The sequence below is a fragment of the Eucalyptus grandis genome, chromosome 10 (genome assembly GCF_016545825.1).
Source record: "Eucalyptus grandis isolate ANBG69807.140 chromosome 10, ASM1654582v1, whole genome shotgun sequence".
NCBI classification, from domain to species: Eukaryota; Viridiplantae; Streptophyta; class Magnoliopsida; order Myrtales; family Myrtaceae; genus Eucalyptus; species Eucalyptus grandis.
The window spans coordinates 1,969,742-2,037,331 of record NC_052621.1 but is presented as its reverse complement, the minus strand read 5'-3'; the positions used below and the strand labels follow the sequence as shown (position 1 = coordinate 2,037,331).

The following is a 67,590-nucleotide window of genomic DNA, read 5'->3' as shown; positions in this document are numbered from 1 at the left end:
TGCATTTCAGGTCAAAAACATGATCTTCATTGCCTTAATCAATGCTAGATGCTCACAAGACAAAAATCTGGACTCATCACCCAAGTGCAAGGAAAATCAACACCACGCGAACCCACCTCATTCATTAGGATCAGCAACTCAATTCAATTCTCCATCAATGTCAGAAACTCAAATCCGAATGCCACCGTTACGACCAAACTCCCACCAGATCTCGCCTTTAACACAACACCACGCAAACCCACCTCATTTTTCTCGAATACAACTTCAGAAAATCCAAAATTGATGCGATCCCAATGAAACCCAGATCGTGGACCGTAGATCTCACTAGCGGGAAATCAAATTCAAGTGTTCGCCCAACGAGACAGTTGTAACTGAATTGCGAACGGGAGCGAAAACGTCGCCCCTGGATCAATGGGAGCGAGCTGCGAAACAAAGACTCACCAAAACGCGCATGCCTCGGGATTGTCCCCCGCCGGCAGCGAATTCACACATTGGCAGTGAAGAGGAAGCAGGGCACGTCGTGGAGATCGAGCACCCTGGACAAGGGGAACGCTCCGCTGCGGCTAATCGTCGGCGTCGAAGGAGGAGGAGGAGGACGAGATCAGAAACCCAGGGCTTCACGAGGGCGGAGATCCAGCACCACCGGCCCCACCGCTGCTAATCGTCGGCGGCGAAGGAGGAGCAGGACGAGATCAGAAACCCAGAGCAGAAAATATTTTCCTTGACCAGTTATTTTCCGCCATCCGAACACCGAAAATTCCGAAAAATGTTTTTCCAGAAGTTATTTTCGTGAAACAAACGGACAGTTAGACTTGTGATTTTTATTGGTGATCGAGAAGATTTAGGGTAACACGAAGAGAAGATCCAAATGTAGCATGAATTGTTATTATTATTATTTTTTTGTTTTCTTTCATATTAAGTCGTATTCATTTTCTTTTTCTCATGTTAGGGTGCTTGGTAGTGAATCAACTTATGACCGACTCAATTTTTTTTCCAATTAATTCATGCATAATTTCTGTTTAATATATAAATTTGGATAATCAAATGATTTTTATTGCTCAATACTTGAAAATATTCGGTACATGCCCCCTCAGTATTACAAATTCAGGAGCACTGTCGTCACTCTCTTGTAAACACATTAGAGAAAGATATCCCTGAAGCCAATAAGCAAACCAATAGATTGAACCTCCGGTACAAAACAGCAGAAACATTCCACCGCTCAGAAAGAAGTCTATCTGAATCACACAGAGGCCCCCCTTCCATGTATCAGCATCCGCATCCTAACTCGAACCGCAAGCATGATACTTCTGATTACTCAAGCAATACATGGAATTATTCCATTGTGAAGGACATCATTCCTCTCTTTCTAAATGAAGTAAATTGATTCAATTTAGCCAATTTCAAAAGGGTCTTGGAAATTCTCTACTTTTCAACTGTTGCAAAACCGAATCAAACTCTCTGAATTCAACTTAAGTTCAGTAACTCCCCTCATACTTGTTTAGTAATAGAGCATTCACAGGTCTCTTGAGCTGATCCGCATAACAGGCAGTGATCATTGATTTGCTGTCATTTCGTTACTCTATCCCGTGTCTGCAATCTGTTACGAATATTCAGCCATGTGATAAAAGAAAATTTTGGACATTTGGGTGAAACCACACCATTCTATGCCATGAAACCCTTTGTTTTCTTCCACTGGCTCTAGGCATCAGCAGAGGCAAACTTCCAGATTTAGAACCAGTGAAGCTCACCTTATCTTTTACCCGCACAAGCAGCAAATGAACCGCACAATGCACCCCAAATGCCCACTAATTGGCTGATCTTGCAGGGGGCCAGCATAAGCTCTGCCAACTTATTGTTCGTTCTTGTTGCAGCATCATACATTAGTCTACTCGAACAAACCTCAGCTAGGACACCTCGATGGTGCCAATTGTCAAAACACAAGAAGATTTCTCGATGAGTGAGACTAAAGAATGACTGGCTAAACTTTGGCAAAGCGCGATGAAATTGTACAGTTTGATCTCTATAGCTGCTAAATTGATATAACAATCATGTGAGACCACGTTTATAGAAACTATAAGTGCATAAGTTTGGAAAAACTTTTGGCAACCGAGTTTATGTGCACTTAGTTCATCTTTTTTCATCTTGAAACACATTTAAAGCAGCATTTATTCAAACAAAGCAACATATTTATGTAACTACTGGCTAAAGACTTGAACACATCAAAATGGACTATATCGGAAGCAAGAGACTTTATTCTTGCACATCCACAGCTCGGTTGTGTGCTTGGAGTAACACTCATCATCCACACCTATGGTTTGATCAAGCAATCCAAATTTTGGGATTGACAGGCAATCATGATTTGACCTCTTTGGACTCATAGCAATGATAAGTACAATACTGACACCTACTTGAGCAGGCTTATCGAGGGTGTGGAATCCTTTTCGCAAGGTTTCCAAGCAGCACATATCTTTCAACCCACCTGCAGAAGTTGTTCTGCCTTCAGTTGTCTTGACAATCATCGCAGTAGAGGAGCTTTTTGAAGACTGTCTACAGACTCATCAACCATTTCCTCTTTTGCCTTCCCCAATATAGAACCCAATGGACGGTATGGTTGCTCCTATGAGACTGCAAATTCATAGCAGATAAAAGCAAATGTCATTCAAGGCATACATAGTATAAGAACATAATTAAATTATCTTTGCATACGATAGAAAGCTTATTGCGTCAATGAAACCCAATAATACACTTTGTACATGTGGAGTACAGAACAACTGGGGGGGGGGGGCATCTTACATATTTGAAATTTTCTACCTAATCAACAAGGACGAATCTTTGTCTGTCAAGAGTTTTGTGGAAAGCGCATGTTATGTTATGGTGATTGGTGATCCAAATTATATATATCCAGCATGTCTTAAGTCACATTATTGATCATCATGTGGATAAAATCAGGAATAGATCCTAATTTCAGCAGGATAGATGTTTAATCACTTTTTTGGCATTCAAGATAATGTGGCACTCGATGTTTTTGTGCTTTATTCTGACCTTCTGAGATGAAGTGTGTCTCCAAGAAAGAAGACACCCATGGCAACAGCCACCGGAATCGACAATGGCTTGAACATGGCTACACAGAAAGGCCCTTTCAACTGGATCGCCCATGTGTGAATGATGTTGGTTAAGCATCGCTCAAAGAGGCCCTAAAAGCAAAGCATAGAGGAGAAAAAGTCAGCTTTGCACCCGATTCTCATAAATCAAATGTGATAATGTTTGTTCGATTGTTTCCTCACCCAGCATATTACTGAGGCCAGCCCTATACCTCGCACTCTCCAAGCACTCATATCATGTTCCGTTATCAAACAGACAATTGTGTTCATGAAGGTCACGATCACATTGTAAAAGAAGATTACGGTCAGTTCTGCTGGATACTCCTTCATTATCTGTTTTCTGCGGGATCAAGTGTTGAATCTCCAATCATTTTCAAGTTAAGTTCTAACTATAGCACTAGCAAAACAAAATGAAAACATGCATAGTATACCAGAAGAATGTACCACGAAGTGATCAAAATATAATCAGCAGTGAGGAGAATCCCCCCAGTGACCCAGTTCAAGTTCGATGTGTGCACAAGTGGATAAAGCGATAGAGGAGGTTTTGGAGTGAAGATAACTGGTGGACCTCTATAGAGAGTGATGACAGATGTGCGGGAAATTGACAGTATGGTCCCGATGATCTTGGCCTGACTGTTTCTTTTGCTCAATGACACCTCCTCCATCCTTTTTGGACAAGAAAAACAAGCAAATATTGAATGGAAAGACATGAATTCTGTTACACACACTCTAGCTTTAGCCTTTAGGCAACTAAGCCGTCTTACAGAACCAGTAGCACTTTGTCCGACGAGTGAGCATTACAACGTAAATTACATAAGAACAGCATTAACAAACAACCAATGACTCTTGCAACATGCCCTAATTGTCCAACATCGATCGCTAACAAGGTTCATTCAGGATCTACAAGATATAGAGCCAATTAACTACATAAGTTTATGGAAAGATGAAATAAACAAAGTCAAGAGTTCACAAATAAATCAGGAGAATCATTACGAAGAACCAGAACAACAATCTACTAGAATTGGAAGAATGCCACTCAAGGAACCACAGGCAACTCGTATTGAAAGAACTAATATTTTTGGGACCTGAAAAGTGAAAAGGATGGCAAGTATGAAAGTGAGAGCTGGAGTGAGGTTGCCGATGGCTGAAGCCAGAGTTGGAGAACTCATGCTATTCCCAGCATAGCCCAAAATCTGTGAAAACCCCTGCTCTCCCATTAAAAAGAGAACAAGAAAAAACCAGAACATAAGAATAATAAGAGAAAACAGTGAAGCAGAACAAGCAATCCAAACACCTTTTATTATTTCTCTCTACTATTTCAAGAACCAATTCGCACTAATCTAGTGGAAGTAATGGCATAGACACGGGCGATGTGCAATTGGAGACATATTTGATATCCAATATTCCGGGGAACAACACGTTAAGTGACCACCTGGGCCTACTGCCAAAAAGATATTGTCTGCTCTAATTGTGGCTCGTCTGCAGCCCCAGAATGTCGAAACAGTAACCTTTTCAAAAGTAAAAAGAGAGAAACTTTGCACTAAGGTTTGGCATGAGTGAAGACATTGAAGTGTGCATACCCAACGAGCCCAAGAACGCCAACTTTGGCAAGTATGACCACGCTGAGAGGAGGAAGCGCTCTTGATCTGCAAAGGCACACAACTAAAATCAACCAAATATCACCATAATTCATGATCTTCTTCTTCTTGTTTTTGCAGTCTGTACATATATACAGCAGATTGAGAGAAAGAGAGAGGGGTACATACTTGAGAGAGAAGAAAGCAGCCGGGAGGAGAAGAAGAGAAGCAATGGTATAAGCATAGACGAGGACAACATGAGATCTCATCCCTCTCGAGTTGGCCGCCTTGAACAGCGTGGTCACGCCCACCGCAATGCTGTCCACGGTGATCATAGCTGAGAATGGAAGCACCTCCTGGCGACACCACTCTCTCCCTCCTCCCATCTCTCTCTCTCTCTCTCACACACACACAGTGACCACACTCACAGGCACACAAACACACAGCGCAACAGAGGTTTCAGTCCTAACTATTTCTGAGATTCCGAGGTTTCATCAGAGCAGGAGAACCGGTGCTTGAGTGGTGACGGATTGTCGGACAAATGAAGAGTGTTGCTTAATCATCCATAGATTCTATACAACTATAACACCTCCACCCACTGTGACACTAAAACACGTTGACTTACAACGTGTTTCAACAGAATGAAGGGCTGATCTTGATCAATGGTTTGTTACAGGGTATGACGTCTCCACAGAAGAGGAGGCGAAGCTCCCATATATATAGGGTTGATGGCTGTACAGATACGTTCTTTATTTTAGGATTCAGCTAGCCTAATGGCACCGTTGTAGCCAACTAGTAATGGTGTCAGCAAGACCACATATCCTATTTTGCCTAGAATGGGCAACCAAAATATTTTATAATATTTCGCTTGTATATTCTGCTAGAATTCCCAGGACTTGAAGAAGATATTCTTCATTAATTTATCGAATGATTCCAAATTGTGTTTGGGCAAAAAAGAAATTATTTTATTCTACTGTAGAAAAGTTTATTGACCGGCTATTTATGTGGTTTTTTTTTTTTTTTGACTGGTCATTTTTGTAAGTAGGGCGTCCTTGGGATTTTCATTCTTTATTTCATCTTAAATACCAAATAAAAATACGAATTATTTTTTTTAGCTTTATTTAAGCATTTCTTAATAAAAAATATTGTTTGTTACACCAAACGAAATATAGTTATTTAAGATAATCTTCGATAAACAACATTTGTCAAGTGTAAATATTAGTTATATCTTTTATTTTATTTTTTACCTTATTGCCCAGTGGTACTTTTCACTTGTAAATTATATTGTAAGATGTAGTTTGAATTTCTTTCTTTCTGGTTTTGTCTATAAGCAACAAAAATGATCTATCTATTATTTATTTACATAGATTTTTCTTTAAAAAGTAATGTTTGATTGCATCAGATTATAATTTTTTTTTTTATATATCACTATTACAAACAGTGAGATTAACTTGTAAATACTGAGTATATTTTCTTTTCCAATGCATTAGGCATACCTTTCAATGTAGCTAAAACTAAAATCAACTAAATAGAAGTTAAAACTAACAAAGACAAGTACAACAAATGTTTCACCGAGCAAAAAAATAAAAAATAAATAAATATATATATGTATATATGTATGTATGTATGTATAAGCAACACATTATTCCTTGCTTATTGTTTAGTATAGCACAATAACGTACTATAAAGGAGATATAAGAACTATGGATTCCCATTCAGTGTGATTTGCAGCAAATCCCATCGAGTGGATTTTTAATTTCTCATCCGATTTCCTTATGTAAATGAGTCATGGAAACTGCACCGTTACTTTTGGATCAATAACATTGCCGTCAGCTTATCATTTTCTCTTATCTTAAGGTGTAGGACACCCTAATTGGTATGATATGTTTTTCTTGTCATGTACGCAGCAATGCCGTCTTTAGTTTTACATTTAAATGATCTCGAGATCCTGACAAATATCTTGATAAAGCCTTTGAAGAACTTGCTTAGATCCACTTAGTTCCCAAGCATGTTTGAACAAAAAGAAAGGCTAACCACACTAAAAACTTCAAACTAATTTAATCCTAACTAATTTTTGTATTTTGAAATATCTCAAACTGATATATTTATTATTGCATCTTTTAAGATAAATGTGGCACGGGCATATTAGTTCGTGAATTTTTGCAATATAAAAATTAATTATGAGATAAAAATGGCATAGGTGTACTAGTTGAGGATTTTTGGAGATATAAACTCTAGAAAAAAAAAACAATAAGGTTAATTGTCCTCTAATTTGTGTTGTTTCCTAAATTCAATGCATATACTTTTCTTGATTTAATCAATTAATTTAACTTACTTGATTCGTCAAAGGTCTTTTATGTGAATAGCACACTTCGTTAAGATATGCGATAATAAACGCGGTGTGCTCCTTTTGTACTACATGCTCAATATACTATATGTGCAAATAAATCACTTTGCAAAATCAAAGAAGAGATTGAAATTCGATTCCATCCAACTATATTTGGATTCAACAATGATCTCCAGTTCTCTTCCCATCCCTCGCGTCAATCACAGACGCCATCGTTCCCTGCACACTCAAAATGCGGGTTCTCGGAGCAGAAGGCTTCGTACCTAGCCGAGAAAGCTATGCCATCGGTGTCCTCGACGACGACGACGACCTCGGCATGATGCCCTTCAACATCCGGTCGGAGCAAGCATCCGAGATCTCCAGGAAGTCGAGCGCGCCGGAAACGTTTAGATTCTCGAGCATGCGCCGTTAGCAAGACTCGAGCAAATATGGGATGTCGTACTCGTGGCTCGCCAGCGTCTCGAAGAAGACGTTTTTATCCATTTTTTAAGGCTCCATTTGTAGAGGAACTCCAAGATCGATTTAAGCTCTTTGCTCTCTATAGGAGCTGAGACGAAATACAGATGATGACAACATAGCTCCGATCGGGACCCGTTGCTCAGGACAAGAGAACATAAATGTAACATCCCGGGCCCCACTGTGTAATATTGTCCGCTTTGGGTCACCCGCCCTGGCGCGGACGCACCGCCATCCCAGCCACGGTCTTTTCCCTCACGGCTTTAAAACGCGTTATGCAGGGGCAGAGGGCCATCCCTCGAGCCTTCCTTCTCCCAAGCCATAATATTGTCCGCTTTGGAGGCACGGCACACCGGCCCGTCCTCCCTCACGGCTTTGTTTTCAGTGCAGCGAAAGCGTACATAGTGTGACGACCCGAGCGGCGGTGCGCGGGGAGGAGGGATGGCGGTGCGTCCGCGCCAGGGCGGGTGACCCAAAGCGGACAATATTACACGGTGGGGCCCGTGATGTTACAAGTGGTATCGAGCGAGACTCCCGACCGCATGTGGGACCACAGCTCGAATGCTGTTCTGATGCCCGTTGGGCCATAGCGAGGACGCTATTCTGTTAAGAGGTGGAGAGTGTAATAACCTCCTCTCTTCTTGTAACATCCCGGGCCCCACTGTGTAATATTGTCCGCTTTGGGTCACCCGCCCTGGCGCGGACGCACCGCCGCTCGGGTCGTCACACTGATCGGAAAGTTAAATTTGCCACCCAATACCTGGAAGGTGAAGTAGAGTTTTGGTGGGATGGAATGAAGCCAAGTCTTGGAGGTAGGGATGTTATTATATCCTGGGAGGACTTAAAAAAGGCGTTCAATGCTCAATTCTTCCCAAAGTCATTCCAGGCAAAGATGAAGGGTGACTTTGTACATGTATCTCAGGGTGACTCAAAGCGGACAATATTACACAGTGGGGCCTGGATGTTACAAATGGTATCAGAGCCGACTCCCGACAAAGATGTGGGACCACGAATCGTTACGATGCTGCCGTTGGGCTATAGCGAGGACGCTATTCTGTTAAGAGGTGGAGAGTGTAATAACCTCCTATCTTGTCCCACATCGCCTAGGGAGGAAGGTCTTGGTTAGCTTATAAGGCTTGGGTCCCTCTAATCTGTGTAACGCGTTTTAAAGCCGTGAGGGAAAAGACCGTGGCTGGGATGGCGGTGCGTCCGCGCCAGGGCGGGTGACCCAAAGTGGACAATATTACACAATGGGGCCCGGGATGTTACAATAAAAGCTCGCGCTCGTCTTTTCCCTGCACACTTCTGCCGCAAAACTGATCGTGGAAGGCCTTACCGATAACCAAAATTTTGACCAACAGAAAGCCGGAAGCCAATCAATGCCAACATCCCGATTTGACTTTTACGATGAAGCTCGATTGGATATGTTGACCCATATCTAGCACGCTAAGCCTAAATTCTTAGCCTGGCTAAGCGTTTAAGCATAAAGTAGGAATAAAAAGGGACTAAAGCAAACTCGGGACCAGTGAGTTCGGGCTCGGAAGGGAAAATTTCCTTACTTCTATACGGTGAGAAGGGAAAATTTCCTTAAAAATCCTAAACCTACCATACTTTTGCATACACCTATAATAGTATTCAATTATCAAAAACCGAATTTCCAAAAAATTGGTTGACAAACAATATTAAGATAAGGATCATATCTCTTTTTTGCCTTAAACCTTGGCACATATTGTAGGTGTCACTCTCCCCAAAAAGATCAATTGAAAAACAATTCTTTAAATATTTCAATTTTGTTAATTAAGTCTTAAATTTTTTTTTTCACTTTTTATCAGTTAAGTCCATTTCACCAATTTTAACCAGAAATCATTAACTTGGATACCGTCCGTATCATGTAGGATGATCGATGCTAATTTTTCTTTTTGAATTATTTAATTTTCTCTTTTCTTAATTTTCTTTTTCATTTTCTCTTCTCTTCTTTTTTTCTTGGGTTAATACTCCGAAAAACCCCAAACCGGTATACTTGTGACAAATTTATCCCAAACTATTTTTTGACCATGAAAAACCCCAACCGGTAAACCCGTGACAAATTTACCCCGACCGACTATATAAAACCCTAAACTAGTACATTTATGACAAATTTACCCCAAACTAATTTATTCGACTGCAAAAAAATCCTAAACCGGTAAATTTGTGACAAATATACCCCTCGCTAAATTGGATTAATACCACAAAAAAATCACAAAAATTGTAAACTGTGACAAACGAAATGTAAAATCCTAAATTGGTATAGTCACGTGCCATTTAACTTAATAATTTGAGAATAAGGGTAAATTTGTCACAAGTGTACCAGTTTGGGGTAAATTTGTCAAAGGTATACCAGTTTGGGGTTTTTGGTGGTCAAAAAAATTGTTTGGGGTAAATTTGTCACAAGTGTATCAGTTTGGGGTTTTTCAAGGTATTAACCCTTTTTTCTTTTCAATTTCTCCTTTCTTTTCTTTTCCTTTTCTTAGTCCTTGGTAGTGTCTTGGCTATTGGGTAAAAGTGTGAGTAATTCTCACTTAGTCAAAAATCTTTTTAAGTTGCTTATTATTACAAAACTTTGTATAAGAGTTACGAAATAATAGAATACCAAACACCTAAAGTGCCAAAACTTGGCACGGAGAGACACTTAAATGCCAAAAGTTATGAAAGTAATATTTAAGTGTCAAAATCAAAGCAAAAGGAATAAGTTAAGTGCTAACGGTAAGAAAATCCGACCAAAATGCCGATGTGACGATTTTCCGGTAAGATAAGTGCAAAACAATGTTATTTTGCATGCTGATGTGACTAGACAAGTTTAAAAACAATATCATTTTCCTGACGTAGATGGATAATTAATATAAATATTAATTAAACTAAATTAAAACTAAATTTATTCATTTAGAAAAAAAAAAAAAAAAGATAATAGAAAATGAAGATGAAGATCGCAGGTGGTTGACGGTGTTGCCGAGCCCAGCTAGCAACAACCCTTGGCTTGACCGAGCGAGGGTCGATGATTAAATATGGGGAGGGCCGCGACCTCGCCCAAATAGGCCCTCAACACCGGCTAGGCGGAGTGCTAGGCCCTTAGTCGACCCTTCCCCACCATTGCCAGCCCCCGGCAACGGTGGGAGGTGGCGGCAAGGGCTGAGCCCTTGCCTTTCTGCCTCATTCTCCTCATTTTTAAAAAATATTAAAAAATATAAATATTTAATTTAATTAATATTTATATTAAAATTCATAAAAAAAAAAAAAAAAAAAGAAGAAGATAAAACAACATTATTTTGATTCTTCGTTATTAACTCAGCTCTCCAACATACTACGAAGGCAAGTTATATTATTAAAAAATTGCCACATAAAATTTCCAGCCACATTCGTCGTATTTCACACTTAGGTTTCCCATTTTTTTAAAAAAAATGACATTGAAGTGTCACATTCGTAACTTTTGGCACTTGCGTATCTCCCCGTACCAAATTTTGGCACTTCAGGTATTCTTTTCTTCGAAATAATATAAGTAACTATAACAAAGTTATGATAGGAATCCATTACTCGATAGACCGTAAAAACTCAAGCTGTCTTTCTCTACATATTGACGCCGTAGAATTGACCGTGAAAAACACCACCTCTCCCATGTGAGAGGTCAGTGAATCAACTTATGATCCGATTCAATTTTTTTCTTATAGTTAAATCGTGCATGATTAGATATATTGTTCCAGTAATGTATATCTCTGGATGATAAAACGATTTTTATTGTGCAACCCTCAATATTAGAAATTGAGGAGCACTATCATCGCTCTTCCAGTAAGAGCATTACTCAAACTTGAGAATCAACTGACAGCATATTTCATCAAACGAAGCTTAGAAAGAGATATCACTGAAGCTAATGAGCAAAACCAAAAGCTTGATTCCGGAACTATATAGCAGATATTGAGGCCCCTTCCATGTAACAGCATCTACATCCTGGTTTGAACCGCAAACATGGTACTTCTAATCACTGAAGCAACACATGGAATTACTCCATCATGAAGGACATCATTCCTCTCTTGCCAAATGAAGCAACCGTGCCACAATCTAAAGTTTATTTCACAAATGCTTTACCTTATAACTGTTGCAAAACCCAATCAAACTCTGATCTCCAACCGCCAATGATTCTGAACTCCACTGAGTTCAACAATCAGCAACTCCCCCCCAAACTTGTTTAGAAAAACAACGTCCGACAAAATAGATGCAGTCCAGTCTCTCGAGCTGATCCACATAACAAGCATTCGTCATTGATTCGCTGTCATTTTGTTACTCTATCCAGCGTTTGCAGTCTGTCATGAACAGCCAGCTATGTGAATAGAGCAACTTTTGGCACATTAGGGTGAAACTACGCAATTTTATGCAATGAAATCCTCTGTTTTCCTTCCCTAAGCAGGTTCCAGGCATCAAAAGAGGCAAAACTTCCCAAGACCTAGAACCAGTTAAGATCACCATATCTTCTTTATCAGTACAAGCAGCAAATGAACCACACAATGCACCCTCCATGCCCACTAATTGGTCTGATCTTCCAGGGGGCCAACACCACTCATTTGCTCCAACAACCTCAGCCAGCTTAGGAATTTTGCTTACAGCAGCATCATATGTTAGTCTATTCGAATCAACCTCAGCTAGGATACCCCGAGGGTGCCCATTGTAAAACCACACTAGCTTAACTTTAGCAAAGATTGATGAAATCGTACAGTTTGGTCACTGTAGCTGCGAACTTCTTATAACAACTGAGAGCACCTTCAAGGTGATTATATGTGCATAGAACGGAAAAACTACTGTCCTAAAGCACTTAGATCATGCCAGTGTCGGGAAAAAAAAAAAACATTTATCACCTTGAAATACATCTATAGCTGCATTCATTCAAATCAAAAGCAACAAATATCTGTAGCTACAGACTAGAGACTTGTACACATCTAAATGGACTATATTGGAAGCAATAGACCCATTATTCTTGCACGTCACAGCTTGCTTTTGTAAATAGAGTGACACCGTCATCCACATCTTCCATGCTTTGAACAAGCAATCCAGGCTTTGGGATCGATGGGCCATCATAATTTGAACCCTTTGGACTCAGATCAATGATAAATATGATATTGACACCTATTTGTAAGGCTTACTGGGGGGGAGGAAACTTTCACGAAGTTTCCAAGTAGCACCTATCTTCAATCCATCTGCACAAATTTGTTCTACACTTAATTTGTGTTAACGGTCATCGCAGTAGAGGGACTTTTTGAAAGGATGGTGATTCCATCCGACTCTCTACAGACTCCTCACCCATTCCCTCTTTCGCCTTCCCCCACATCACAATATAGAACCCAACGGACAGTATGGTCGCTCCAATAAGACTGCAGATTTGCAGCAGACAAAAAGCAAATGCCATTCAAGAGGTACACAGTAGAAGAAGTTAATTAGCTTATCTTTTCATACAATTAGAGCTTACTGAGTTCATGAAAACCACTGATACACTTTATACACATGGAAGACCGATTCACTTGGGATGGGGGGCATCGACGCATTTTTTGGATTTTCTACCTAACGAACAAGGACAAATTTTTGTCTGTCAAGAGTTTTGCGGAAAGTACATGTTATCTAATGGTGATTGGGATTATATATGTGTAGCACATTGTAAGCCACATTGATTCATCATCACATAAATAAAATCAGGAATAGATCCTAATTTCAGTGCAATGGACCTTTAATCATTTTTTAGCATACAACATGATGTAGCATTCAATGTTTTTGTGATTTTTATTACCTTCCCAGATGAAGTGTGTCGCCAAGAAAGAAGACACCCATGGCAACAGCCACTGGAATTGACAATGGCCTGAACATCGCGACATAGAAAGGGCCTTTCAACTGGATTGCCCATGTGTGAACAATATTGTTCAAGCATCGTCCAAAAAGGCCCTGAAAAGCAAAGGAAAGAGGAGGGAAATTAAGCATTGCACACAATCTTTATCAATCGAATGTGATAATGTTTGTTTGATTGTTTCCTCACCGAGCACAATACTGAGGCCAGTGCTATACCCTGCACTCTCCAAGCACTCATATCATGTTCCGTTACTAAACATAAAATGGCAGTTATTAGGCTTGCAACCACATTGCAAAAGAAGGTGACAGTCAGTTCTGCTGGATACTCCTTCATTATCTGTGCCTGCAGGATCATGTGTTGAATCTCTGATCATTTTCAAGTACTACAGCACTTGAAAAACAAAATGAAAACAAGTTCAGTATACCAAAAGAATGTTCCACAAAGTGACCAAAATATATTCAGCAGTGAGGAGAAGCCCCCCAACAACCCAGTTCGAGTTTGATGCGTCCACAAGGGGAAACAGCAAGAGAGAAGGTTTCGGAGTGAAATTAACTGGGGGACCTTTATAGAGAGTGATGACAGATGCACCAGAAATTGACAGTACAGTCCCAATGATCTTGGCCTGGCTGCTTCTTCTGCTCAGTGACACCTCCTCCATCCTTATTTTTTACAAGATATTAACAAATTGGAAGGGGTTTAAGCAATATCAATACTTTGTCCAACGATGTCATCATCACTAAGTAATCTACATGACAACAACATTAACATTCAGTAACTCTGCCACTTGATTTACTCAGGATTTGTAAAATGTGGAGCCACTTAAAAAGCATAAGCTTCTGGAAAGAGAACCATGACAGAGAACCAGAACATTGATCATTTACAAGGAAAGAAAAAATTCAAGTAACCACAGACGATAAGTATGAAATACAGAACTTTTTTGGGACCTGAAAAGGAAGGCAAGTATGAAAGTAAGAGCGGGAGTGAGGTTGCCGATGGCTGAACCCAGAGTTGGAGAACTCATGCTAATCCCAGCATAGCCCAAAATCTGCGAAAATCCCCTGCTCTCTCAATAATTTTGAGAACAAAATACCCATTCTATTAGAATAAGAATATAACAAGGAAGCAAAATGACTTCTCTAATACAATTTCGAGAATTTCAACCCTTCCCTATCTGCCGGCGCAATTGCCCAGAACATAGCCGTTATGGGATCAGCAGGCGCATTGTGCCGCATGTCTTAAAACACGTAGTCAGTTATTCAAAAGGGGGACTACAGTACTGGCGTGAGTGTTAGGTCGTTCAAGATGAACATACCCTAGGAGCCCAAGAAGGCCAAGTTTGGCAGCTAGGGCCAGGCTGAGAGGAGGAAGCGCTCTTGATCTGCAAAGGCATACTATAAATTCAGCCAAAGTGAATATCTCACCATGAACCTTTCTTTGTTTTCCCAGTTTTCGGTTGGGGGGGAGAGAGAGAGAGAGAGAGAGAGAGGCGTACTTGAGAGAGAAGAAAGGAGCAGGAAGAAGAAGAAGAGCAGCGATGGCATAAGTATAGACGAGGAACACACTGTAGCTCATCCCTCTCGAGTTGGCCGCTTTGAACATCGTGGTCATGCTCACTGTAATGCTGTCCATGGTTATCACAGCTGAAAATGGAAGCACGTCTCTGTAACAGTGTCTCTCCCCCATCTCTCTCTCTCTCTCTCTCTCTACAACCACACTAGCAGACGCAGACACCCAAACGCACAAAACACACAGATTTCAGTTCCATTGTTGCTGAGATTCCAAGATTTCATCGGAGCAGAAGAAACCAGTGCCTATATTTTAATGGATGATGATTGTAAATGATGATCGATGGTTGGACAAACGAAGACTATTGTTCAATATTTTATTGAATGATGCACGCACTTACCGTGACACCAAATGGAGACAAGAAGATATTGTCAAGGAGTCCTCTAATTTGTGCGGCTTCCTAAGTTCGGTGCACGAACTTTTCTTGATTCAACTGAGGAGTTTGACTTGGTTGATTCTTTGACGGTCTTTTCACCATTAGCACGCTCCTTCTTGCTATGAGGCAGTTAACCCGGCAAGCTTTTCCTCTACTTCATGCACAATTTACTGTATGTGAGAATAATCCACTGTACAAAATCAAGAAATGATTAGAATGTGTAGAATATAATTCCACCCGACTCCGTCAATTAAACAGTGATCTCCACTTCTCCTCCTATCCCTTGCACCAATCAAAGAAGCGCTCGTGATCTGTACACTCACATGTGGGTTCTTGGAGCAAAGGGACTCGTACTTAGCCGAGAAACCTATGTCATGGATGTTCTTGAAAACGAAACTCAACACGATGCTCTTCAACTTCTGGCCCGAGCAAATATCCGAGATATCCAAGACGTCGAGCGCGTTGGAATCGTTCAGATTCTCGAGCATGCGCCATTCGCAAGACTTGTGACATGTCCGGGATTTGTACTTGTTGCCCGCCAGCGTCAACTGAGTAGCTGTGCTGGTCAAATTTTTCGGGCGCAAGGCTCCTTCTTAGAGGAACTCCGGGGGGATTCGAGCTCTCCATGGGTCAGCTTGGTGATCGCCAGGCGTCGCTCGGCAGGGACTTGCACGAGTTCAAGTCCCAGCACGGTCTTGAGGAAAATTCAATTTCTATATATAGAGCACGCTTATGTTTTTGGATACTGATTCTGATTCCTATGATAATTGCAGCATATCTGAAGGAAGGGCCTTGTCTTGGGGGTTTCTATAAATTTTCAGGGATTAGACCTTCGGTATTGTCCCGGCCGTGGGTTGAAAATGTGAGTAAATCCTACTCTGCTGATCATAAATCTTTTATGGTTGTTGACCGTAACGACACTTTGTTCAAGAATTATGAAAAAATGCACGTAATTACAACAAAGTGATGACAGGAATTCGTTCCTCAAGAGACCGTAAAAACTCACGCTTTGTCTTTCTCTGCATACTGGTGCAGTAGAACTGGCTTTAAAAGACATTACTTCTGAGGGTGAGAGGCTGTGAGACAACTTATGACTCAGTCAATTTTTTCTTTCACTTCACTTGTGCAAGATTTGACTAGTTCCTGCTAAGGAAAAAAACAGCGTCGCCAAGAGTGCAAACACGCTGTGTTATACAAGGATCCGCTAATGTATATTTTTGGATAATTGAACTAATTTTATTGCTCAAGACTACAGTGCATGCCCCTCAGTATTACAAGTTCAGGAGCACCATCATACCTCCCGGTAAAGACATTACTCAAAGCAAGAGCACAAACTCCAAAACCAAGAGCTTAATTCTGGTACCAAACAGCAGAAACCATCCATTGGTCACAAAGAAGACTATCTGAGAATAAAACAGAGGTCCCTTCCATGTATCAGTATTTGCATCATAACTCGAACGGCAGACGTGATACTTCTAATTACTTGAGCAGCACATCATTGTGCAGGACATCATTCCTCTTTTCCAAATGAAGCAAATCGATCCAGTCCATGCCAAAATCAAAAGTGTCTTGACAATTTCTTTACCTTTTAACTGTAGCAAAACCCAACTGAACTCAGAGCTCTAAGTACCAATAACTCTCCAAAATCCACTTAAGTTCAGCAGCTCCCCCAAACTTGTTTAGAAAAACAACACTCTCAAAATATATTTTGTCTAGTCTCTTACGCTGATCCACATAACAAGCATTGCTCATTGATTTGCTGCCATTTTTTTACTCTATCAAGTGTTTGCAATCTGTAATGAATAGCCCAGCCATGTGATAAGGGCAATTTTTGGCACATTTGGGTGAAAACTACACCATTCTATGCCATGAAATTCTCTGTTTTCTGTCTCTAACCAGGGTCCAGGCATCAACAGAGGCAAACTTTTGGATCTAGAAACAGTGAAGATCACCTTATCTTCTTTATCATCACATGCAGCTAACGAACCATACGGTACACTCTGATGGCTGCTAGTTGGTCTGTCCTTGGAGGGGGCCAACACCACTCATTTCCTTCAATAACCTCACCCAGCTTAGCCTTATTACTTACGGCAGCATCATACATCAGTCTACTTGAATGCCCCTCAGCTAGGACACCTTGAGTGTGCTAATTGTCAAACCACAAAAAGGTTTTTCGATGATAGAGACTTAAGAATGATTTTAACTGGCTTAACTTGGCAAATCACGATGGAATTGTACAGATTGGCTGCTATAGCTGCCAAATTCTTGTAACAACAAGGTAAGACCAGCTTTGATTGACTATAAGTGCATAGGATCAGAAAAATTATTGGCCTGAGTTGGGTGTACGTGCACTAAGTCCATGCCATTGTCGGAAAAAAGAACGTTTATCGTCATCATCATTTTTCATCTTGAAATATATCTATAGCAGCATTCATTCAAATTAAAAGCAACATATTTCTGTAACTACTAAGTAGATAGTTGTAGACATCAAAATGGACTATATTGGAAGCAAGAGACCTATTATTCTTGCACATCACAGCTCAGTTTTGTGTTTGGAGTGACACCCTTCATCTGCAACTCTTGATGGTTTGAACAAGCAATCCAGTTTTTAGGATCGACAGGCAATCATGATTTGGTCACTTTGGACTCAGATCGATGATAAATACGACACCGACACCTATTTGTGCAGGCTTACTGTTGAGGAATCCTTTTCACTCATTTTCCAAGCAGCACCTATCTTCAATCCAACTGCAGAGATTTGTTCTACACTTCAGTTGTATTAACAGTGATCACAGTAGAGGGGCTTTTTGAGAGGATGGTGATTTCCAACAGACTCTCTACAGACTTCTCAACCAGCCTTTCCCCACATTACCATATAGAACCCGATGGACAGTATGGTTGCTCCTATAACACTGCAAATTTGCAGCAGACAAAAGCAATTGTCATTCAATGCGTGCATAGAACAGAAACGTAATTAGCATCTTTACATTTTTTAATTTTCTACCCAATCAACAAGGAAAAATTTGACTGTCAATAGTGTTGCAGAAAGTGCATTTATGTTATGGTGATTGTTTTTCCAAATTTTTATGTGCAGCACATCTGAAGCCACGTTGAATGATCATCACATGGATGAAATAAGGAATAGATCCTTATTTCAGCATGATGGGCATTTAATCATTTTTTTAGCATTCTTCAACATAATGTTGCACTCAATGTGTCTGTAATTTATCTTACCTTCCGAGATGAAGCGTGTCACCAAGAAAGAAGACACCCATCACAACAGCCACAGGAAGCGACAATGGCTTGAACATCACGACATAGAAAGGGCCTTTCAACCGGATTGCCCATGAGTGAACAATGCTGCTCAAGCATTGTCCAAAAAGGCCCTAAAAGCAAAGCATAAAGGAGGCAAGTAAGGATTGTGCACGATTTTTATTAACCAAATGTGATCACGTTTGTTCGATTGTTTCCTCACCGAGCATATTACTGAGGCCAACCCTATACCCTGCACTTTCCAAGCACTCATATCATGTTCCATCACTAAACAGACAATGGCAGTCAGGAAGCTCACGACCAGATTGTAAAAGAAGATTATGGTCAGTTCTGCCGGTCCCGGATACTCCATCATTATATGCTTCTGCATGATCACATGTCGAATCTCCGATCATGTTCAAGTCAAGTTCTAATGATAACACTTGCAAAACAAATTAAAACAAGTATAGTATACCAGCAGAATGTACCACAAAGTGGTCAATACATAACACGCAGTGAGGAGAATCCCCCCAACGGCCCAGTTTGAGTTCGATGTGTGCACAAGTGGATAAAGCGAGAGAGAAGATTTCAGAGTGAAGATAACTGGGCGACCTTTGTAGAGAGTGATGACACATGCCCCGCAAACTGACAGTACAGTCCCGATGATTTTGGCCTGACTGCTTCTTCTGTTCAATGACACCTCCTCCATCCTTATTTTGACAAGAATACAAGCAAATTGGAGGGGTCACAGCAATATTAATACTCTGTCCAACAATGTCGTAATTTCCAAGTAATTTACTTAAGAACAGCATTGACAAACAATCAGTGACTCTGAGCCACAGACCTAAATTTTCCAACATCCATTCATTGACTCGGTTTAATCAGGATTTGCAAAATATGGAGCCAGTTAGCAGCATAAGCTTAATGGAAAGACAGAATGGGCAGAATGATGAGATCACCTAATCAAGAGAATCATGACTGAACCAGAACAATGACCATTTACACAGAGAAATGACATTCAAAGAACCGCAGATATACAACTCTTTTGGGACCTGAATAGGAAGGCGAGTACGAAGGTGAGAGCCGGGGTGAGGTTGCTGATGGCTGAACCCAGAGTAGGAGAACTCATGCTAATCCCAGCATAGCCCAGAATCTGCGAAAAACCCCTGCTCTCCCAGTAATTTAAAAAAAAAAAAAAAACCATTTTTATATGAATAGGAGACTACTAAAGAAGCAAAATAACCAATCTAGACAATTTGTCAATCTGCGGGCTCAAACGCCCAGACATGCGCGATCAGACTGTACATACCCAACGAGCCCAAGAAGGCCAAGTTTGGCAGCTATGGCCAAGCTGAGCGGAGGCAGAGCTCTTGATCTGCATAGACATGCAATGAATTCAGCCAAAGTGAATATCTCACCATGAACCTTCCATTGTTTTCCATGTTTTTGCACGAGAGAGAGGGACGTACTTGAGAGAGAAGAAAGGAGCAGGAAGAAGAAGGAGAGCAGCGAGGGCATAAGCATAGAAGAGGAACACATGGACGCTCATCCCTCTCGAGGTGGCTGCTTTGAACATCGTGGTCACCCCCACCAAGATGCTGTCCGTGGTGATCACAGCTGAAAACGGAAGCACATCTCTGTAACAGTATCTCTCCCCCATCTCTCTCTGTCTCTCTCTGCGACCACCACCCTCGCAGACAGAGACGCAAACGCAGAAAACACGCAGGTTTCACTTCCAACCGTGTCTGGGATTACAAGGTCTCATCGGAAAAATGGTAATGGATGATGGTCGTGAATGACGATGGATGGTCAGAAAAGTCGAGCTTTTTTCGATCACACCATTGGATATTGCATGTACTTACGGTGACACCTATCATTGAATAATGCATGTACATCTCATTTGACAACGATGACGGACGATGATTGTGAATGGTGATGGAGGGTTGGACAAATCAGGAATGCTTTTCAATCGTGGCATTGACTGCATGCACTTACTGTGACACCTGCGTTTGCGCCCACAACCATGTTTTGAATTGAAAGAAACGAGAAAGAGTAGTTGGCAACAGTCCTCTAATTCGTACGTTCCCTAGATTCGATGCACAGGCTTTTCTTGATTTAGCTCAGTAGTCCAACTTCCGTGATTCCTTGAACGTATGTTCATCATTAGCACACCCCCGTTTTGCATAAGCGGCACTTAAACGCCGCCCGATTCGCTGCACAAATTCGAAGGAAGATTGAAATATGGAGACCACAATTCCATCCAACCATGTTGATTGATTCAACAATGATCTCTGGTTATCCTTCAGTCCTTCTATCCCTTTGCTTCAACCAAAGACGCCCTCGTAGTCTGCAAACTCAAGTGCCGGTTCTTGGAGCAAAATCCTCGTACTAAGCCGAGAATGCTACGGCACTGATGTTCTTGTCAGCGAAACTCAACACAACACCCTTCAATTTCTGTTCAATATTCGATTGATAAGATTAAGTGTAGCTGTTGCTTATAGGCTACGTTCTTTTGCGTGAAAGGACGAATGAATTTACTGAGATGAGGCAACATAGACGGCTCCTAATTGGAATTATTTGCTGGGTTTTTATGTTTGTTTAATCAATTTGTAGATCACTGGACAAATGGCCACTAGCTAATGCCCATTATTGACATGTGGAGTGTGACTCGAACTCCTTGAAGCGAGGGAGAGGAGGTGACAGAGAAAGTAAGGAAAAAGGAAAAGAAGTTAAGAGAGGAGAGAGACCTTGAGAAAAGGAGAAGAAAGGAAGAGAGAGAAAAGGACTTCTTGCGTACAAGCATCGGAGATCTCAAAGAGTCAAATTAACGCCGTTAAGTAGCGTCCACTAATGATTCAAGTCCTATATTCATCTAACTGAAATAACTTTCAGAATTAAGTCATGAATTTGGAATTATGTGAATTTTGAACAGCGGGGTTCGATTTAGGAATTGTCAAGCTGTGAATCATATGGAGACGATAGTTTAGGGCCGCATGGAATCATTAAATTTGACGAAGATCGATTCTGAATTATGATTTGATCGAAATCAGATTTTTGAAGTTTCGCGTACAAATTACGTGTAACGGCCAAATAAGGATATTCTCTATAAACAAGTTTCTTCATTAGCATGTAAAAGGTGCTTTTTCAACGAATAAGCCTAGTTTAGCTGAATCATTAGTTAAAATAGAGTTTTACTTAGATTTTAATATCATTTTTCGATTAATTCATAGAAATACGAGTTTGTTGGTTCAAATAATCTTTATAGATTGGTTTTTAGCCTTTCCAAGTAGAGTTTTCCTTGGATTTATGAACAGCCGCCCATGTGATAAGAGCAAATTTTGGCTGAAACCAGACCATGTTGTGGCATGAAATCCTCTGTTTTCTTTCCCTAATGAGGTTCCCGAAATCAACAGAGGCAAAACTTCCCAAGATCCAGAACAAGTGAAGATCACCTCATCTCCTTTATCAGCACAAGCAGCAAATGAACCACACAATGCACCCTGAATGCGCGCTAATTCATCTGATCTTGCAGGGGGCCAACATATTCATTTCCTCTAATTACCTCAGCCTGCTTAGCATTCTTACTTGTAGCAGCGCCGAACATCAGGCTACTTGGCATGGCTTCATTTGGAACAATGCCATTCTGCCTCGGTACCAGCTCAATTTGTGGCTCATCACCAAACGGAGACTACCTACTCAGGCCCTCCTCATGTCCTACGGTAGGATCGAAGCTGCCTGCTGCCCCTTTTGTAATGATATGCCCGACTCAGTTAATCACCTCTTTTTTGGCTGTCGGGTTACTTCGGGAGTTGCCTCCTTTTGGGCGGCTAGGTGTGGTATTCCTTGGAGGAACAATCCATGGGAGGAAACAATTATCTAGGTCTCGGCCTTGCTATCCGGCAAGGACTTCCATAATTGCATCGCCCGTTTTTCTTTTGGTGCTTTATGCCACATTGTGTGGAAGAACAGAAATGACATCCTCTTCAGGGGTGCGCAGATTTCTACTTCTTCTATGAAGATGCATCTCATGAAGGTGGTCAAAGATAAAGCATGCACCTTCAAAAATGTGGAGGATTCCCCAAGAAACAGAAGATTACAACGCTCCTGGGAATTGGACCCTGCTATCTTCACAGTTTGATGTGTAGCCGGTTCATGGTCTTAGTGTGTTGTGAGCAAGCACGGAGCGAGCCATAGAACGAGCTAAGCCAACTCAAGAGAGAGCAAATCAGTGCACAGCTGTGAGTGAAGTCACATTGGTAGTAGCATCTCAGTAGTAGGAAACAGCCGGCATGACAAGACAAGGCATGGGTAGTAAAGGCAGTTCAGTAGACAGAGTAGGGTAGCGGATCTCAAGCTAGAGCGAATCAAGTACGGAAGTTTTGGGTTATGAGATCTCTTAAGGTTCAAGCATCAGTCATAAAATAATCTTGTCGTCTTTTGGCCACTTGGCCTTTGCCCGGCTTCCTTTCACTCTTTTGAGACTGTTCTTTTGAGTGCGAGTCTTTGAAGCCGGTTCTTTGTTTTTTTTTGCCCCCCTTTTATATTTATATTACTTCTTACTTACCAAAAAAAAAAACATCAGTCTACTCGAATAAACCTCAGCTAGGACAACCTGAGGGTGCCGATGGTCAAAGCAGAAGCACAAGAAGGTTTTTTTATTAGGGTGACTATAGAATGATTCAAGTGGCTTAACTTTGGCAAAGCATGATGAAATCGTACAGTTTTGACGCTATGGCTGCCAAAGTCGTGTAACAACAATATGAGACCACCTTCCTAGAGACTATATGTTCATAGGATTAGGAAAACTTTGGGCCAAAACCAGGTGTGCGTGCACTTAGTTCATACCATAGTCAGAGAAAAGAACGTTTATCATCATCGTCCTTTTTTCACCTTGAAATACATTTATAGCAGAATTCATTCACATAAAAAGCAACATATTTCTGTAACTACTGACTAGGGTCTTTTGTACAGATAGAAATGGACTATATTGGAAGCAAGAGACTTAATATTTTCATACGTCATAGCTCGGCTTTGTGCTTGGACTGATGCCCTTCATCCACACCTCTCGATGGTTGAACAAGTGATCTGGTTTTTTGGGATCGATAGGCAATCATAATTTGATTCCTTCGTACTCAGATCAATGATAAGTGCGGCACCAACAATTATATGTGCAGGCTTATTGAGGTCGAGATAATTATTATCACAAAATTTCCATGCAGCACCTACCTTCAATCCCTCTGCGGAAATCTGTTCTACTCTTCATTTGTCTTAGCGTTCTCGCAGTAGAGGGACTTTTTGAAAGGATGATGAATCCGATCGAATCTCCGCAGACTCCTCAACCATTTCCTCCTTCCCCTTCCCCCACATTACAATATAGAACCCAATGGCCAGTATGGTCGCTCCTATAAGACTGCAGATTCGCAGCAGAAGAAAGCGATTGTCATTCAAGAAGTATATAGTACGAGAAGGTCATTAGCTTATCTTTTCATTCGATACAGAGCTTAGTGTATCGATGAAAACCAATAATGCTCTTTATACACATAGCAAATGGATAGATTGGGGGCGTTGGGGGTACCTAATCAGCAAGGACAAATTGTTTTCTGTCACGAGTTTTGCGGAAAGTGCATGTTATCTTATAATGATTGGTTTTCCAAATTATTTATGCGCAGCACTTCGTAAAACACATTGATTGATCATCACATGGATGATGAACGTTAAATCATTTTCTTAGCATTAACATAACGTAGCATTCAATGTTTTCGTGATATATCTAACCTTCCAAGATGAAGTGTGTCTCTAAGAAAGAAGACACCCATGGCAACAGCCACAGGAATCGACAACGGCTTGAACATCGCTACATAGAAAGGGCCTTTCAACCGGATTGCCCATGTGTGAACGGTGTTGTTTAAGCATCGGTCAAAGATGCCCTAAAAGCAAAGCAAAGAGGAGAAAAAGTCAGCATTGCGCCCGATTCTCATTAATCAAATGTGATAACGTTTGTTCGACTGTTTCCTCACCGAGCATATTACTGAAGCCAGCCCTATACCTAGCACTCTCCAAGCACTCATATCATGTTCCATTACTAAACAGACAATGGTGTTCATGAAGGTCACGATCACATTGTAAAAGAACATTACAGTCAGCTCTGCTGGATAATCCTTCATTATCTGTTTCTGCAGGATCCAAGTGTTGAGTCAGTGATCATTTTTGCAAGTCATGTTCTAACTATAGCACTAGCAAAACAAAATGAAAATAAGTAATGTATACCAGAAGAATGTACCACAAAGTGACCAAAATATAGTCAGCAGTGAGGAGAATCCCCCCAACGACCCAATTTGAGTTCGATGAGTGCACAAGTGGATAAAGTGAGAGAGAAGGTTTCGGACTGTGTGTGATCGGAAGGCCTTTATAGAGAGTGATGACCAATGCACCAGAAATTGACATTACAGTCCCAATGATCTTAGCCTGACTGCTTCTTCTGCTTAGTGACACCTTCTCCATCCTTTTTAGACAAGAAAAACAAACAAAAGTTGGATGGAAAGACGTGAACTCGGTTAAACAAGCCCTAGCTTTAGCGTTTAGGCAATTGGGCTGTTTTACAGAACTATTAACTCTTTGTCCAACAAATCAGCATTACTACGTAAATTACAGGGGAACAGCATTAAGAAACAACCAGTGAGCCTGACACATGCTTTAGTCGTCCAACATTGATGGTTAACAAGATTTAATCAAGGATTTGCAAAATGTGGAGCCAGTTAACAGCGTGAGCTTCTGGACAGACAAAATGAGCAAAGTCATGAGATCACAAAATCAGAAGAATCATGATGAAGAACCAGAACACGATAGTGTAATATCCCAGGTCTCCACATATTGTTTGCTTCTCACGATTTTGTTCCTCTCGGGACAGCTCATACTATCCCAAGAAAACGTATATTGCAGTTAAAGGGGACCAAGCCTTATAAGCTAGCCCAGGTCTCCCTCCCTAGGTGATGTGGGACAAGAGAGGGACTCCTTCCTTGTGCACATCCGGGAACCGAGGCGCGGACACATCACCATCCCTCCTCCCCGCACACCGCCGCTCAGGCCGTCACAGTCAGTTCACAAGGAAAAATACAAGGATGGAAAATGTCATTCAACAAACCACTGACAACTACTATTGAAATTTAGAATTTTTTTTGGACCTGAAAAGGATGGCAAGTATGAAAGTGAGAGCTGGAGTGAGGTTGCTGATGGCTGAACCCAGAGTTGGAGAACTCATGCTGATCCCAGCATAGCCGAAAATCTGTGAAAAGCCCCTGCTCCCCCAATTAAAAGACAACGAGAAAAAAACCAGAAAAAAAAAAAAAAGAATAATCAGAGACGGCAAAGAAGCAGAACAACCAATCCAAATAATTTCAAGAATTGGGCTCCACCCTTTTCTTGGTTTTCTCTCCAATTTCAAGAACAAATTCACACTAATCTAGTGGAAGTAACAGCAAAGACACGGCGATGTCCAATTGGAGACATATCTGATGTTCAATGTTCCAGGCAATAACGTTGTAAGCACTTAGTTCAAAAAAAAAAAAAAAAACGTTGTAAGCACTACCCAGGTCTACTGGCAGAAAGATATCGTCTGCTCTAATCGCAGCTCACCGCTATGGCACAATTTTGAAACTAGTTGTCACTTATTCAAACATAAAAAGAAAGAAGATTTACAGGAAAATTTGGCCCGAGTAAGGTTATGGAACTATGCATACCCAATGAGCCCAAGAAGCCCGATTTTGGCAAGTATGACGAAGCTGAGAGGAGGAAGCACTCTTGACCTGCAAAGGCACAACAAAATCAGCAAAATCTCCACCGTGAATCATGATCTTCATCTTGCTTTTCCCACTTCGTATATATACGTATACAGAGAGAGAGAGAGAGAGAGGTACATACTTGAGAGAGAAGAAGGGAGCAGGGAGGAGAAGAAGAGAACCAATCGAATAAGCATAGACGAGGAAAACATAGTAGCTCATCCCTCTCGAGTTCGCCGCTTTGAACAGCGTGGTCATGCCCACTGAGATGCTGTCCGAGGTGATCACAGCTGAAAATGGAACCACCTCCCTGTGAAACCAGTCTCTCCCTCCCATCTCTCTCTCGCGGAGACCACGCTCACAGGCAGGAGATGCACCCAATATTTTCTGGGCACGATCGCGCAGAGCAACAGAGGTTTCACTTCCAATTATTTCTGGGATTCCAAGGACACATCAAAGCAGAAGAACCGCTGCTTATATCCTTTAATGATGATGGAGAATGATGATGGATCGTTGGAAAACTCAAAAGAGTGTTATTCAATGATTTATCTATCTTACTGTGACACCAAACAGCGTTGACTTGATGCCCCCAAACATGTCTGGATAGAAAGAAACAAGAAGATTCTATGTCAAATAGTCGTCTGATTTGTCCGGTTTCCTAAATTCGGTGCACAAACGTCTCTTGATTTGGTTGGTTAGTTTACTTGATTTTTCAAAGGTCTTTCCATTAGCAAACTCCTTCATCCTATGCGAACATGGCACTCCCTGACTGTACTATGCACGCAATTTACCGTATGTGCGAATAAATCATTGTACAAAATCACATAAAGATTAGAATAAGGACAATACAATTCCATCCAACTGCATTAGTTTCAACAATGATCACCAGTTCTCTTCCTATCCCTTGCATCAATCAAGGACGCCCTCGTGATCTGTACACTCAAATGCGGGTTCTTGGAGCAAAAGGCCTCATACTTAGTCGAGAAAACTATGTCATTGATGTTCTTGATGACGAAACTCAACACGACGTCCTTCAGCTTCTGGTGGGAGCAAACATCGAAGATCTCCAGGACGTCAAGCGCGTTGGAAACGTTCAGATTCTCGAGCATGTGTCGTTCGCAAGACTTGTGCAGGTACGAGATTTCGTACTTGTGGCTTGCGAGCATCAGTGAGTAGATGTGCCTGTCCATTTTCTCAGGCGCGAGGCTCCCTCTGTAGAGGAACTCCAGGAGCGATTCAAGCTCTTCATGGGTCAGTTCGGCGATGGTCACGGTGTCGCAAGGTGAGGACTTGCATGAGTCCGAGTCCAACATGTTCTTGAAGATTTGTGATCTCGCTGCCTATAAGCGGAACAATACTACTGTCAACCATAGGGAATACACGTATGATTTAGCCTAGCATATAGACATAAAAGTCTGATTTGAAAATGATAAAGAGGACCCTAACCCCTAAGTTTGGCAAGAATTACAGTTAAGAATTTAAGACCATGTCTTTGAAACTTGCAGAACATTTTACCCATATGTGATTATTTGAAAGAGAGAGACTCTACCAAGATGGCTCTATGAGCAGAAATTGGAGGGCCATTGGAAGGCTTAATCTGGATGTCGGTGTGAATTTGTTCTTGGAAAGCAGAAACGGAAGAGCTCGCCAAGAAAGAGATCTGCTGGGAGAGTTCATCCTCCACCTTCTTCGTGCGTTTCATCCACTCAATAAGATCTGCTAGTCCCTGTGGATTTAGATAATTGAATTAGAGTTTCAGAAACAGAGTACCAAATCGCAATTTCTCAGGACAGATGTTAATATTGATGGAAGGGCAACAAAATCTCAACTTGATGAGGATCTTCCAAACCCACATGTTTCATTTTCATTTTTTTTTTTTTGAGCTTAGATTTTATTCTATGTTGAACGGTCGGACCTTTGAATAAATTTGATGCCCACCTGGTACCGAGGCTCCAAGAAGGCTCAAACAAACTATTAGGCCAATCCATTAGGAGATGCACTAGGCCTGACTATTGGGCATGTACTTTTGGAACCAAGTCCAAACCGAATTGACCCTTTTTTTCCGCTGAATTGTGATATGTGATTGAAAGGGTATTTGTAATTTTTATTTTTTTGGCGGGGGGGGGGGGGGGTTAAAAAGACGTTTTATTCATTAAGATATAACTAAGTAGTGACATTTGAACTCATGAAAGAGACTTTTAGAACAAAGTAAGTTCCATAGAGTCTGCCAATTTTCAATTCCGAAAAGACTGCCTTCATAGGTTAGTCCGTGCTGTATCTTTTTACAGCCCAAAGGAATACAACTGTTGCATGCGTGGGGATTCATAATTAGACCACATCTTTTTCATTTGGCCAAACACTAATGAGCTGGAATGCCGTAAAGCCTAGCTTGGCATTAACTTTGAAATTAAATGAACTAAAAGCCAGACAATATGCTACCCATTAGAACTCTAATTTGGACTAGCGGAAAGACATAGACTTTAAGGCTGAGGGTGATTATTATGTCTATGTATCCTGACAGTAAAATACCTAGGCTTTTCCATCCACAACTATAGCTTTTAAATTTAGTGTAATTAATCAGTTGATCAGTGCTGAAGCAATATGATCAAGGCAAGAGAGGCCAAACTATTTCCTGTATAATTTGAAGTCATAGAGACAAAGCAGAAACACAGAAGGAGATGGAAGCTAAATAGCACAGCTTGCCTACGTTGCATCGCGTCTTTCAATTGGAAAAACGATCAAAATGCATAATCGAAAAAGCGAAGAACTTGCCTTGCTTTTGGCGGTGGGAGAGACCAGAAACTTGTGACTCTGGTTGCTTTCTAATCTGGCGGTCTCTGCTTCACGATCATTGCCGCCTTCGAAAGAGCTCATCAAGCTAAACGCGGTCCTGATCCCTTCCAAGCAACTTCCGCAGATTGTGTTCCTCGGCGGCCTTATGATCACCGGGTATGAGCTGCATATTGAGCAATCCATCTCCTCCTATCCCTTCTTCTGTCTTCAACAAATTTGATCAGAACCCAAAACTCATCCGAGGGTCAACCCAAAAACCAGGCACGCGCAGAGAGAATTGGGTTCTTGTTCACTGTTTGATTAAACCTCACATCTTCTCTCTTCCCACATCCTCATATATGCCATTGCTTTGACGAAGCTTCTGTTGCTTGCCAATCATGGCAAGACGGCATATTTTCCCGGTCGATGCGAATTGACCATCCTGCCCTTGAGCTTCCAATTTTGGTGAAGCTAGTACTTTAATGGGTTAATCATTCTCGACTTTTCAACAAAAGAGCGTCTTCAACAAAACCCTCAATATTATCTTCCGAAAGAAACAGAAATTAAAAAGAGAATTAGTGATTTTATTCGACTCTAATTTTCGACGTGTTTAGGTTCACGAAAAGTTCTTAGTTTGCTGATCCAATTCTTGGTGGAGGACAAAAGCGTCAAGACCAAGATGCCTCGGATAAATTTATGGTAAGATGGTTGGTCTCATGTCTTTTGGAGTGCGTCCTAAACAAGGCCTCACAAACATGAGTTCGTTATGAGGAGAATTTAGAAAGGTAGGAATAGAAAAGGACTTCCCAACCTCATCTCCAGCCAATATGGGCAATTCAATATTGCAAACCACGTCCATTTTATACTATTTCTTTTATGGAATCTAATTTTAATTATCAACCTAACCCACAAGGCAAATTAGAAAGGCCAGTCTGTCCGTAACTACGCCGTTTCTGGGACCCTCCCTCCTACCAAATGGGAATCTCGAGCGGGACAAGTGTCCGCAGGACGTAGCGCTATGCTCTACTGGAAATATTCGTTTTGTATTATGATGATGTGCAGGCCGTAATGAAAAAGTTTTTTTTCCGGAAGAGACGGCGTGGGCGTCCCTTGCGCGTTGGAAAGTCGGAGGCCGTGAAGAAAAAGTCGAGCTGCGAGACTTGGCTCGGCGGATTCATTGAGCTAAGTATGTCTTGTTGGCAATGTGTGTCCAACTATTAGGGATGAGTATTGTTTGGTATCAAGGTAGAGCTGGAAATCCATACAAAATAGATTTTAAGTTCTAAAAATTGATAAATATGTTTTAACGAATAGGTTTCCAGTGGAAACGAAACTTATAATCTGAAACTGGGAACAAGTCTTTGTGTTTTTCCTGTTTTATATCTTCGCACAATCCTATAGCTTTTCATGACATATAATTTGTTGGAAGATATGTATGAGATTCTGAAGATATGCTCGAGAATCATTTTGATTATGATCATGCACAAAATCAATTAGGGATCAGATTGAGATTAAGATTGATTTTACAAAATATATCATTGCCATTTATTGTACATTTTCTGTATTATAATTACAAAGGCTTGTACATTAGGGATATACAATGAAAATACATTTCTTTCCCTAAGCCATCTATTCTTTTTCTCACTTCTTCTTGTTTCCTTTCATGGTATCAAAGTGACCAGGCTCTTGATCTAGCTTTTGCTTCAATTGCTTGCCAAAGGAATTCTAACCTGCAAAACAGAATTACCATCTGGCTTAAGAATCAATTTTAGAGGAAGAAGAAAAACAAGTGAGTTTTTTTCTTACCATGACCACCTCATAGAACAACCCATCTACTTCTGATGACTAGCCTGTTGGAGATGTTGCATCATAGTTCTCACAGAATCAAGATCCACCTGTAGCTATTCCAGTGACACAACAACAACTACTGCAGGCCCAAACCGTGCAATGACAGCCCATGCAAGCTTAGTCTTGTGACATCCCAAGGCTTCACGTACTAAGCGCAAGTGGAATTATAATTATTATTATCATCTTGCTAAACTTGTAACCTCCTTTTGATAATCTATAGTGTTTATCATTGAAGGTTAGCATGTATAACATTGATTATTTAAAATCTCAAGTTTATATTATGAGGTTATCATGCAATCACTCTACCTTCAATTTAAGTATCGGCCAAATCATTCATGCACATAAACAAGATCAGGAAGCTTCATTTCTTCTTATCATCATCAGGGCCTACAAAATTTATCCACCTGGACTCTTTCCATGTTTATCACCTATATATACAATATATACATAACAAAAGCCAGGGATAAAGGGTGAGGGTGTCTACTCCAAGAGTTCCCACACAAGCCCGCATCTAACAAAAAAACAAAAGACGTCAACTTCTACATGATCAAAGGCGTCTAGGCGCCATCCGTCCCAGCTCCAGGTCCTCCTGCACCAAAGGGTAAAGGGCTAAACATCTCCCCTTCATGGTTGATAAACCATGCAACGAACGTCATCGGTATCAACTCAACTCCACCATCATCCATCCATAAAGTTGCCTCATACTTGGAAAAATTCATGTCAATGTCGGGATCATACACGTCATGCAAAGAAACATCCAGACGCACTACCGCCCCGTATCGAGCTACTGGCGGTACATCCATGCTATCAATCTGAAAATGTAAGGTATGAGCAAACAACCTTGCCCAATAAAGAATGATAAAACTCTAACTTGAACAATCCACAGCCATCAATATTACAAGGGAATCATGGCCAAACAATCAAAGATACTAAGGTAGGATTTTCACAAGCATAAGCGATTGGATATTAACACATCATGTATATGATCACCTTATGAGTATCCATTTCTATGCTTACCTTTCTCAAGCTCAATCTCATATCAAGATGCAATGCAACAACAGTAAATGGACTCACTCACCAAGTAAAATTATATTTAGTGTGCATATGATCCACCCTCGATCAGTCACTAACCGGAACTCAATCGGCCCGATCGAGTCACTTCTGGAAGTTATCTTATCCGGACTTCCACAATATTTCTATTATGGGCATCTCACTTCGAGACATCCCGGTATCACACAACCGAGGTCCTCCCAAGACCACTCAGCAAGGGGCATCTCACTCCGAGGCATCTCAGTATCACACAACTGAGGCATCCTTGATCACACACAAGAGCATCTCACTTCGAGGCATCCAAGACCACTCAGTAAGGGCATCCCAAACTTCCGGGGGCATCACCGGTATCTCTATACCGATGGGTTCATTCACTCACTTATGCACACGTTTCACACCACCACACCTTTGATTAATGCATGCAAAAGAAAAGACTTCAAAGTATCTAATATATATCTAACTCTCATGAACCTAGCACACGTGTGTGTCCAAATTATAAGATAAAACCCATTACGACATGTCTCATTCCATGTTGAACAGATATTTACTCCATAATCAAGCACTATGCACCGCACTCATTGCACACGCATGATACTATATGTACCTACACCTCAAATGATATATGAGACTTACTCTTACACAACTAACATTTATTAGGAGGTTACTAGACTTTATGTGTGTCATACAAATCTAATATAAAAGACAAAACATCCAGTATATGTTCTTGGGTCCAGACAGTTTACTAACTAAATGAACAGTTTCGGTTTCGGACACAGAAGATATACCAATTCTTGTCTAAATACTACCAAATTTTATTATGTTATATTTGATTCATATATTGACATTTTCTGTGAAGAAACTTAAGTCTAATTCTCACTGTATTAAGAGTATTAGTCGCCATAATCTTTACTAGTGCCCTGTACCGACGTCCAAATTCTTTATCTACAAAGAAAATTGTTTTACTAGCCAATTCTTCTCTATTTAATCTCAAATTTTGACACGTTATTTCTTAAGATGTGTTCTACAATTTTCATTAAGAATTTGAGGTCAAATTCTAACTAGGTAAATACAGAAAATTCATGTAATCAGTAAAGGTCAAACCATTTCTCATAAAAACAGTTTATTGGTTTTACTAAGTTCACTTCTATCTCTACGTTTTTATATTCATATGGTCATAACTAAGTTCCTAATTCTATCTAATGGATGTTTTATCATGTAAAATGGTTCCTTTCTTATTTTCATCAATATACATAAAGAAAATAACACAAAACAGAAGACTCCCTAACTGTATTCTCCTAAAACAGAATAGGTAAACACGATTTTTATCACTTCTAGTTCAATCAAACTATTTATTTCTCTACAAGTTTCTTTTACAACACTTCAATGCTTAATCACAGCAACTAAGAGTAACTTCAGCAAGTTTTCTCAACAAAGAATCCTTTCGCAGCTCGGCTCAAAGCATATATCCACACTTCAACTCACACATCACAACATTCACATCATTTCTTCACTCGGCAAAAATCTCTTCACTTTGCTCAATCAAAACAGCCAACTCTCATTAAGTTTTTGAAACATGCAAGACTCAAAAGCAACATGCAATGGCTTCTACCTTCAATCTAACAGTTACTAAGCTTAGATTAACCACAAAACAGCAACTACAAATCAAATCCTTCACTGTTTGGTTAGATCCGCAAGCTTTCTTGACAAAACAATGGATAACTTTTAATTTAGAGTTATATCTTTCCTTACCTTGCTTCAGCTACTAAACAACACAAAGATGCTTCAAGATCAACACCAAAATCTCGCATGCAAGAAGAAGAAATCGCTGGTTTGCTTATGGTTCTTCACTGCTCGACCGAGAGAAAACGAGAAGAAGAAGATGAAGATGGGTTTCTCGATTTTTATATGGAGAGAGAGAGAGAGAGAATGTTCCGAAACTTAAGAGGGAAATAGATCTACAAAGCTAATCCCTAGGCTAGAGTAATGATGAGATTTTGTTAATGATTGTGTTTCTTGAAGTTGCTAGTTTCGGTTTCTAGGGAATATAAAACCGTGGGTGTCGAGTACATGGAGAAACGAGAGAGAGAGATGCCGTGACCTCCAAGTTTGTTGTCTCAAATTCAATTTGTTTCTAATCCATGTCATTAGTTAGTTCATTAGTTTCTAATTTTTTCAATTAATTTCCTTTTGTTTCTACTTGATTTCAATCCTTTTATAATTATACAAAGTCATGACATAACTTATCGACTAGTCAATGTTAGTCTATAAAGAATTTCATCACAAGAAATGCTAATGTTAGAAATTGATATTAACATTACAACCACTAATCAAATTATCATAACTATAATCTATAAACTTAGTTGAAAATAAAATCACTCGGGCCAAAATATTCATCTCTGGCCCAACAGGCTTAATCTATAATAATCCGGCCCACTAAACTAAATCTACAAATCTAATAATTCCGAACCTTGGCCCACTTCAAGCCAAGTCCAAGTCCATAATCTCTTATTAGATTTATTAAGTCCAATTCGTGTGGCCCATTTACTTTTCAAGCCCACACGTTCCTCATGATCCATCGGGTTCAATTTCTGGCCCAATCTAATTAATCTAAGTTCCTAATGATCTAATTACACTAATAAAGGTCGGTGAAATTTGGGATGTCACAAGTCTAGTCTAGGGCAACCCATTGTGGGCCAACCTTACCAGTGGGTACCCTATCCATGGTATTTTGGGCCAAGCCCAAATTCATCATCGCCTAGAAATCTAGGCTACCAAAGCTATGTCCAACCCAATGGGAGCCTACCAACCACAAGTGGGGCAAGCCCAACCACTAGATTAGAGCAGACGAGCGAGTCAAGTGAACCGGGTATGGGAACAAATTCCTACCCAAGTTTTTTCAATGCGGGTTATGGAATCAAGTCAAGCGAATCGGGTTTAGGGACAAATCCCTACCCGAATTTCTCGCTCAGTTTTCTACCCTTTCCAGTCGCGGCCGTCACCGCCGACTAAAGCCCGATGACCCCCTTGTACGTGTCGACTACTGACGGCCCCGAATTGTGACTCTTTAGTTTGCAATTGACCAGGCCAGAGTACTACTCCAGGTGGTCCGAGGTCTCCGACGAGCTCTTGTGACGAAGGACAAGGACGAGTTCTTTGATGGAACCGTTCCAATCCCCCCCCCCCAACGAACGACTACCCTAACACTGGAGAAAATGCAATCAACTCGTTCGGACATGGATTGGCAATTGCATATCTCCAGAAGTTGTGGCTAGCCTCCCACCGATGGAGGACTTGAAGGACATGCGGGAAAACATCAAACAAATGTATGGAAAATTAGACCGAGCATGGATTTTTTTCCCTCATGCAAGAGCTTAGTGAACTCAATCAGGGAAACATGACAATCACGGCTTGTTATAACAAGCTGTCATCCTTGTGGAACGACCTTGAAGCTACTGAAGAAAAGCTCGAGGGACCGGAAGAAACACTCGCGCAATACGGATCTATAAAAGAAAGGGAAAAGGTGACTCATTTTTTGTTGATTTTGAACAAATTATACCTGACTTTTCATTCATAGATTTTGGCGATGGAACCGGTGCCACCTCTCGGGCGAATCTTCCAACTGGCCGTCTAGGAAGAGAGCCAGCGGCTCGCATCACCGGAGCTCGCAAGAGGAGGCGGCAACATTGTGCTTGCAACCCGCGGCGAGCAACAAGACTCAAGGTCAAAAACCCTAGGTCAAGAGAAAGACCCTCGAGAGGCGCTAGGGTTTCTTGCGGATGCAGATGCACATTCCCTTAAAAGGGAAGGATGGGCGGCCTAGATCGCCCGCACCAATCAGGTGGCTCAAAAGGATCCATTCCCTTAATTGATTGGACGGTGGAGATGATTCCATGGCAAGGGGATTTGATGGCTAGATATTTTCAACATCTTCCAAAAATTTTAGTCAAAATTTGAGAGGGAAAGGTAAATTATATTGCGAGTATTGCAAACATCCGCACCATACAATAGATAATGGTTGGAAATTGCATGGTAAGCTTTGAGAAAAAGGAAAAAAAAAAAAAAGGAAGGAATTTTGTGCAGCATATCAAGTCAGTGGACCTAATGCCGATCGACCCATTACATATGAATAGTATCAACAGTTGATGCGGGCATTACAGAAGCTAAACACTTCAAACAAGGGAGGAAGTTTTTTAGGTATATCTCGTTGTTTGATCAACTCTATTTCAAGGAAGGCTTGGATAATTGACTCAGGAGCAAGTGATCATATCATTTGTGCAAAGGAATTATTTTCAAATATGCATAGGAACTTGGATCTCCCTGTTTCTGTGCAATTACCTAATGGGAATATTACTCATGTCATAGTGATGGTCGCAATCAAACTTAGTTCTCAAATCACACTCCAAATGTCCTCTATGTTCTAGAGTTTCGATTTAACCTTATCTATGTGTCTAAAGTTTGCAAGGAAAATTCATGTCGTGTATTCTTCGATTCTAACACTTGCTTCTTTCATGCTCTTTTGACTGGTAAACTGATGGGCTTGGATAATCTTTCCAAATGGTTGTTTCTTTGGACCAATTTTCTAAGTAACTTTGATTTGTCGTCCATTTCCTTAAATAAAATATCATTGTATAATATGACTGCCAATGATAAAGAGTATCTTATGCATTCAACATTGGGTCATAGTGCTACATTCCCTTGCTGTAAGTGTCATATATGCCCTCTTGCAAAACAGTCATATATTCCTTTTCCCTCTAGCAAAACTTGTGCAAGTAACATTTTTTCCTTAATTTATGTGGATGTTTGGGGACCTTATCACATATCACACCATGATAGGTCACGTTATTTTTTGACAATTGTGGATGACTATTCTCGTGCCACATGGGTTTTTTTTATGCAATCAAAGGGACAAGTTTTCTTCCATTTGAAAACTTTTATCACCTTGTCGAGAAATCAATTTGGAAGATCTATTCAGCGAATCCGCATTGATAATGGGAGCGAATTCTTCAACCATGATTGCACTTCCCTTCTTATATCTCATGGGATTCTCCATGAAAGTTCATGTGTATACACCCCATAGCAAAATGGGGTGGTGGAGCGTAAGCATCGCCATCTTATGAAGTTGCATGTGCATTGAAATTCCAAGCATCCATTCCAAAGAATTATTGGGGCGAATGCATTGTTAATGCAGCTTATCTCATCAATCGTATGCCTACTCGAATACTAGATTAAAAAACCCCATTCGAACTACTTTTCAGGAAGAAACCAGCACTGGATAATTTAAGGGTATTAAGATGTTTGTGCTATGCAACTGTATTGGGCCCCTGAGACAAAATGGGCCCCCGTGCTCGACGCTGTATATTCATCAGCTATCCCAATCTCCAAAAGGGATATCATGTCCTCGAACCGTCAACGGGGGAATTCTTTGTTAGTAGAAACGTTATTTTTTATGAGGATGTGTTTCCATTTCGTGAAAATGAATCCTCGAATGAAAGATCGGACATACAATCCTCATCATTTCTTGTTCGAAGAAGATTTGTCTTCTCAGGACCTCCGGAAAGGTATGTTCCACTAGCAATGGCTCCAATTTCTCTTGAAAATCCCACATCGGAGACTACTATAGAACAAGTGCAAGAGAATTTGTCAGAATCGGAAGGCAACCCAAAGGATATTATCACTGAGGAAACCTCTTCTTCTTCACCACGAGCGGATCCACCTTGATGATCTGGTCATTCTGCATGCCCACCAGCATGGACAAAGGATTACGTATGTGCCTCTCTCAACTCACCAGGTATTCATTACCCGATCTCCTCTTATGTTTCCTTCCATAAGCTTTCACCAGAACATAGATGTTGTGTTAGTCAAATATCATAAAACAGGGAACCATCTAGTTATGATGAGGCAGCTAGTGATCCAAGATGGCAAGAGGCTATGGCAGCAAAATTGCAAGCACTAACTGCCAACCATACCTAGGATTTGGTCAACCTACCTCCAAACAAAAAGCCAATTGGATGCAAGTGAGTTTATAAAATTAAATATCGAGCTGATGGTTCAATTGAACGTTATAAAGCTCGTTTGGCAGCTAAAGGATTCACTCAGCGAGAAGGCTTCAATTATCACGAAACTTTTTCTCCAATGGCTAAAGATGTAATTGTTCGATCCTTTTTATCTGTTACAAAGCTTGTTTGGTGGTTAAATGGATGTGCATAATGCCTTTCTTTATGGAGATTTGGATGAGGAAATTTATATGGGTATTCCTCAGGGTTTATGGAGATAGGGGAGAATAAAGTATGTCATCTTCGTAAATCCCTCTATGGCCTAAACTAAGCTTCTAGGCAATGATACGCCAAATTTGCTGGTGCCCTCACATATGCAGGCTTCCAACAATCCAGATATGATTACGCCCTATTCACATGGACCAAAGGTATGTCATATATTTACTTGATAATATATGTAGACGATATTTTTATCATGGGCAATGATAAAGATGCTATAGAAAGCTTCAAGAAATATATGCGCATTACCTTCCATATAAAGGATCTGGGAGCACCTAAATACTTCCTTGGAATTGAGATTGCTCGATCCAATCAAGGAATTTCTCTCAATCAATGAAAGTTTGTACTGAAAATTATATCAAAGGTAGGTCTATCAAGGGTGCAAACCAGCAATTATTCCAATTGAGCAAAACATCAAATTGACCACAGCAGATTATGATGTGAGAATATCTGAAGATAATGATCCCATTCTCAATGATCCTTCAAGTTATTAGAAGCTTGTTGGAAAACTCATATATTTGACTATGACTAGGCCTAATATATCATATGCGATGTAGACACTCAGCCAATTTATGCACAGTCCGAAGCTGTCCCACATGAACACTACTTTAAAGGTCGTAAAGTATTTGAAGAAGTGCCCAGGACTCGATATACTCTTATCCAGAAAGTGCAATATGGAAATAACAGCATTTTGAGCCGAAGGTCCATTACTGGTTTCTGTATTAAATTTGGAGAATCTCTACTTTCATGGAAAACCAAGAAGCAGGCAACCGTATCTTTATCTTTAGCCGAATCAGAATATCAAGCTATGGCAAAGACTACATGTAAGATTGTATGGATACGAGGATTACTTCGAGACCTCAGAATACAAATGAAGGGTCCAACAAAGTTATTTTGTGACAATGATGCGGCAAGCTTGCAGCAAATCCCATAGTGCATGAAAGAACAAAGCATATAGAAATGGATTGTCATTTCACTCGAAAAAAAAAAATCAAGAAGGGATAATTGAGACAAGAGGAATTGAAACCACAAAACAACCTGCAGATATTTTTACCAAACTTCTATGTCAAAGACAACACGCATATTTGTTGAGCAAGCTAGGCGTCTTGGATATCTACAAGCCACCAGCTTGAGAGGAAGTATTGGAAGATATACTCGAGATTCTGAAGATATGCTCAAGAATCATTTTGATTATGATCATGCACAAATGCATGATCAATTAGATTGAGATTAAGATTGATTTTACAGAATATATCATTGCCATTTATTGTACCTTTTCTATATTATAATTACAGAGGCCTGTACATTAGGGACATACAATGAAAATATGTTTCTTTCCCTAAGCCATCTATTCTTTTTCTCGCTTCCTCTTGCTTCCTTTCATAATTATAAGTGTGTAATTTGAAATCACTAATCTAAGCCTTTATTTCCAACAATATGCATGACTGAGACTTTTTCTTTGTTAATATTGCATAATTTCCATGTATGAGTTATGATAAGTAGATTGTAACAAATGATAATCATGAGAAGTAACGATTCACTACAATCGTTCAATTAAGAGTACAAGTGGAATATGAGTATATCTTGAAACCAACCCTATAACTTGTGATGGGTTAGGTTCTTACATGGTTGTTTTCAGGTTTCTAGGCATGCAAGGTAGGTTCTAAATTCAAAAATTAAGGAATTTATTCTAATGGATAGGTTTTAGGTAAAGACAAAATATAATTTGAAACCACCTGGAAGCTGGTACCACCACCCCAACTTAACTATTGGGACAACTCAGAGATGTCCTGTTCATAACAAAATGTTGTGTCACTATCCAACCACGTTGTCCTCCTAGTATCCATGCAACTAAGAATCCTTCCTCCGACAACGCTCTTAATCCTTTGCATAGTCAGGTCGAACATCGACAGAGGAGCTGCAGTCATGTAGCAACGATTCCCAGTAATCCGAATGGTATATATGAAGGCATTCTAGTACGATCCGTAGATTTTCCAGTTGAAGGCTATGGAGAGCCCAAGTCGCCTCATTATTCCAGGCTCCAGGATTTCGACGAACGAGGTGCGATTCCAGAACCGTAGTCCAGACTCTAACTGAAGACAGGACAGCTGAAAACAGGTCGCAAGGCTATTCAGCGTAGCCGACCAGGAAATAGTGGAGTGTGTTGGGATGCCAGGACTACCTACTTTAGACCAAATGACACCGTGTTTGTGAGAATTCCATGTGCTACCAACTGTAGAAATGCCTGATGAATGAAGCCTCCACATAACTTTGATCAGAAATGCAGCCACAAAAGAGCAAAACCAGATGGAGCTATCTATCTTCCGGGCTTTGAATCCAAGTCAGCGACCCGATGATAAATGTCATCTAAAAGAAAGTCGAACGTTTTAATTTGATTTGTGATACCACGGCATTGGGAGGCATCATCCCATGGCAATACATATTCCATATGCGAAAAAAAAAAAAAAAAAGACGCTAACTCAAGCCTTGCATGTAAAGGGGGCTAGGAATAAGCTTAAAATGTCCTGAAAAATTCATTTTCGTTGAAAGTTCTATTCTTAAGTAGGGCATTCCCATCCATCCAAATCAATCATTACATTTTAGGTATTATAAATCTTATCATTTTTTTTTCAAAATGAGATCAGCATTCGCTAATCCATACAAATGAATGCAAATAAAGTACTTCCCAAATACCCACATGAAAATTAATCTCTGTTGTTTAATTTTATGGGTCTATAGAGTTCCAAAAAATGAAAGCTAGAAAAGAAGCCAAAGCTAGTTACTGTACAAAAGACTTTTGGCCGAAAAATAAAAATTCCGACTCACATAACAAAATTCTGAAGAAAAAAGGCTATATTATCTTTTAAATATGTGAGTATATATATTTAGAGGTTAAGGCTTTATTATCTTTTAAATGTGTGTGTATATGTATTTAGTTTATATATGTACGAAAAGGTTAGTTTAAGATGAAAAGATGTTTGACGGTAAAATTACTCACGATGGGCCACGGGCTGGTCGACGGCCCACGAGTGTCGACCCGAAAGGATTAAGCCCATGACCCGACGGGTCACGTGACGTCATTGGCTCGCAAAACCGAATTTTGCCGCGAAAACAGAGGGAGCGCCCGAAGCAAAGGCTTCTTCCTCCCCCACGCGCTTCGCATTCCCACCCCCTCCCTCTTTCTCTCTCTACACGCAGCAATCGAGCGAGCTGCAACAATGGAAGTTCAGATGCCGAGCCGGATGCGCAGAGGCAACGCCGTCGGCGGAAGGAGGAAGCCACTCCCCGATCGCACCAACGCTCCCGGCCGGTCCTCCTCGCGGCCTCCTCCTCCTCCTCCGCCGCCGCCTTCTCTGCTCACCGTGCCTCGATCGCGGCTCGTATGCTCCGACTTCCCGTGTTGCCCCCGCATCGGCTGCGGAGGAAGCGGCGGCGGCAGTGCTCAGGACCGCAGCTCCCGTTCGGCCGCTCTGGCTCTCGCGTTTTCGCGGCCGCGATCGGGGTCGTCTTCTTCGGTCATCGGTAGTTTCTCTGCTCTCGCCGAGGTTCATGTGGTTCGATCCGGTTTCTGCTCAGTGAGATCAGACTGTTGATCTCCTTCTTTCGCCGGTATCGTTTTGGTACTGGTTGGTTTGGATGGTTTCGTTTTGCTTGGGACAGACAAGTCGCGCTCTCTGATCGATGAAATGTTGCTGCGCAATCGCCATGATCATGCTGTCCTGCTTTAGTTTTCTGATGTTAGTGCGTCTTTTGTCTAACCATATCTTCTGTTGGTCCTATTGCGAGTCAATTCTAAATTCCTGCCTTGATGAACATTCCTCTTGTAATCGCTGGTTCTTCAACGACCTTCTTTGTTATTTCACTAGGATATGGTGATATAGAGGTAGGCAAGCCTTGTACTGTTTACCGTCAGAGACGGACGGAAGCTAAAAGGAAGTGCGGAGTGAAGGAGGCGCTTCAGTTGCCCCCGAGCAGCTCCTCAGTTGAAAGGACCGAAAATATTGGGTAGATCCTCTGGTCTTACATTTCTGATGCGCATGCTTTCTGGAATGTTGTTTCCATTCTCTCTGCATTGAGTTGGTAGGTTAGTCAAATCGCGTTGCAAAATATTGTGGGTGTCACAGGTTTGGTACGGTGTGTTATTTGCTCAATTGATCCAAATAACCGGGATGATAATTCCTTGTGCTGTTAAGTGTTTAGATAATAAGGTTTTCATAGATGAAGTAACGTAAGAACAAAGTAAAATGATTGCAGACTCAGTGCAATTAGAGGAGATTGGACTATTTTACTACAGGAACAATCTCTGTCTTCTGAATATGCTTTCTGAGGACTGCCCTGTCGTGACATTGATGACATTGCTGGACTTTCCTTGCTCTTCCTATCTCTGGGGTTAGGTCTGTAGGGCGGAATTATGTAGAGACCAATTCTTGACAGAGGGCTTTATTGTCAAAAGTTATTCTGCGTCCCCTTACAAGTACAGCTAGTAGTAGCATTAGCACAATGCATGCATTAGTAAATGTATAAAGTTTATGCTCTCTATAGGAGCTATTACAAGAATGAAGAAGCTCATCATGTTTTCCCTTCATATGCCATTTACACACCTGACAGAAAGTATATTTTGAGGTTGTCAATCAGTGAGGTGGTTCAAGTATACTTTATCGATGACGTGCCTTTTCTATTCTGCTTTCCCTGTAATGTTATTATTTATTCTCACTCTGTACACAGGAAAAAGCTTGACAAAATTAGAGATGGTGATGGTATCTCCAAGTCAGGAGTTACTCCTAGTAAAAGGGTAGGTGTGAATGTTTCTGCAACAATTTCACCATTTTTCTGGGTCGTATTCTGCTCTAGCAAATGTCCTCACTTGTTAAGTACTGGCCTCTTGTCCATGTTAAATTGGCATCCAGAAGATGTCCTGCTCTAATTTGGACGTGGAGTAGTTTAACCGTAGGACTCCATTTGGAAGATCTACTTAAAAAGGAAAATAAGCCGAACCAAAGGGTTTTTGTAAAAGACCTGCACATGCATTGTTGCTATAGCTTAAAGCTACAAGTTTGACGAATATAAACTGGATCCATTGTGGTCAACAGATAGCACATGCACTCACTTTGCATGCTTCTATCGAATGGTTTTTTTTTTTTTTTTTTGCATCCTTCAGGACAGCATTTTCTTTTCCTGAAAGTTCGATTCCTTTTCCACTGATTAACTGCCTTGCACATCTCCATGTCTATGTGATTCAGTGTTTTGGTATTCCCGCTTAGCTATCATCTGCACCATCATTTACTGCAGAAGCAGCATCCAAGGCTGCATCAACAAGATAAACCGAATAGTTCTCTGCAAGATTTTATCGAGCAGCAGCGATCGTATTTTGCATAGATTGATGCATTTGAGCTTTCAGAGGAGGAGGTAGCAGCGGCACAGGCTTCTGAATAAGTTTTTAAGATTGAGTATTTTAGGATAGTCAATTTGGACTCTTCCCTACAGTAATTAGCTATTAGTCACCATAACCAACCATATCTATGCAGTTCAGACTTGCAATGACATATTAGACATCCTTTCCTTAGATATACATCCTTAGGGTCTGTAGCAATGTCCAATATACACAAGTAGCCTGTAGTTAATTTCACTCCCAGTGTAGTTGTTTTTAGGAGAGAAGCAGATTCAGAAGCCGCTCTTCGGACTGATAAATACGCCAACTTAAGCTCCTCCATTGTGGAACAAGCTGAAACCTGCCGACAGATTAACACAGTTGCCATTCATTTCATGCCAACTCAGTAACGACCAGTCATTTGTCTACATACATATGAGCCATGTAATCCTCCGTACTATGTAAAAAGAGTTATTTGATCATGCATGTCATATGTAGTTTTTTCTATTAAAAATTGTCACTGCCCATGCACATCTTGCTACTTCTGGCGTCAGCGAAATTGAGCACTTCCGAATCCCGCCGCTAAATTCTATGGGAATATGAACGGGGTGGTTTCCCTGGGCTTTTGAAGCATCAAAACCTAGTTACAATTCTTCAATGCAAAAATTCTCCTTTGTTTTCTTTTAAGACAATTCAACAAATGGAATAAACTTGCTCAAAATCACATCGAGTTGCGATAGTATCAGTCAAAGTATGCCTTTGAATAGTATGTGCCTCGAGCTCAAGTCAAATCATAAGGGCACATCAACATAGTATCAAATTCTACTGACAGACAAATCCATCGGTATTGAAAACGAATTCGGGTAGTGTCGTCACTGCAAGTTGCCATGGCCAAAGGTCATTTTCTCAGACAATGAACTCCAAATATAGGGACCAAAGTGAAGCATATACATGAACATAGAAAAAGCAGGGGTCAATTTTGTACCTAAAAGCCTGCCTTGGATGACATTTCGACAGAGAGATATTGATTGACCTCATAATTTGCGAAGAAACGGAAATGGGTTTTAACTAGTGCAGGCTTTGTTCTATGTAGCTCGATACCGACAGCCATTGAAAAACTAGACCCCTGGTAACTAAATGGAATCTTCTTGCGGATTAAGGGGTCTGCACAATACCTATCAAATATAACCACATCAACACACACCGACAAAGAAAACGAAACTTGCATTGTCCATGCATTGTTTGGTATTGGTGGGCCATGGGGATGATAACTTGTGGTCTTCAAATCATCATTGTTCATATCCACGAGTCAAAGATAGGGCCGACAACAATGGTTCCCCCCCGTAAGATATGCACAAACTTCCTATTTCTTTTTCTCTGACTCTCTTGTTTTTTCCTTCCTGGACCTTGTTGTACCCCAATTGAGTTGTCCAGATAATTATAAAAAAAAATAATAAAAAAATCCTAAATCTATTATAATTATGCCAATTTAATTCTAAATGTTAGCCGATTAAAATTAGCTAGATAAAATGAATTGGTACAAATACAAAAAGTGTAAGACTAAATTAGCATAATTATAATATATTTAAGATTTTTTTTGATAATTTTCTCTTGAGTTGTTGGCCACGGATCAAAGGCAAATCTTGGTCTCGTCGGCGGGGATACTAATGACATTTTCATTGTTGGTACATTAGAAGAGCCATCTTTTTCCGGTGGAAAGCAAAGATGTCGGGACCTAACGGTATCGAGAAAAGAATAACGTCGAGATCACATTAGCTATATTTCAAGAAGTTCATCATTAGTGTATGGGTCTTTTACCATCGGGGCGTTGTTAGTAAAAATCTCTCAAACACGCGTTTATACTCCCTAGCACAATAATGATCATCTAGAACTCCCCCATTAATGGGGTCCACTCATGCACAGCAGCCCTAGATTTGCCCTCCACGGAAAGAGATGGAGATGGAGATGGAGCCTGTACTTCTCAAAAGTCAAGTTTGCCTCTCCGTTGATGAACAATCAAGAGAGAGAAACAGAGGCCCGCCCCTTGACGCGCACTCATGCCGGTCATCTTTGACATTTCACCCACCAAACCTAAGCGACCTTTTGACAAATCCGATTCCACCACCGCATCTCCGCCCTCTGTCAAAAGTCCTCCCAGCATTCATTATAAACGAGCCCCGTTTTTCAAATAAAACCGCGTCTCCACAAACTTCCAATCCACGTCTTAATCCTCTCGTTATGTTGATTTTTCCTAACGCTTTTCAGAAGCACAAAGAGGCCATGCAGTCACGAGACAGGATTCAACGTGTTAGGTGACCTGCCGAGTGCCGACCCCACTCCACATTTAAGAGTCTCCCTATATAAACACAAATGAGCAGACGACATCTTCCACCATCTTCCACGCACAAATCGATCTGTTCTCTAGCTAGTCTCTCGACATTGCCAATGGCATTTTCTTCGCCCCCATCATCATCATCATCATCATCATCATGTTCCGTGGCCGTTTTGTCTTTGTCCTGCATCTTGCTTCTCCTCCTGGGGAGCACCGATGCCCAACTTTCCACTAATTTTTACTCAAAGACGTGCCCCAACGTCTTCACCACGGTCAAATCCCAGGTGCAAGCGGCCATCAACAAGGAGGCCCGGATGGGTGCCTCTCTCCTCCGCCTATTCTTCCACGATTGCTTTGTTAATGTAAACCGAACATAACCATTCTTCTTAGTTGTTTTTCATCTAATCAATTACGTTGAGTTTCCATTCTTTCCCATTTTCAAAATGCATCCAAGTAATTGTGGGGGATGTACATGTCGCCTAAGTGTTTAACATGTCCATTCATTCGCCTTGTCCTTAGAGTTTAGTTCTTGGGTGTTAAGCGTGATCACTAATGTACAACCTTTTAGATAAAGTTCTTATGAGCCATGTTACATAAACAAACCATGTTAAGTAACCACAAGCATGAGCACTAAATCTTGGACTCGTTTGCCAAGTATGCTCGTGTATATATTCATGTCCTAGTCGGGTAAGATGTATTTGCTTCAATCTTTTGTTTTTGTGGTTCAAATGAATTCACATGCACGTCTCTTTCGGGAGGTTCGTGCATGGCGCTGAAAACGAACACGTTTGTTTGGAAATCATGCATTTTTACTGACAAGCCTAGTTAAAATCGTTTCCACATTTGTGTCCCCAGCTACATGCCTAAAACATAAATCCAGTCCACGCGGTTCCTTCCTATATCGAGAAAGACCGGAAAATTAGTCTGCTCATGGAGCTGTAGTGTTGTTCAACTAAGGTGTGAACTGTGAAATAAGCCTACCAGCAAAGATCACCATTTAATTAAACAACAAACCAAATAGGCTACCTTTTAGATTAATTGACTAATCTTTCTTTACGTTATCTTCACGTGTATCCTTGGAAATTCATTTATCCCCCTCTTGCGGCTATTCCCACAGGGCTGCGACGGATCAATTCTTCTAGATGACACGTCCACATTCACCGGAGAAAAGAACGCAGCTCCAAACAAAAACTCCGCCAGAGGATTCAATGTCGTAGACAACATCAAGTCCGCTGTGGAGAAGGTGTGCCCCGGCGTCGTTTCCTGCGCCGACTTGTTGGCCATCACTGCCCGAGACTCCACCGTCATCGTAAGCCCTTCTATCCCTCCATAATTTTTATTTTTTCTCAAAAAAACTATTAAATACAGGTCCCAATCGCGAATTGGCCATAGCTAATGTCTATTATAGAATATAACTAAGATCGTGTCAAAATTTGCAGCTTGGAGGGCCAAGCTGGAATGTGAAAGTCGGGAGGAGAGATGCAAGGACCGCAAGCCAAGCTGCTGCTAACAACAGCATTCCTCCCCCGACCTCAAACCTCAACAACCTCATCTCTTTCTTCCAAAATGTGGGCCTCTCCACTAGAGACATGGTGGCTTTATCTGGTATGTACACTCATAAACACAATCCTAGATCGGCGCAATTCATCCCTAGGAAAATCATATAAAAAAACATATTCTTTACTTTGATTGGAAGTCGGAAAAAAAAAAAAAAAAAAAAAAGATACTAAATCACCAAATCCGTAAAAACAGGTTCACATACAATAGGACAAGCAAGGTGCACAAACTTCAGAACCAGGATTTACAATGAAACCAACCTGGACTCTTCCTTGGCCAAGACAAGGCAGAGCAACTGCCCGAGGACAGTTGGCTCAGGGGACAACAATCTAGCCCCTCTCGACTTGCAGACTCCCACCAAGTTTGACAACAATTACTACAAGAACCTCCTCCAGAACAAGGGCTTGCTCCACTCCGACCAGCAGCTCTTCAATGGCGGTTCTACCGACTCGCTCGTGAGGACTTACGGCAGCAACCCAAGCACCTTCACCTCTGACTTCGTGGCGGGCATGATCAAGATGGGGGATATCAAGCCCCTCACTGGATCAAGTGGTGAAATCAGGAAGAATTGCAGGAAGATCAACTAAGAATTTAATTATCTTCATTTTCTAGGAATAAAATATGCGTGTTGCTTGGGGTTCTAGTATAGTATAAGGGTATGCATTTTGAGATTTTCGGTTTCGGGGGTATCATTGAACTTCGCAAGACCATACAAATTACAAAGTAAGTTTTCAGTTCCTCATTTCTTTGAGTTGTACTAGGCAAACAATTAGGATTTGTTTTCCATGTTGTAAGAGCTTAAATGTATTAAATAATGCTCAAAACGTTTCTAAAACGACGAGTGGTATATGTCTCATTACTTCTATTGTGGAAGGCGAGCAATCGAATACTAAAATAGTCAAAATAAAGAAGATAAATCGAACAATAGATTTACGTATTTCAATCATAATGACCTACGTCCACGGGAAAAGTAATAACGAATTCCACTATGCATCAAGCGATACAATGGAAATTACAAGCATACTAGAGTCACTCAAACACTCTCAATGTTTCTCGATCCTCAATTATATCAAATAACTCACACAATGTTTGGCTCCGAATTTCTCACTAAATAATCTCTTACTCTTACGAATAAATTCACTAATCTTACCACAAGATTTCACGGCTACAAACACTAATCTTTGTTGGTTATAATTCACGAACAAACCCACAGAAATAACCCATGCCAAGTGCTCGGTCAGAAACAGCGCTTCAGGAAGCACTTCACGTATTTATCAACAATGGTTTGTCAGGACTCTTCGTCCAAAAAGCATCTTCTAACCTAAACAAAATATAATATGTACCACCGCCAGCAAAAGTGCAAATTTCCAAGGCTGCCGCAATTTCCACGGTGAAGGTTGCCGCATCGAATAGGAAACAAAGTCCAAGTCATACTCGGTCAACCAAAACCAAAGTTTGAACTTTCCTTTTTTATCCTTTCTTTGGCCGACTGCACTGACATGGACATATAATTTGTGTGCCCCTCTCCATTTAATATTATTTCACAACCAAGAAGAGCCCATGCACTTCACTTTATTTAAATCAGGTTGATTTTATTCAATAAATTCAAACTCGAGACATATTTTAATAATTACAAGTAAAATTTAAATCATTGAGTGTTCTTTATTAGGATCAATTGAGTTTGTCACATCACTTTCACTAAAGTCAACCCCTAGAGTTTAAGCCTTTCTTTTTCGTGGGAGATTGGAACAGTAGACCTTATACTCTTGCTGCTGCTATGATTGGAACAAATATTCGCGCACATTGGAACAATAGGACCTTATACTCTTGCTGCTGCTATGATTGGAACAAATATTCGCGCACAATTTGTTTCAATAGTGCGGCGTAGAGTGTGATTTCCGTTGAAGTATCTTAAATCAGCTGTTGAAGTATCTTAAATCAGCTGTCTAGAGGTTTTCAACAAGCAACAACTCAGAAAGATTAAAGGTACGTTTGGGACTAACATTTTCAAAAGCTTTTGGGTGTTCAAAGCCCCTTGAGCCAAATTTGTGGTCTTCGGCTAATTTTTTTCAAGCCCCCTTATGCAAAGGTTGGCCTTTTTAAGACTGAAAGCCCAGGGTCCTATTTATTTCGCTTCACAAGCGCTTGACTTGGGTCGCTTCAATGATGTGGGATTGTACTTGACAAAAATTACAAGATGAAAGAGGGAATTTGAAGATTCAAATGCAGGCTCTCTAATCACATCATCATAGAAAAAGAAACAAAAGACTGGCCCCTACGTCTCGTCACTTCAAGTTCAATTGTTTGTAGTTATCGTTGTTCACAAGTAAAAGCCGTGATAATTAATTAGCATGTGCAAGCCTCTACTTAACCTCTAGTTAATTAGCATCCGATACTCCAAGTCCTCTAAAATTATTCTTCCTTTTGGAAGTTTCGACCATATTTCCAATGATGCATCGACATCTAATCATTTGGTATAATGTGAGTAAGGTTCTGTCTTTTTCAAATTTCACGTTTCATTATATGACTACATAATTGAAAAGCGCATGAAGGATGACTGATAAACCAAAGTAAGTAAACAGATACGGGAGGAAAAAATACGAAGGAGAATGAAACTTGACCAAGCTAAGCTAAACGCACAAACATTCATGATCACCCAAAAGAGCAAATAAAAGAAAAGGCTTTCTGTTGTCCTAGAAATTTAACAAAAATATAGGATATATATGCTTTCACCAGAAACATCAATAGATGCTAATTTTGGACGGAAGGCTTGGCCATGAGAGCATGGAAGAGGAGGAGGAGGAAGAGGATGGCGAGCTTGAATGGAGACGAGGCAGTTTTGACGGCGACGTGTGCGACCGTTGAAGTAGCGATGTTAGGCAGAAGCAAGCCATCATTGGGAGGAGGGACAATGCCTGCTTGGTCCCTATACTTTGACATTTGTTCTCTAACTGCATTGAGCTCGGCCCGTGCACTCTGAATGTGGCCTTGCAAGGCAGAGATCACGCCCATGCTTCCATGAACAGGATCTCTGGCCCTCAAACTTGCTTCATACTCAAGACTATTTGCAGCTTCAGCTTTTTGGCTCTCTGGTACCTCCTGTGTCCACTGCCACCATTGTACTAGTATTCGAAAACATCATGAAACTCGAGCTAACCATTAGTATGAAACAAATTCCCTATTTGTTTGTATTAAGGTACATATATGTCTAGGGTTCTGTTTTCGATCATCAGATTGAATTTCACAAGCCATAATAGAAAAGAAGAACAATGTTACTTCATGGTGTGTGGCATACGAGTCATGCTCAATGTACTTCTTCCACAAGCCACAAAGCCATTAGTTTAAAAGATGTGGATTTTCTTTTATACATTACTTCGAATGCGTGAAAAAAATTGTACTTTCCATAAACATAATTCAAGTCGGCACATGTAACAATATTGGTATAATGATATATGTCATCGCATTGCACAACAAAATCAACCTAGGAGTATTTACTAGGTCTTGCATAGAAAATTAGAAGAAGATAATATCCGAGGAAGGGGAAACAGGGTTTGTCATGAGGACCTTGAAGAAGTTGCTAGCATAAAAAACTTCATGAAATAATTTGAACTTGTGGGTTTCTTGAGGCGAGAAATATAGAGAAAAGGGGCAATTTTGGGCGCACCTCCTCTCCAAAAGCTTGCAAGCTGCACATGGTGTGGTTGTGCTTAAGCTTCCACTTCCATTGTCGTCCATGTTTTTCTAAGGGTACTTTTTCTTTCCTGAAGGAGAAGACACAAAGAACGTAGATTATTATTGTTGTTCTCTCTCTCTCTCTCCTCCCCCCCATGTTGTCATCAAAGTTTTTAATCTTGATAAACAACGGTAAACACATTCTTATCTTCTTATTGCTATATGATAAAAAAGAGATAAGGATTTGGGTTTTCAACTGCCTTTTGTTTTTCTTTTTTCTTTTTATGTGTTCATCTAGTTGTGAATGTATATCAAAGCAAATCTAATGAACACGTGTCATCGTGATGATTATATATTAATGGTTAATTTCGAAGTAAATATCAAGGATTCGACACTCAAACATTAGTATCAACAAAAGCAGAAAAGAGTAAGCAAGTCCTTCCCCTTTTTGATATTCCAAAATTGCGATAAACAAATTACTATTTTTCATAAATAATTCAATCTTAAATAGACGTATTCTCTAGTTGGATTTGGACGACAGAAGCGATGGTCTCTATATGGACTGAGAGGTCGCGTGTATTTCCAACGTTCTCTATTCCGTAACAATTTCCCAATAGGACCTCAATAAGCTACAAATTATTGAAAAAGCATGATTGCTTTGTAGAGTGCACAGCTTATAAAATATACGGAAGCGTTAAAATACTCAAATCAAACTAGCTGATACAATCACACTCAAACTAATTAATACAAGCATACAATCAGCTATTCTATTTTCCCTTCTTGATCACGGAGGGATAACTTGCTCACACAGAGCTACTGAGGCTGCAGTACCTCCTGAGGCTCACACCTTGGTTTCTCTCTGAAGAGACTTTCTTTCTCTCTCAATCTCTTCCTCTCTCAACTCGTGTGGCCTTGCTTCACGTTTGCACTCCCAAGCCCTATTTATAGACATCTTCCACAGCCAGGACTTCACCGCCTCACTCTACCGCCTTTGACTTCAACATGCAAGAGCTGAAGTTGAACTTTTCTTCTTGGCTAAGGAGTCAACAATTGTGGGCTGCAACTTTTCCTTCACGTTCAAGTTTAGCAAGTTGAAGCTTGCTTCCTGCTCTTGAAGACTCCAGCAACTACTATAATATTATTATAATGTGTGCCCCTTCATTCCTTCATGCGTAATGGACTTTCATTTTCTTCTTTGGCGGTTTAAGAAGTGGTGCTGCAGCACACTTCTCTTTGGCTTCTTATTATTATATTAGGTGTTGACTCCAACATGCTGTGGCAAATATACTACCAAAAATATCACATAGCACTATTGTACCAAATGCTAACCCGCGAAACTACACGAGTCCTTTGCTCTCGTGGCTGGGTGCACCTGATGGGAGCCTCTTTCTCTCTCCCTTTAGCATGAGAGTTTGTGCTGGAAGATCGTCTTCGTCTTCATTCTCACCATCATTCCCATTGCACTCCTTGATCCTTTCCCGCTCCATCCGTCTTTTCCTTTCTTGTTTTCTCTTCCATATCATCAGTCTTTTTCATCATCGTCACTTCCTGTAGTGCTTTATAACAAGTTTTCCTGCTCTAACACCCTGTTTTCGCCTGTCTCTACTTCAACACCTCTGTAATTTTATATACAGAATCATCACTAAAATCTTCGTTAATAGATTGAAACCCTTGTTGGCTTCTCTTATATATATAAATCAAATTGTAAATGGTAGGCGAATTCAGGAAAAAAAACATTCCCTTTGTTCGTGAGGTTTTCCACCATTTGAAAATCGAGAAAACAGTTTCTCAGTGGCTCTGTGCGCTAGAAATTGATATGGACAAAGCTTATAATTTGGTGGAATGAGATTACTTAGAAGAGTTTCTGAGGAGTTTAGGATTTTGTTCTTAACGGATCGACTGGATTATGTTTTGTTTAGATCCGTAAGCTATAAAATTGTTATAAATGGCAAGGAAACTAGCATTATTCATCTTTCTAGAGGCATAAGGCAGGGCGATCTTTTATCCCTCTATCTCTTCATTCTTATATCTGATTCTGTGCTGTGTTTGCTTAACAAGCTGTGAGATTACAGGTATCAAACATCAGGCTTAAGAGACCCTGCCCCGTATTGTCACACTTTTTTTATGCTAGAAAGGGCACTAGAGCCTCACGGAGGTGGTCTAGAATAGTGGGAGGGAAAGAAAAACTGAAGTAACATGCTTTATGGCAGGTTGTCATTGGTGAAGACATCAAGGTGTGGAAAGACAAATGGAACCCAGGGGTGCTTGGTAATCAGTTGATAAGAGGGGACCATGGAGAGGTTGATGAAGAGTTGAGATATTAGGAATTGGAATTTGACTATTATTGAAGACGTGACAAGCGTTGCGGAGAAGAGAAATATCCTTGACGTCCCATGCCTTTATTTGGAGAAGAAGACAGGATACTTTGGCCTGCTGAGAAGAGTAGGAAAACAACAGTTACGTCTGCTGATCAGGTGATCAAGTCAGTTGAGGAAAAACGTTACAAAAGAGGACTTTTGAGCTCACACACAGTCAATAAATCAGTCTAGAAGCTAACAAGTAACATTGGTTGGCCACCCGAATTGAAGCACCTCCTCTGGAAGATGTGGGCTAATGTTGCGGTCACTTATGTCAACTTGTTCAGGACGAGGGAAGTTTAGTGCTGAATGCTATTTCCGTAATCGGGAAGATAGTGCTGTACATTTCTTGCTACTTTATCATTGGACCGAGTGTCTGGTCTGCCGTGATGGGTACGAGGTCTGTGGAAGCAAATATTTGCCTCTGAATGAATCAGAGAACTTATATCTCCAAAGGGGGCGAGAAATGATCTCAAGAGTTGGTGGTCAACTTGAATAGCTTCTATGTGCTGGTACATATGGAAAAAGAGATGTCTAGCTGTATTGGACTTGGAAAGTCCTGTTTTTCAGGAGGTTCTGCAGCCCTGGGCATGGGGAAAGGGCTGAAGAACTGTAAATTTGGTGTGTCAGCAGTGGGTGAGGGGGAATCTAGAAGTGATATGGAACCTTTTGTTTGGGGACCACGTGACCCCTGAGAAATCAGGATCACCTCTGATGCTTCATGGTAATGGCGTAACTCTACATGCTGGTGTGGGAATCGTGGCTCGTGACCACCGTTGGAGACTCACAGGTGGTGGAGGTGGGTGAGGGTTTGCCGTTCTAGAAAGTGTTACTGGCTCAGCAGATGCAAATGAAAGAAGGTAGATGGGGAAACTGATGCTAAACTTGTCACTAGTGGAATGGAACATGATAAGGGTCGATGGGACTGTCCATGTTTCCGAGAACATTAACCTCGGAAGCGTCCTTCTTCGACTCCTTAAGAAGGTTCATGTTCATCGCAAAGCGAATGAATACGCTCATTGGGTGAGATGTGCCCTATGGATTGGGTTCTCAACCCACCATCTACTTTGTAACGATGTTACAGATGCTTTCCCCCTCTACGAATCGTTGATGTACTATATGGAAGTGTATAAATTGGGCCTTTATGTCGTGGGGTCTTGGGACATAAACCAACAATGCTTTTAAATCTTGTTGAAAATCTACCTAATTCGTATCGGGCCTATTAAATCATTAGTGGGTTCCTGCGCACGGGAATTAGGTTGGTTGGATGGTTAAAGGAGAGAGTGACTTGACCAACCTCGCACATCAAATATGTCATCAAGATAATAACGATGTCATTATTTTTTATTTGAAAACAAAGCCAAAAGGGAAATCTAACTCCAATTCCGATTGCTGGATGGACTGTGCAGCACATGAAACTTGACATCGAAGAAGCTCATTATGTCAGAGATTAAATAAGGAAGGGGAACACAGCGCGAAACAAGCGGTTTCGGTAATTTCATACATGGCTTGCAAGAAGAACCAGAACCTTGGACGAAAAGAAAAATCTCTTGGCTCTATACACTTCCTTGACCTGAACCATGTCCCAAAATGGAGCAGAAGGTATTCTTCATCTTAGCCACTGGATAGCAACTTCGGAGCTTCAGCAGGAACGTTCTTCTCGCACCTAATCTCATCGCCGAAATGGGCAATTCGAACATGTCTTCTTCATCTTCGTCGTCTTCGTTGTCGTCGTGGTCGTTGGCGTGCTCCAACCCAAAATGCACCGGCGGGGACCTAGCGCAAGACGAGTCTCGCCTGTTGAACTTGGACTCTGTCGAAGAAGCCGAGGCCACTGATGGCGAAGAAAACGAGGTCGTCGACCACGTGGATGAGGACGACGTCGATGATCCCGACGACGACTGCGAAACGTGCTGCGGCTTCTTCGTGTTTTGATTGATCTTCGAAAATATGTTGCTCTTCGTTGAAACCTTTTTGGGCGTGAAGTGACCGTCCACATTCTTGATCTGCATGAACCTTCTCGACTTCGACTTCAACTTCGAGTGATAAGAGGGAGGCGGCGTGAGAGGAGGAAAGGACGAGCCGGCGTCCGACGACGCGAAGTCCCGGATCGGAGTCCCGGGCTGCGACTCCCACCGGAACGGCACCGCGCGCGGGGCTCCTCCATAGTAGAACACCCTGGAAGACGAGTCCACCCTCGAGCTCTCCCTCGACAGCAGCTTGGAGAAGAACCTGTCCTCTTGCTTGATCTGGAGCGACTTCTGAGGAGGCTGCTCGTCGTGGTGTGCGTTGCTCAGCATTTCTCTGAGCGTAGCAGTCCCTTGGCTCTGCTTCATTCTTTTCTATCTCCTTGGGCGAGACTGGCAACCGCTCGAAATTCAAGATCCGAAAATGAAGCTGACGATGGTATAAAGAAATGGCGAGTGTTAGACGATAGGGTTTGGAGTTGGACCGGGAAGCCCTAGTCTTTCTCTGTAGTTTCTTGGCTCATAGCGATTTGCGGATTCTTTTGAGGTTAATCTTTTGAAAAAAGTGTTGATGGAGTTGTTGCTCTCTGGATTTGCACCATTATTTATATGCAGAAAAAAGAAAATTTCTAAGTTGACGAAGACCCCATGAGCTTCGTAAGAGAGAACTCATAAATGGAGCTACCCTTCATTTCTATAAAATGGGTTTTTGTTAAAGAGCTTTCTGGGGCACCCATTCAGGGAATTTCTTTAGGTACGATCTTTTTCTCGTCATGCACAATCAATATCCTAAAAACGCCGATTTTCTTGATAATAAGTATTTTCGGTGGTAATCTTTTTCATGTTATGAATACTAAATATCCCAAAAACGTCAATTTTCTTGATGAATATGATTGATAAGTGTTTTCGATAGCAATCGTTAATAAGACCTGAGAGAATATGGTAGATCGTAATAACCGAAACATTTGATTTGAAATAAGCTGCGTACTTAATTTCAGCTGCAGAAAACGCTAGATATTTTGTCGGATGCATGTTTCAAGATCGGTGAAAATGTTAAATATGCGGTGGGTGTACGTTTCAAGATTGTCCTTTTAGTTTATTTTTTTAGTTGGGGAGGCATTAGGTCATTGATGAGAGCATAGCAGCACAACACGGTCAAATTTCTTTATTCTATGGTACTAAAGTAATCCCAGATCGAAAGTTAGTCAAATCTATGCCCGCTAACGTACTCCTATGAAGGAAGAAAGACATCGACCTTAGTAGGCAAATCAACGTGGATGACCTTACGACCATCGGACTATGCCAAAAGCCCACCCACAGTTACAAAATCCGGCATGTGCGTCCCTTTCTATCTAATTTCCAAACCGTAAGCTTAGGATAGAGAGTTCTATTATAGTAATTATGCGATCCGCGACCGCACACTTGGCTTAATGTCAGGCCCTCTTTTTTTTTTTAATTATCTAGGACGGACTATGTCCATAGCAAAATCTATAGAACAAACACGTTGGGCTGCAAAAAACAATGGTCTACCAAATCGATTTACAAAATCACGTAGAAAATAGTCGGTGGACACATCGGACCAGATGTCATGTGTCGGAAACGTCTATAAAACTTTCTTCACATATAACTCTACTGCTCATAAATTCTATAAATACTGTGGGGAAAAACAAGTGGGGTTTTAATCTGACTATGAGGGCAGCAGAGGAGAGAGGGTATCCAGATGGGGCTTACTGATGATGACCATGCACAAAATTTAAGTGCTTCCCCGTGGTCCATAGAGACTTTAAAAAAAAAAAAAAACTTAATGGTGATGTAGAGTGAGCAGCTTTTGCCAGTTCACGTAATTTATGTCTCCGTGAGGCCCTCCTCTCCCTGAAATTTCGATAGTTTTCTTTCATCCCCCCCTCGAATTGCAAAGAACTCGGGAAGGATGTAGCGTGTTTTGGGGAAATATTTGTCGCGCTTGATCCCACCTTTATAGGACCAAACTTCATGATTACCGTACTGAATAGGAGGTGTCGCACATGAATTCACTCGAATCTAACAGCCTTATCTTGACAGAGATTGATTAGAGTAGGGACATGAGCCGTATAATCAATATGTTGGATAGAAGAACATGGAGCAGACCGTGGCATGAAGCTTTTAACATGTATAATCCCGCATTAGAGACCGATTTTAGTCCAAACCTTAAAAAAATTAAGTGAGGGACTGCATTCAATGCATAGAATTAGCAGGTCCAAGTTGTGTTGATCTGTAGGTTTAATGAGATGATCAAAGATCACAGATGTGGGGTGGGATGGGGTGGCGTTGGGGGGTGGCGTGGGGTGGCATTTAGGATCACGGGCCAATCGAGGCAGCTTTCATTCATTGGGACCACCGGTTGGTCCAACAAAGAAAGGAAGCTGTGGCATTGCAAGAACAATAAATCTGTCGTACATTTAGTGAGCTTGGGTGATGAGGTTAGATGCGTGTGTTACTCGTGCTAACTTTTGAGGCTCATTAAGATGTCTAACATACTCCATCAAGCTCAAAAGAGTAGGGAAGGACGGATTCCACCCCCCACCACTTTAAATGAGCTGTTCATCCTCTTACGACAGAAAAATACCTTCTACAATTGGCGCAGAACGGTGCACGTGCACCATGGCCTACCACTTTTCCTGTTAGTCTGGCTGGCTTTCTGATACACACCTGTCCAGCACACGAGCTAATCCGAGACAAACTCTAGTTTATAGTGTATTTCGCGAAAAAGATTCTGCTTAAGAATCTGCTTGAAATTTCCCCACATTCAAATGAGTTTTTCCATGCTTGGGTACTTTGTTAATGTTGGACTCCAAATTAAGCATATCGTGACTTTTTTTAACACATCACCACCCTACTCAAAATACCCAAAATCCAAACACCTAGAACCTTGAGCGTATGTCCTGGTTGCGCATTTTCTCTTGAGATCCTCCGCTCACCTTTGCTAGAGGTGGACTTTTAGGTGGTCAACGGTCTCCATGTGAGTGCGACTAATCAAGTTGGACGTCAAAATTGGTTTTTTCTTCTTCTTTTTTTCTGGAAGGTGTTAAACTGGGTTGAAGACCCATTTATTATCCCGTACATGATAAGGATTTGGTCATATATGGGTTAGCTAAATATTGCTAAATAGATTAATATGGATTTGAGTAATAAGGTCTAATAAAATGTGAATTTGTAATGGGTCTAAAGCCCAACCACTTATAGTCCCTCTTGAAACTTGCACGCTTCTCTCTTCTTCACCAATTGCAACACCATCGGTCCCCATCCTTGGTGAGCTCCTATTTGACCCAATCTGATTAGCATCATCGCCGCCCCTACCGCCTATCTCCGCTGTCTCCGACGCCACCTATATACACGCGAGCCTCCATCATCAGTGACGACCCCAGCAAGAAGCTAGGCTAAAGCCAGCCGCAAGGAAATCTGATTGCCAAGGAATTCGATGATGACCCGGAGTGGAAGCATGAGTACGATTCCGTTGAGAAAACTTCTTATGATATTTTCAAGTTGACAAAACCAGTTGGTTATATCGATTATCAGATACATGCAGCTGTTGTCTTGTCTCAAGATTGAAAAAATGCAAGGAGAACTCTATCACCACTGATAAAACCTGAGGTATGAAGTAAAAGATTGAAGATGACTAAAAGGAACTAAATGAAAATGAACAAGTCGAGGAATGGGTAAATCATGAAGTCTTGGAAGTATTGTGTTAAGATGAAAAGTTCATATGGTCATATTCGTACATGTGACGATAAAGTGCTTAGTGGCACACAAGTCAACGAATAGTGGGAGCCTTAGGACCCATTTGGTTTTGTTTAAGGGAAATACCTTCGGGAAAATACCAAATACCTTTGGGGGTAAAGAGGTTCTTCAAAATACTTTAGTGTTTCGCATAGGAGTGAACATCGATCTAGGGTCAACCCTGGACCAACCCTGGACTGGCCCAACCCAGCCGGTCCTGGTCCGGTTCCTAGGGAGAGTGGGTCGGTCCTTGGTCCTCGGGTTCTTGGACCAACATTATGCGAGTTTGTCATCGTTCCTAGGAGTTTTTGGTCGATTCAACCCAAACTAACCCCGATTCTATATATATTATATATCTAATATATTATTTATAATTTTTACACTATTTTTTAATAACTTAGATCTTTTAATTATTTTTTTACGGCATCAACAATCATAATTTACAAATGAGAAAAATATTTTTGTGAAGAGTCCTCACGGCATCCTCCTCTAGTACTCGTTCTCTTCTATCTTATTTGTCATCTTAGTCTTTAATTTGCCAAAATCGAAAGAAACTACTTCTCCGCTCGCCACTCAACACTTACCTCACTCGCTTTTGGTCACTTGTGCCGCTCGATGCTCACTTAGCTTGTTGCTCCCTACTCGACGCTTGACGCTCACTCCACTCAAGACACGTCGCTCGCCTCTCTTAACTGACCTCACTCATCACTGAACCCATAGGGTTGGTCCAGTCCTCGCTCGCCTTTTTAAAGAGTACAAAAAATGAAACGAAAAATTATCGGTTGGTCCCGAGTAGGGGTGATCGGGTCCAAGATGGGTAGGGTCTAGACCTGGACCCTGTACCCGACCCTGTTATAACCGATTCCCCTTTTCTAGACCATATACCCGATCCTATTTGTATTGGACCCTATATCCAACCCACCCTATTTTTCTGATATGGTTCCAGGGTCAACCATGTTTCTACTGAAACCTGTTTTGTAATCTCCCGATATTCTATACGACTTCGAATTTTATATTAATACGCGAGAAAATAACGTAATCCTCCTAATTTATATTGAAACATTAAGCACTGATAATAAATAAATACATGAACTTTATGATTAAACGAAAAATTAAGAATCCACAAGGCTAATTATAATAAATAAAATCATAAGGCGAAGAATTAGCAACAAATATGGATCTAATATTAGTCTTATCCACACAACTACTACATGAAGCTACTCATTTATGCAAGCATAACTCCTCCTACAAAAGAGAAATTATTCGAGCCAATCCATGTGATACACAAGAATTTGGTGACGACGAACACCGTCCGTCTATCAGACAATGCGAGAGGGAGCTGGTGAGGGAGGGAAGCAAGTGAGGAAGAGGAATGACAAAGAAGGAGTGCCGTGCATGTTTGAAAGAGCTAAGAGGAAAAATGTCGTGTGATTGTGGGAGTAAAAATAGAAACCGGGAGAAAAAAAGAAGGGTTTTTGACATTTACTTACAAAATCGGTCCGGGAACCGGTTCCAAAACCGGTCCAGGAACCGATTTCCGGGTGGGTAATCACTCGGAACTTGTTCCCAAACCGGTTTAAACCGGTTCCAATTTTTGGGAACTGGTTCCCGGATTGGTTTCAACGGGAACCAGTTCCCAACCTTGTTTTCTGGGTGGACCGGTCCGGGAACCAGGTATACCTGGTCCTGTTGCACACCCCTAGTCCCGGGTTGACCTTGGAATCGGACCAAACTCATTGGGTCGGTCCGGTCCTCGGTTGCCTTTTCAGAGAGCACAAAAAATAAAATAAATAAATTATTGGTCAGTTCCGAGTTGACCCTAGAACCGAACTAAACCCACTGGGTCGGTCCGATCCTCGGTCCAAGCTCAATAGGATTGGTCCTCAGTCCCAAAAATTGAGGACTAGTACTGTGTGGGTTGATCCTAGGGTTAGGGGGTGGGCCGACCCAACTCGGACCATGCTCACCCCTAGTTTGGCAAATTGTAATTTAAAGTGCATTGGAAAATAACTTTAGCGTAAATACCGTTTGATAAACCCTATATTTGCAAAGGATTTTTATTAATTTAAAAAAATTAAAATCAAATCCAATGACACTTCGCCGCCGAACAACGGCCAGCCAATTGCCGATGGCTAGATCTAGGTTCGCATTAACCAAGCAGGCATCACCTGAGGTCGTGCGACCTCAAGCAGCCTCTAACCTTAGGCAGCCTTGCTAGCCAATCGTCGGTGAGTATGGGGAAGATGAACACTCTAAAAAAAACAAAAAAGTCAACGAATGAACAATAGAAGTAGACTTGCATTTCCAAAATGCTGAAAGTCCAAAATAAGTCCGAATCTGCTTTAGGTTTTCAACATTCTCAATGCTGACATTTGGCCAATGGACTTCCAAAAATGCTTGGCAAACGCCTAATGTTTTCCCGGCTCAAAGCTTCTTAGGAAAGCTTAACCAAATTGGGCTTTAATAGACTTACGAATTTCTAATAAAAACGGCTCCCCATATCACTTGAAGAGAACATGCATTGTGCATGAATACACATCATATTCAATGTGACATTCTGAATTTTCGACCCATCCCGATAAAACGAAATGGTCATCTCGTCGACACGCCGATAGTTCTTTTTCTCTGAGCTGATCACTCACGAGTTAACCAATCTATTCGGTGAAGCCGTTAAGGGATATAACCGCGGTAAAATCCCTAAAAGCTACCTAATTGATTGGATTGGACTAAAATCGCGTTCGGTCGATTTTAACCACGAAATTGAATTCGGTTTCGAAAATCGAATGTTCGAGTATGTCACAATTCATTTATAGGACGTCATCTTGTTTTTCGGAGAAATTCCGTCGAGTTCGGGATTTTTACGAAAAATCAATTCGAACGATTCGGAAAATGAATGAAAATTCGGTTGGGCTAAATTGAATGGAATTTTGATTTCCAGATCGAGCTACTTGATGCCTGGAAAGTGTGGAAATCGTAAAGGCTTTTTCTACAATAAAATTGGACATCAAAATTGGGAGATTGTGGAAGAAATTGAGTTTCAAAAATTAAAGGAATTCAGACTAGGCATGAGGGGAGCAACATTTGGCATCAAATTGGATTAATTGTGGGAAATTATTGCGAGAAAGTAATTAGGACATGAGGATAAGCTTAAAAGACTAATTGGGCATTCTAATGATGATTATGGGATATTTGTCTTGACTTTTCCTTCCCTCTCCCCAAGCTTCTCTCGCACGTTGTTGCTGCCCCATCTTTGACCGACTCTTCTCTCTCTCACCATGCACCTCACACCAGCTTCATCCCCTTCGGTTCTACTTTCGTTTCCTCAATATCTTCGTTTTTTTTCATCTCCACCGAAACAATCCCTTATGTTGCCATTTTTCCTTTTTATTTCCCCAACTCTCCACTCACGCGCTTTCCCTCACGCCTGCCGCTCCCCTCTCTTTGTGCGACAATCCCATTCGGTCAACACCCCTTAGTAACTTCACAACGTTGACCCCACCTTCTCCATCTCACGTTGCTGCACGCCTTCACACCATCCATCCACTGCATCACCACCATCAACTTCTGCCAGCATCTTCCACCATCTTCGGTCCTCTCTACCGTCCCACAGAAGACCAAAAACCCACCATCCTCAGTGAACTCCTCCCCACGTTGATAGCTTGTCTCTTTCACCGAAGCACAACTGGCCTTCACTTGAAGCTGTCACGTCCAAGCTTTAATCAACCCATCGAGTCAACATAACTCCCGAGTAGAAGCCCCTCGTTGACCCCAGCAACAATAGAAGCCACTAGCCTACTTCTTTGCCACGTTTCTTCACCACGTTTCTTCTCCAATTCGCTGCAGCCTCACCCATCTTCGAGTGGCTTCACTCCTTGCCCCATCAATCCAAGTCCACCAAGGCCAGCAGCCCACACAGAGCAAGCTCAATCCACAAACCTACGGATTCAGCCCAGTTCGTTATTTTTCCCCAAGCTCAGCAGCCCAGTGAATTGAGTCCATCAAAGCCCATCTTCAGTTGTGTTCAAGCCCAGCAGCTGGGCCATTTGAAGCCCAAGAAAAGTTCAGCAATCCAGTCCAGCCCAACTCAGCCAAGTTTTAGGCCTAACAACTTGCTCAGTTTAGCCCACCTTGAGGCCCGCGAAGCAGGCCCAAGCCCACGACCAACAGCCCTATAGAAGCCCAAGACTGAAGCTCAGCATTGCTAAGATTAGTTGGGCCAATTTAAGGCCCGATCCAAGCTCGTGAGTGTTGTCGTGAGCCCAAGTTCGGCTGCCATTGCGTCGTCGTCATTTGATCCAAGCGGATCGCAATTCAAGTGAATTTTGCTTACTAATCCCTTATTAGTATGCTAATGATGCTTAGGGGTTGATTAGATTTAATTAAGTGCAATTAAGTAAATAGATTAGATTAGAGTAATTAAATTAGAAACTTATTGATACATGTTAGGCAAATGGTTAGTGTAGTTAGCAAGAAAATAGGTAATAATATTTATTGAACGAACCATGGAATTTTTCTGAGTCTATTTCGGCTTTCAATCAGGTATTACAGGCCTAAATTGGATTTATTGCATTTATTTAATATTTTTGTAATTATTTAATTAATTAATTAATTTTCAAAAATTAAGCTAAGATAACCAGCGATCGAAATTTTATGCTGATCATTATGGTGTAATCCGTTTATTTATTTGAGCATTGATTTGTACTTAATTGATTTAATTCTGATTTTTGAATTTTATTCCTAAATTAATTAATTTTGGTAATTAATGGGAAAATTACCGGGTATTGGTTTACAACGCCAAAAATATGTGATGGGCTGTTGAAACTAGTGGGTTGTTCAAAAAGTGAAATTATGATATTTTGGTTAAGGCCGACCGTGTCCCCACACACGACTATTTTATCGAGAATGATAAAAGATGGAATTGATTAAATGGTCATGATAGTATACTATATCATCCTACGAGCTCTGATATGTCAGCTTAGCGAGAACGATATACTAATGTACTACATCAGCCTGCAGGCGATATGTCAGCTTAGCACGAGCAATACACTTTATCAGTTTAGAGTGAGCATCGATGGTATATTATATCAACTTGCAAGCGATATGTCAACTTAGCAAGAGCAGTATATCGGTATATTATATTAGCATGCGGGCGATATGTTAGTTTAGCGAAAGCAGTATACCTTAATCCTATCAACTTAGTGCGAGCTATACTATCTAATTATCAGCTTAAAGTAAGCAATCCTAATATGGTCGGACTTTATAGATAGTATTGATTGAATTAACCATGGGATGGTCCGATGACATATAATCAACTAGGTCGATTGATTGATGATTTGATTTGAGTTTTGAATTGACGTGATGACGTGATTCAATAATTGTGTGAATGGATCGGTTGATGTGATTTGAGGTATTTGTAAATGATACTGATTTGCAGGGTGGAACTGAGGTCAAGATAAGTCATTTGACTCGTGTTGTGCTTAGACAACCCTTAGGGTGTATTGGCTTCCTAATCAGGTCTTAAAGGGGTAGAACTTGCTGAGATATTGTCTCACTGATTATGACGTGCGAACCCCTCAAGTGCCACAACTTTAGCCAAAGGGACACTTAAGTGCCATAACTTACGAAAGGTACACTTAAGTGCCAAAATCGGAGTAAAAGGGATCACTTGAGTGCCACTCCGGCCAAAACGCCAACGTGGCGTTTTTCCGGCGAAGCATGCCCAAAACGACGCCATTTTGCACGCTGACGTGGCTAAAACGGCATTGTTTTGGATTGACGTGGAAAAAATTAATTAATTAATTAATTAAATTAAATTTAAAATTAAATTTAGTCAAAAAAATTTAAAAAAAAAAAAAAATTTTAAAAAAAGGCAACGGGGTGAGGCGGCCGAGGATCAACCCTCAGCCCGCCACCGCCGCTACCCCGCCGCCGCCGGGAAGGGCCGGCGACGGCGGGGAGGGTCGGCCGTGGTCGCCTAGGGCCCTAGCTAGGGTCGGCGACCCGCCCGGCTGGCGGCGAGGGCTTGCGAGCCCTCGCCGCTGAGGGGCTCGCGGCCCTCACCCATTCGGCGAGGGTCGGCGGCCCTTGGCCCGGCCGGGCGAGGCCGCCGACCCTCGCCGCCGTCCCGGGGGTCGGCGGCCCCGGCCGAGGCCCGGCGACCCGGCCGACCCTCCCCCGCCGTGTTGGCCCTTCCCGACGGCGGCGATGGCGCCGAGGGCTCTCAACCGCCTCCCCCGTTCCTTTTTTTTTTTTTTAATTTTTTTTAAATTTTTTAAATTTTTAAATTATTATTTTTAAAATATTTTAACTAAATTTAATTTTAAATTTAATTTTTAATTTTTTTTTTTTACCACGTCAGCCCAAAACGACACCGTTTTGGCGTGGCCAAAACGGCGTTGTTTTGGGCGCGCTTCGCCGGAAAAATGCCACGTTGGCGTTTTGGCCGAACTTTGGCTGGAGTGGCACTTAAGTGATCCGTTTTTCTTCGAATGTGGCACTTAAGTGTACCTTTCGTAAGTTATGGCATTTAAGTGTCTTTTTGGCCAAAGTTATGGCACTTGAAGCGTTCTTTTGCCCATTGATTATTATATAACAATTTTCAGGTCCTTAGATGGTGTTGGTGAAGGACCAGAAGCCCTGAAGCCTAAGAAGGTGGAGTTCAAAGAATCGGTGAATGTATCTAGCTAGTGGATGTTAGGACATTCCCATTTTTTATTAAGCCGACACTTTGGTAAATAGCCTAGTTTGTAAATAAACCCGCTTGTCTATAAAAGGTTTATTTTGGTTGTGAAAAATTGGTCCTACTTTCTTATCCCATTGTTTTATTGTATAGGAATTTTATATGCTTTCGCATGCGTATTAAAATGAAAGGGTCGGTGATGCGTCATGGGACGTTGCTATTAATCAACCAAGGTAAGGGATGGGTATGTGTTCGGAGGATCGGGACGTGACATTCAGAGGACCTAGACATTCCTTTTGAGAATAATCTAATTCTTGAGGAGTATTAATAGCTAACTTTAGGCTTGGATTTCCATAGAGATGTGTGTGTGTACAAAGAGAAATTTGATACATTGTTAATCAATCTGCTTAAGGAGGATTATTTCCTAATATGAGCAGTTCCACTCATGGAATTCACAATGTTACTAGAAGATTTGACTTATGGACGATCGGATCTCCCGGTGATTGCAAGACTTATATTCAGTTCAATCGATTATTTTGAAGATTTTCTAACAATTTGCATAGATTGTGAAAACTGTATAAGAAGATTTGTAGAAAATATGAATTATGACAATGATTAAACTTATATACTACTCTGTAAGAGCAATTCATTGTTACTTAGAGTGATCTACATTGTAATCTTTGTTGAGAAGTGGACGAGCATTGACGTAGGGTTTTGGAATTAGTAGTGTGATCTACTAATTTTGGGTAGAAGCAACACAAGCTACATTGTATCTCTCAAGGGATTATTAGCAAAATCCAACCTATAGGTGGTTGTTAGTCCGAAGGAGTCAACATAGGTTTGATCTTAATCAAACCACTATAAAAATCTACATATAATTCTTTTATATCTTTTTACATATTTATATATTTGTTTGATAAAAGCATACCACATTTGATATCATCAAATTACTTTTGCATATATTAAATTGTTTCTACATAATCATACTTGGTTCCATTAATTCCACAAAATTGATCAAGTTTCGTTACATAACATATTCGACCCCTTAGATTATATCAGGAGAAGTACACTATCAGTGCCATAAGTTGTGTACGGCGCTCACTTTCGTGTCAAAAGTTTCCGTCAAATCACTTAAGTGCAAAAAATTTTGAAAAATGATCATTTCAGTGCCAACACTGATCCGGTTGGCCGGAAATCCGACATGGCAATTTTTTATTAATTTTTAACTCTAATGTGACTTGCCAGAGAGTACAGTCAGCATGTAAACTATCAAATGACGTCGTTTGGTGTCTTAGACCCCAAGTCGAAACCCTAAATCCCCAAATCGAGAGAGAAAGAGAGAGAGAGAGAGAAGCCATGGCGGCGTCGTCTTCTTCCCCGAAGAACAACACCAGCAGAGAGAGAGAGAGAGAAGCCATGGCGGCGCGTCTTCTTCCCCGAAAAACAACATCGACAAAGAGAGAGAGAGAGAAGCCATGGCGGCGGCGTCTTCTTCCCCGAAGAACAACACCAGCAGAGAGAGAGAGAAGCCATGGCGGCGACGTCTTCTTCCCCGAAGAACAACACCAGCACCGACCACTCTCTGAGCAGAGCCCAATCCACCATCTCCATTTGCGCCCTCCTTGTTTCCCTCGCACTCCTCATCTTCTG

At 41.1% G+C, this 67,590-nt stretch overlaps 8 protein-coding genes and 1 pseudogene across 15 annotated transcripts; 2 read left to right on the top strand and 7 right to left on the bottom strand.

The window, feature by feature from the left end:
* Positions 1-1,164: 1,164 nt before the first annotated feature.
* On the bottom strand, positions 1,165-5,064 carry LOC104421016 (annotated as a pseudogene).
* Positions 5,065-11,383: 6,319 nt separating this feature from the next.
* Positions 11,384-15,227, bottom strand: LOC104421010 (WAT1-related protein At3g28050). Of its 5 annotated transcripts, none has more exons than XM_010032820.3 (7): positions 14,834-15,227; positions 14,654-14,719; positions 14,286-14,399; positions 13,766-14,000; positions 13,528-13,683; positions 13,285-13,436; positions 11,384-11,812 (listed from the first exon to the last, which is right to left on the bottom strand). In XM_010032820.3, the coding sequence occupies exons 1-7, from the start codon at positions 15,022-15,024 to the stop codon at positions 11,782-11,784; spliced, it is 945 nt and encodes a 314-aa protein (XP_010031122.2). In that variant the 5' UTR covers positions 15,025-15,227; the 3' UTR covers positions 11,384-11,781. The 5 variants fall into 5 exon arrangements, with proteins under 5 accessions (XP_010031122.2, XP_010031125.2, XP_010031123.2 ...); XM_010032821.3 differs by lacking the exon at positions 11,384-11,812 and adding an exon at positions 11,840-12,700 and having other exon boundaries at positions 14,834-15,226; XM_010032819.3 differs by lacking the exon at positions 11,384-11,812 and adding an exon at positions 11,841-12,874 and having other exon boundaries at positions 14,834-15,226.
* Positions 15,228-16,632: 1,405 nt separating this feature from the next.
* Positions 16,633-21,085, bottom strand: LOC104421008 (WAT1-related protein At3g28050). Its single transcript, XM_010032817.3, has 7 exons — positions 20,005-21,085; positions 19,845-19,910; positions 19,588-19,701; positions 19,011-19,245; positions 18,759-18,920; positions 18,518-18,669; positions 16,633-18,195 (listed from the first exon to the last, which is right to left on the bottom strand). Exons 1-7 carry the CDS (start codon positions 20,193-20,195, stop codon positions 18,132-18,134), a joined length of 984 nt encoding a protein of 327 aa, XP_010031119.2. The 5' UTR covers positions 20,196-21,085; the 3' UTR covers positions 16,633-18,131.
* Positions 21,086-23,360: 2,275 nt separating this feature from the next.
* On the bottom strand, positions 23,361-26,828 carry LOC104421007 (WAT1-related protein At3g28050). Of its 3 annotated transcripts, XM_010032815.3 has the most exons (8): positions 26,453-26,827; positions 26,272-26,337; positions 25,717-25,830; positions 24,803-25,037; positions 24,553-24,708; positions 24,311-24,462; positions 23,762-23,945; positions 23,361-23,620 (listed from the first exon to the last, which is right to left on the bottom strand). In XM_010032815.3, the coding sequence occupies exons 1-7, from the start codon at positions 26,644-26,646 to the stop codon at positions 23,804-23,806; spliced, it is 1,059 nt and encodes a 352-aa protein (XP_010031117.1). In that variant the 5' UTR covers positions 26,647-26,827; the 3' UTR covers positions 23,361-23,620; positions 23,762-23,803. The 3 variants fall into 3 exon arrangements, with proteins under 3 accessions (XP_010031117.1, XP_010031116.1, XP_010031118.1); XM_010032814.3 differs by having other exon boundaries at positions 23,361-23,945; positions 26,453-26,826; XM_010032816.3 differs by lacking the exon at positions 25,717-25,830 and having other exon boundaries at positions 23,361-23,945; positions 26,453-26,828.
* Positions 26,829-27,096: 268 nt separating this feature from the next.
* LOC104421006 (BTB/POZ domain-containing protein At3g56230) lies at positions 27,097-29,446 on the bottom strand. The gene is made up of 3 exons (XM_010032812.3): positions 29,083-29,446; positions 27,860-28,036; positions 27,097-27,650 (listed from the first exon to the last, which is right to left on the bottom strand). The coding sequence occupies exons 1-3, from the start codon at positions 29,284-29,286 to the stop codon at positions 27,183-27,185; spliced, it is 849 nt and encodes a 282-aa protein (XP_010031114.2). The 5' UTR covers positions 29,287-29,446; the 3' UTR covers positions 27,097-27,182.
* An 11,960-nt stretch (positions 29,447-41,406) lies between these two features.
* LOC104423334 lies at positions 41,407-44,093 on the top strand. Of its 2 annotated transcripts, XM_039302752.1 has the most exons (4): positions 41,407-41,774; positions 42,119-42,257; positions 42,978-43,044; positions 43,493-44,093. In XM_039302752.1, the coding sequence occupies exons 1-4, from the start codon at positions 41,471-41,473 to the stop codon at positions 43,511-43,513; spliced, it is 531 nt and encodes a 176-aa protein (XP_039158686.1). In that variant the 5' UTR covers positions 41,407-41,470; the 3' UTR covers positions 43,514-44,093. The 2 variants fall into 2 exon arrangements, with proteins under 2 accessions (XP_039158686.1, XP_039158685.1); XM_039302751.1 differs by lacking the exon at positions 43,493-44,093 and having other exon boundaries at positions 42,978-43,265.
* A 1,903-nt stretch (positions 44,094-45,996) lies between these two features.
* LOC104421005 (peroxidase 4-like) lies at positions 45,997-48,345 on the top strand. Its single transcript, XM_010032811.3, has 4 exons — positions 45,997-46,314; positions 47,070-47,261; positions 47,392-47,557; positions 47,705-48,345. The coding sequence occupies exons 1-4, from the start codon at positions 46,066-46,068 to the stop codon at positions 48,094-48,096; spliced, it is 999 nt and encodes a 332-aa protein (XP_010031113.2). The 5' UTR covers positions 45,997-46,065; the 3' UTR covers positions 48,097-48,345.
* A 1,750-nt stretch (positions 48,346-50,095) lies between these two features.
* LOC104423333 (LOB domain-containing protein 15-like) lies at positions 50,096-51,266 on the bottom strand. Its single transcript, XM_039303154.1, has 2 exons — positions 51,056-51,266; positions 50,096-50,596 (listed from the first exon to the last, which is right to left on the bottom strand). The coding sequence occupies exons 1-2, from the start codon at positions 51,242-51,244 to the stop codon at positions 50,261-50,263; spliced, it is 525 nt and encodes a 174-aa protein (XP_039159088.1). The 5' UTR covers positions 51,245-51,266; the 3' UTR covers positions 50,096-50,260.
* A 3,589-nt stretch (positions 51,267-54,855) lies between these two features.
* LOC104421004 lies at positions 54,856-56,191 on the bottom strand. The gene has a single exon (XM_010032810.3). The coding sequence runs from the start codon at positions 55,872-55,874 to the stop codon at positions 55,095-55,097; it is 780 nt and encodes a 259-aa protein (XP_010031112.1). The 5' UTR covers positions 55,875-56,191; the 3' UTR covers positions 54,856-55,094.
* Between the last annotated feature and the right edge of the window lie 11,399 nt (positions 56,192-67,590).

Bases quoted from the DNA above. Each gene is read 5' to 3' on its own strand.
- LOC104421010 (XM_010032819.3), bottom strand. From the start codon at position 15,024: ATGGGGGAGAGACACTGTTACAGAGACGTGCTTCCATTTTCAGCTGTG. The intron at 14,001-14,285 runs GTCCCAAAAAAG...GTAAAAAATAAG, and splicing joins ATACTTGCCTTCCTTTTCAG to GATGGAGGAGGTGTCACTGA. The intron at 13,684-13,765 runs GTATACTGAACT...ATGATCCTGCAG, and splicing joins CTTTGTGGAACATTCTTTTG to GCACAGATAATGAAGGAGTA.
- LOC104421008 (XM_010032817.3), bottom strand. From the start codon at position 20,195: ATGGGGGAGAGATACTGTTACAGAGATGTGCTTCCGTTTTCAGCTGTG. The intron at 18,921-19,010 runs GTATACTATACT...GTGATCATGCAG, and splicing joins CTTTGTGGTACATTCTGCTG to AAGCATATAATGATGGAGTA. The intron at 18,196-18,517 runs GTAAGATAAATT...GCAAATTTGCAG, and splicing joins GACACGCTTCATCTCGGAAG to TGTTATAGGAGCAACCATAC.
- LOC104421007 (XM_010032815.3), bottom strand. From the start codon at position 26,646: ATGGGAGGGAGAGACTGGTTTCACAGGGAGGTGGTTCCATTTTCAGCT. The intron at 25,038-25,716 runs GTCCAAAAAAAA...TTGTCTAAAAAG, and splicing joins ATACTTGCCATCCTTTTCAG to GATGGAGAAGGTGTCACTAA. The intron at 24,709-24,802 runs GTATACATTACT...TGGATCCTGCAG, and splicing joins CTTTGTGGTACATTCTTCTG to AAACAGATAATGAAGGATTA.
- LOC104421006 (XM_010032812.3), bottom strand. From the start codon at position 29,286: ATGGATTGCTCAATATGCAGCTCATACCCGGTGATCATAAGGCCGCCG. The intron at 28,037-29,082 runs GCAAGTTCTTCG...CTAAATCCACAG, and splicing joins CTCCCACCGCCAAAAGCAAG to GGACTAGCAGATCTTATTGA. The intron at 27,651-27,859 runs GTAGAGTCTCTC...TTCCGCTTATAG, and splicing joins CTGCTCATAGAGCCATCTTG to GCAGCGAGATCACAAATCTT.
- LOC104423334 (XM_039302751.1), top strand. From the start codon at position 41,471: ATGGAAGTTCAGATGCCGAGCCGGATGCGCAGAGGCAACGCCGTCGGC. The intron at 41,775-42,118 runs GTAGTTTCTCTG...TTATTTCACTAG, and splicing joins GTCGTCTTCTTCGGTCATCG to GATATGGTGATATAGAGGTA. The intron at 42,258-42,977 runs GTAGATCCTCTG...CTCTGTACACAG, and splicing joins GAAAGGACCGAAAATATTGG to GAAAAAGCTTGACAAAATTA.
- LOC104421005 (XM_010032811.3), top strand. From the start codon at position 46,066: ATGGCATTTTCTTCGCCCCCATCATCATCATCATCATCATCATCATGT. The intron at 46,315-47,069 runs GTAAACCGAACA...CTATTCCCACAG, and splicing joins TCCACGATTGCTTTGTTAAT to GGCTGCGACGGATCAATTCT. The intron at 47,558-47,704 runs GTATGTACACTC...CCGTAAAAACAG, and splicing joins AGACATGGTGGCTTTATCTG to GTTCACATACAATAGGACAA.
- LOC104423333 (XM_039303154.1), bottom strand. From the start codon at position 51,244: ATGGACGACAATGGAAGTGGAAGCTTAAGCACAACCACACCATGTGCA. The intron at 50,597-51,055 runs GTTTCCCCTTCC...GAGGTACCAGAG, and splicing joins AGGTCCTCATGACAAACCCT to AGCCAAAAAGCTGAAGCTGC.
- LOC104421004 (XM_010032810.3), bottom strand. From the start codon at position 55,874: ATGAAGCAGAGCCAAGGGACTGCTACGCTCAGAGAAATGCTGAGCAAC.